Below are 71,203 nucleotides of genomic sequence, written 5' to 3' on the forward strand. Positions count from 1 at the left end.
AGCAACGGCATTCCAGATGGGAAGTATCAAGTTTCTTGCAGTGAAAGTTTTGGATAAAATTAATGGACGGCTATTCTACATATTTCACTTATAGTAAGGGTTTTATCTGTTCAGTCAGACAATCCCGCAGAAATACAATAGCAACAGAGACTAACTCTTCGTGGTAGCCAAGCAAACCAGGGCAATATCATTACTGAGGGTAAGTACCAAGATTCTCGGAGTGAAAGTTTTGGATAAAATTAATGGACGGCTCTTTCTACATGTTTCGCTTACATCTAAGGGTTTTATCGGCTCAGACAGACAATCGCACAGAGAATACCACAGCAACAGAGACTAACTCTTCGCAGTAGCCAAGCTAACTACGGCAACTGCATTTCTGATGGAAAGTACCAAGCTTCTCGGAGTGCAAGTTTTGGATAAAATTACTGGACGGCTCTTTCTACATATTTCGCTTAGTGTAAGGATTTTATCAGCTCAGGCAGACAATCACACAGAACATCACAGCAACAGAGTCTAACTCTTCGTAGTAGCCAACCTAACTACAGCAATGGAATTACTGATTGAAAGTACGAAGCTTCTCAGAGTGAAAGTTTTGGATAAAATTAATGGACGGCTCTTTGTACATGTTTCACTTAGCGTTTTATCAGGTCAGTCAGTCAATCGCACAGAGAACACCACAGCAACAGAGACTAACTCTTCATTGTAGCCAACCCAACTACGAAAATGGAATTTCTGATGGAAAGTACCAAGCTACTCGTAAAAGTTTTGGATAAAATCGCTGGACGGCTTTTGCTATATATTTCGCTTAGTTGTAAGGGCATTATCTGCTCACGCAGACAATCGCACAGAGAATACCACAGCAACAGAGACTAACTCTTCGCAGTAGCGAAGCTAACAACGGCAATGGCATTTCTGAAGGAAAGAACTGAGCTTCTCGGACTGAAAATGTTGGATTGTGGTGGACACGTATTGGGGACAGAATTCAACCCAGGAACTAAGGGTTAAGTCATGGTTGCCCTGGCAGGTTAACGCAGGGTTAAGTTATGGTTGTCCAGCCAGTTTTCTGGTTATTCTTGCCACCTCCGCTCAGTCGAGCTGTGGGTTTTGTTTGTCTCGCTGATTTACCGTGGATTAAAGAAAGTTGCCTACACGGCTAAAGTGTGAACCTACGGTCTTCTCCGTTACTTCGGCTCTACACTGGTGACCCAGACGTCGGTTTTCGGATAAGTTTTCTGAAACCACACATTATGGCTACGAACGCCGTTGCAATTAAACTGCCGGAGTTTTGGGAGTCTTCCGCGGCTACATGGTTCGCGCAGGCTGAGGCACAGTTCGCGCTCAGAGACATAACAGCAGACGAGACCAGGTACTACTACGTAGTGGCAGCGCTGGGGTGCGCTACGGCTTCCAGGATAAGCGGTTTCATAACCAACCCACCGGCCGATGGTAAATACGCCGCACTTAAACATCTCCTCCTTGAAACTTTTGAACTGTCAGCAACGGAGAGAGCACGTCGCCTCTTCGCAATTCAGGGCTTGGGAGATGGCAAACCATCGGAGCTAATGAGCAGGATGTTAAACCTACTGGGTCAAGAAAAGCCATGTTTCCTGTTTATGGAGCTGTTTCTGCGCAACATGCCGCCCCACGTCCAGACTGCGCTCGCTAACTCCACCATCACTGATCCCCGTGAGCTGGCAAAGGAGGCTGACCGATTCTTCGTCGCTACACAACGTTCCTCCCATGCCGGGGTGCTGGCTCCTACCTTCACTGGCCCCCCGCCGACATCGCGGGCGTGGCCCGACGGTGGCGCCACAGCATCAGACCGCTACAAGCTCTCTGGACTCTGTATGTACCACGCTCGATAAGCGAAAGCTAAACGGTGCCGTTCCCCCTGCAACTACAGGCCGACGGGAAACGAGAGGGCCAACACTCAGTAGTGGCCATGAGTGTTGGCGATATGAGCAGGCTACTCTTCATCCTCGACACCATCTCCGGTCGGCGATTTCTTTGTGACACGGGCCCACAGAGAAGCGTGCTCCCTGCTACTGACGTCGACATCATGGGCGGGGAGCGGGGCCCCCAGTTGGCGACGGCTGACGGCAGCCCTATCCACACCTACGGCGTGCGGTCTGTAGAACTGTGTTTTGGTGGACAACGTTTCACGTGGGAGTTCGTCATGGCCAATGTAACGCTTCCCCTCCTCGGAGCTGATTTTTTGTGCGCTTACGGTTTGCTAGTGGACATTCAGAACAGCCGTCTGGTCGATGCCTTAACCTTCTCCTCCTTCGCATGTACGCGGAGGGAAGCGGCCTATGCAGGTCTAGCCAACTCTCTCTCAGAGGCAGACAAGTTCAACCGCCCCCTCCTCGCTGAGTTCCCTGACCTCACCCAGCCTACCTTCTCTGCACCCACCGCTAAGCATGGGGTGGAGCATCACATTGCTACGAAGGGGCCCCCGGTCTACGCCAGAGCCAGGCGTCTCGACCCCGCCAAACTCGCCATTGCCAAGTCTGAGTTCGAGCACCTGGAACGCATGGGGATCATCCGCCGCTCTGACAGCCCGTGGGCGTCCCCACTCCACATCGTCGCTAAGCCTGATGGAGGTTGGCGCCCATGCGGGGACTACCGCCGACTAAATGACGCCACCACGCCTGACCGCTATCCTGTCCCGCATATCCAGGACTTTTCTGCAAACCTGTCTGGCAAATGCGTCTTCTCAAAAGTCGACCTGGTCCGTGGTTATCATCAAGTTCCCGTGCACCCCTCAGACATCCCCAAGACAGCGGTGACAACCCCATTCGGCCTATTTGAATTCCTACGAATGCCATTTGGACTCAAAAACGCGGCCCAGTCCTTTCAGCGGCTAATGGATTCAGTGCTCCGTGGCCTTCCTTTCATCTTCGTCTATTTGGACGACATACTCATCGCCAGCGCCTCCGAGGAAGAACACCTGTCCCATCTTCATGCCCTCTTCACACGCCTCAGCCAGCATGGGCTGATCGTCAACCCGGCGAAGTGCCGGTTCGGGCTGACAGCCATTGATTTCCTCGGGCACCGCATCACTGGGGACGGGGCAGTCCCCCTGCCCTCAAAGGTGGAAGCGGTGGCGGCCTTTCCGCGCCCCCAAACAGCTCGTGCGCTCAGGGAGTTCATCGGGATGGTGACATTCTACCACCGCTTCATTCCTCGAGCCGCCTTTATCATCCGGCCACTGTACGAGGCGCTGAAAGGCATGTCCCCCAACCAGGCGGTCGACTGGACAGCAGAGCGGGACCGTGCGTTCACCGAGACTAAAGCTGCGCTCTCCCAGGCTACCCTGCTAGCGCATCCTTCACCTACAGCGCCTATTTTCATAACCACGGATGCATCGGACTATGCTGTTGGTGCGGTTCACGAACAGTGGGTGGGGGGGGCTTGGCAGCCTTTGGCCTTTTTCAGTCGCCAGCTTACACCCCGAGAGCGCAAGTATAGTACTTTTGACAGGGAACTCCTCGGTCTCTGGCTCGCCGTCCGGCATTTCCGTTTCCTGCTAGAGGGCCGCGAGTTTACTGCGTACGTGGACCACAAGCCCCTCACGTTTGCCATGTCCAAGACGGCCGAGCCATGGTCCGCTCGCCAGCAGCGACAACTCTCCTACATTTCGGAATTCACTACCGACATCCAGCACGTCGCTGGTAAGTCTAACCAGGTAGCTGACTGCCTGTCTAGGGCAGTGATTGGAGCGGTCCACCTAGGCCTTGACTATGCACAGATGGCTGCTGACCAGGCCACGGACCCGAGCATCCCCCGTCTCCGGGCCTCCGACACGGGGCTCCGCCTGCAGGACGTTCCTTTCAGCGACACAGGTGTCACCCTCCTGTGTGACGTCTCCACAGGACAGCCCAGGCCCATCGTCCCGCACAGCTGGAGACGCCCCGTATTTGAAGCTGTGCACGGCCTCTCTCATCCAGGCGGTAAGCCATCCGTGCGCCTGACCTCTGCTAAGTTTGTGTGGGAGGGACTTAAGAGAGACGTGAAAGCGTGGGCCGACTCGTGTGTTGCCTGTCAGCGGGCTAAGATACACCGCCACATTAAGGCGCCCCTGGAACGCTTCGCAGTGCCGGAGAGACGATTTGACCATGTCCACGTCGACCTGGTTGGTCCCCTACCCCCCTCCCATGGGTTCACCTACCTCTTCACTGTGGTGGACAGGACTACGCGCTGGCCTGAAGCTGTTCCCCTGGCATCCACGACGTCTGCTGATGTGGCCCGGGCTTTTATTGGGTCGTGGGTCTCACGTTTCGGTACGCCTTCCGACCTTTCATCTGACCGTGGGCCACAGTTTACCTCAGAGCTATGGAATGCTGTGGGTGAGGCTCTGGGCGTCAAGCTTCATCGCACTACCGCCTACCACCCTCAGGCGAACGGCCTATGTGAGCGGTTCCACCGGTCCATGAAGGCTGCGCTTCGGGCTACTCTCAAGGACTGCAACTGGGTTGACAAGCTCCCATGGGTCATGCTGGGCCTGCGGACCGCCCCGAAGGAAGACCTACAAGCCTCCTCTGCGGAGCTGGTGTACGGCACGCCGCTGCGAGTCCCAGGCGATTTCATGCCCAATGCAACGCGTCCCTGGTCAGCTGTGGACCAACGAGCCTCCTTGCTGGACGGGGTCAGAGCTTTCACACCCGTCCCTACCGCCCAACACGGCGCTCCGTCGTCCCAGGTGCCCCCAGGTCTGCAGTCAGCGGACTACGTGTTCATCCGTCACGACGCACACCGCCCCCCTCTGCAACCCCCTTATGACGGCCCCTTCCGCGTCCTGGAACGGGGAACTAAGCACCTGGTGGTGGATTTTGGGGGCACGGCCGAGCATGTTTCAGTGGATCGAGTTAAACCCGCACACCTGGACTTGACGCAGCCGTTGGAGTTAGCCCAACTCCTCGTCGCGGTCGTCCCCCGGCTCCGCCTCCTCCCCCCGTGGAGGCCCGAGCTGCCTCTTCTGCTCCTCAGGCCGACCTCCACAGGCCCGCGTCAATGCCTCCCACAGACACTCCGGCCCCTGTTATCCGGAGCCGCTGCGGACGGCCTGTCGTCCACCCGCGCCTGCCTGACTTCGATTACTAGGGCGAATTCTGGGGGGGCTCATGTGGTGGACACGTATTGGGGACAGAATTCAACCCAGGAACTAAGGGTTAAGTCATGGTTGCCCTGGCAGGTTAACGCAGGGTTAAGTTATGGTTGTCCAGCCAGTTTTCTGGTTATTCTTGCCACCTCCGCTCAGTCGAGCTGTGGGTTTTGTTTGTCTCGCTGATTTACCGTGGATTAAAGAAAGTTGCCTACACGGCTAAAGTGTGAACCTACGGTCTTCTCCGTTACTTCGGCTCTACAGGATGAAATTAACGGAGTGCTTTCTAAATGTTTCACTTACAGTAAGGGGTTTATCTGTTTAGGCGGACAATCCCTCAGAAATATCATAGCGACAGAGACAAACTCTTCGTTGTAGCCAAGGTAACCACGGCAATGGCATTTTTGAAGGAAAAACCGAGCATCTTGGAGTGAAAGTTTTGGACAAAATTAACGGATGGCTCTTCTTACATGTTTTGGTTGGGTTAGGGTAAGTGTGTTACCTGTTTAAGCAGATAATCGCACAGAGAATACCATAGCAACAGAGACTAACTTCATTGTAGCCAAGCTAACCACGGCAATGGCATTTATGATGGAAAGTAGAGGTACTCGTAGTAAACATTTTGAATAAAATTACCGAACGGCTCTTTCAACATATTTCACTTAGTATAAGGGTTTTATCAGCTCAGGCAGTCAATCGCACAGAGAATATCACAGCAATAGAGACTAACTCCTCGCAGTAGCCAAGCTAACCAAGGGAATGGCATTTCAGATGGAAAGAACCAAGCTTCTCGTAGTAAACGTTTTGGATAAAAATCAACGGATGGTCCTTGCTACATGTTTTGGTTGACGTAGTGTTTGAGTTTAGGGTCAAGTTTTTCTGCTCAGGCGGACAGTGCCCAACCGCTGGCTTAGCGATACCCCAATATGAGAGTTATGGAGAGATTGATGGGTTCAATTTGAATGTTTTTTCTTCTTTACAACTGATCTGCCACTGTCCTGTATCTTGATTAGTTTATCCCGTGTTAAACTTGAAAAGTTATTGGTGGGGTTTGGAGCATTAAGTGATTTTTTTTTTAGTTGAAGTTCACTGCTATTGCAGTTTAATGTTTTTAGGGTTAGGTTTAAAATAAGAGTAATTGATGGCTTTCTCAATTTTTTTCTTTTACCACTCAGAGCACGCTCTTTGCCTCAAAAGCACAGAGCTTGTAATCAAATCACTTCTCTGTACCTGCTTCATGCTCAGGAAGAAGCACCGTAGCTCATCATCGTGGGTGGCGGACTCACACTTAAACATTTTTCAAACCAAGAACGACAGAAATGACCGCTGAAAGTGTAGTCTTCTGAATCTTTTGGATAAAATTAATGGCCGTCTCTTTCTACATCTTTTGGCAAGGGTTGGCGTAGGGTTACAGTGAGGGTTTTTCCTACTCAAAAGTAGTTCCACAGAGAATACCACAGCAGCAGACACTGTCTGCCTGAGCAGATAAAACTCTTCTACTAAACCTATCGCAACCCTTACAGAAAGATGTATAAAGAGCCATCCGTTAATTATATCCAAATCTTAAGCTCCGTGACAGTATTTTCCATCAAATACCATTGCCATGGTTAGCTTGACTTCTGCTAAGAATTAATCCCACAAAGAATACCATAGCAACAGAGACTGTCGTGGCAGTTGCCAAGCTAACCATTGCAATGGCATTTCTGATGGAAAGTACAGAGCTTCTCGGTGTGAAAGGTTTGGATAAAAATCAACATACGGCTCTTTCAACACGTAAGGGTAGGGTTTGTGTTAAGGTAACGGTTTTACCTGCTCAGGCAGAAAATCCCACAGCAACAGAGATTAACTCTTCACGTTAGCCACGCCAACCATGGCAATGGCATTTTTGATGGGAGATACTAGGCTTCTCCGAGTGAAAGGTAAGGGTTAGAATTGAATGCCAGAGCCAACACATGTCAACCAGGCGCCTCAACAATGCCCAAATACTGGCTTACAGATACCCCCAGGTTTAGGGTTACGAATTTGGAGAGAGTTTGATGGATTGGGTATAGGATCTATTTGGAGGTTGTTTATTCTTTACACTTGATCCCCCATTGTCTTCCCTCTTGATTAGTTTATCCCGTTTTAAACTTGAAAAGTTGTTGGTGGGGTTTGCAGCAATACAAGTGGGTTTCTTTTATTGAATTGCACTTCTACAATCGTCATGTTTTTAGGGTTTGGACTAAGTTTTAGGGGTAGGTTTAAATAAAATTGATGAATTTCTACATTTTTGCCCCTCCTTTTTACCACACAGAACATGCTCCTTCCTCTTGATAACTCCATAAAAGCAACACTGAACGGTCACCAAAAGCACAGAGTGAGTGATTAAACCACTTCTCTGTACCTGCTTCGCGGTCAGGGAGAAGCACCCCAGGCTCATCATGGTGAGTGGCGGGACTCGCACTTTAGAAAAACATTTCTCAAGATAAAAACTAAAGAAATTATCTCCGAAATTAGTATTAGGTTTTGATAAACTCAATGGATGGCTCTATATCTTTTGGTTACGGTTGGGGTAAGAGTTTTATCTGCTCTGGCAGACAATCCTACAGACAATACCACAGCAATGGAGACCAACTCGTTGCAGTAGCCAAGCTAACCACGGCAATGGTATTTCTGATGGAAAGTAGAGAGCTTCTCAGAGTAAAAGCTTTGCATAAAATTAACGGACAGCGCTTTCTACATATTTCGCTTGAGGTAGGATTTGGGTTTTATCTGCTCAGCCACACAATCCCAAAGAAAACACCACAGTAACAGAGACCAACTCTTCATAGTAGCCAAACTAACCACAGCAAAGTCATTTCTGATGGAAAGTACCGAGCTTCTCGGAGTGATAGTTCCGGATGAAATTAACAGACGACTCTTTCTACATGTTTCACGTAAGAGTAAGGGTTTTATCTGCTCAGCCAGATAATCCCAAAGAAATACCACAGCAACAGACAGTCTTGGTGGTAGCCAATGGCATTTCTGATGGAGAGTAGCAAGCTACTCACAGTGGTAGTTTTGGCTAAAATAAACGGATGGCTCTTTCTACATATTTCAGTTGGTTTAGTGTAAGTGTTTTACCAGCTCAGGCAGACAATCCCACACAAAATAGCACAGCAACAGAGACTAACACTTCACGGTAGCCAAGCTAAACACAGCAAGGAAAATTCAGAAATTAAGTACCGACTTTCTCGTACTCGAAATTTTGGATCAAACTAACTGACTTTCTTCATGTTTTGGTTGAGAGTTTTATGTGCTCAGGCAAACAATCTCACAGCAATAGAGACTAACCCTTCGCAGTAGCAAAGCTCGCCACGGCAATGGCATTTCTGATGGAAAGTACCCAGCTTCTTGGAGTGACAGTTTTGGATCTTACTGACGTAAGCTCTTTCTACAACGTTTCGTTTTAGTTAGCGTAAGTGTTTTACCTGCTCAGGCAGACAATCCCACAGCAACAGAGACTAACTTCATCGTAGCCACGCTAAATACAGCAATGGCACTGCTCTTCTCAAGTACCGACTTTCTGAGTTACAGTTTCGGAAAAAAATTTCACGGAGGCCGTTTCTACATGTTTCACTTAGAGTAAGGGTTTTATCAGCTCAGGCAGACAATCGCACAGAGAATACCACAGCAACAGAGACTAACTCTTCGTAGTAGCCAAGCTAACTACAGCAATGGCATTACTAATGGAAATTACCAAGCTTCTCGGAGTGAAAGTTTTGGATAACATTAATGGACGGCTCTTTCTAAATGTTTCATTTATAGTAAGGATTTTATCTGTTCAGGCAGACAATCCCGCAGATATTACAATAGCAACAGAGTCTTCGTCGTAGCCAAGCTAACCACGGCAATGGCATTTCTGATGGAAAGTACCAAACCTCTCAGAGTATACGTTTTAGATAAAATTAATGGACGGCTCTTTCTACATTTTTCGCTTAGTTGTAAGGGTTTTATCAGCCAAACAATCACACAAAGAATACCACAGCAACAAAGTCAAACTCTTCGCAGTAGCCAAGCTAACCACAGCAATGGCATTTCTGATGGAAAGTACCAAGCTTCTTGGAGTAATAGTTTTGGATGAAATTAATGGATGACTCCATCTACATATTTCGCTTAATTGTAAGGGTTTTATCAGCTCAGGCAGTCAATCGCACAGAAAATACCACAGCAACAGAGAAAAACTCTTTGTAGTAGCCAAGCTAACTACGGCAATGGCATTCCTGATGGAAAGTACCAAGCTTCTCGGAGTGAAAGTTTTGGTTAACATTAATGGACGCCTCTTTCTACATGTTTCACTTATGGTAAGGGTTTTATCTGTTCAGGCGGACAATCCCGCAGAAATACAACAGCAACAGAGACTGTCTGCCTAAGCAGATAAAACCCTTATACTAAACCTATCCCAACCCTTACAAAAACATGTAGAAAGAGCCAGCCGCTAATTATATCCGAACCACAAACTCCGAAACACTCCGTATCTTCCACCAGAAATACCATTGGCGTGGTTAGCTTGGCTCCTGCTAAGAATTAATCCCACAAATAATACCATAGCAACAGAGACTGTCTTGGCGGTTGCCAAACTAATCACTGCAGTGGCATTTCTGATGCGAAGTACAGAGCTTCTCGGTATGCAAAATTTGGATAAAATTAACAGACGGCTCTTTCAACACGTTTGGGTTGGGGTTTGTATTAGGGTAGAGGTTCTACCTGCTCAGGCAGCAAATCCCACAGAAAACCCCACAGCAAGAGACCAACTCTTCGCGGTAGCCAAGCTAACCACGGCTCCGGCATTTCACACTGAACATACTAGGTTAACTTTATGGTTAGGGTTGAATGCCAGAGCCAACACATGTCAACTGAGCACCTCCGCCAATGCCCAAGTGCTGGATTAGAAATACCCCCAGGATTAGGGATATGGATAGAGTTTGATTGGTTAAGTCTGGGGTCAATTTGGGTGTTTATTCGTTACAACTGATCTCCCAGTCTTATATCTTGATTACTTTATCCCGTTTTAAACGTGAAAAGTTGTTGGTGGGGTTTGAAACAATACAAGTGTTTGTTGTTTGTTTGTTTTTTTTTTCAAATTGAACTTTTCCGCAATTGCAATTTAATGTTTTAAGAGTTAAGAGTAAGGTTTAGGGTTAGATCAAATTGATGAATTTCTGCACTTTTTTCCTTTTTACCACTCAGAACATGCCCCTTCTCTTAATTCTCCCATAAAAGGAACATTGAACCTCATCTAAAGCACAGAGCTTGTGATTAAACAACTTCTCTGTACCCGCTTAGCGCTCAGGAAGAAGCACCCCAGGCTCATCATGGTGGGTGGCGGGACTCGCACTTCAGAAAAACATTTCTCAAGATAAAAACTAAAGAAATTATCCCCGAAATTAGTATTAGATTTTGATAAACTCAATGGATGGCTCCATATCTTTCGGTTACGGTAAGAGTTTTATCTGCTCTGGCAGACAATACCACAGCAATAGAGACCAACTCGTCGCAGTAGCCAAGCTAACCACAGCAATGGTATTTCTGATGGAAAGTAGAGAGCTTCTCAGAGTAAAAGCTTTGCATAAAATTAACGGACAGCGCTTTCTACATGTTTCACTTGAGGTAGGATTTGGGTTAGGTTAAGGGTTTTATCTGCTCAGCCACACAATCCCAAAGAAAATACCACAGCAACAGAGACTAACTCTTCATAGTAGCCAAACTAACCACAGCAAAGTCATGTCTGATGGAAGGTACCGAGCTTCTCGGAGTGATAGCTCCGGATGAAATTAACAGACGACTCTTTCTACAGGTTTCACGTAAGAGTTTTATCTGCTCAGCCAGATAATCCAAAAGAAATACCACAGCAACAGACAGTCTTGCTGGTAGCCAAGCCAACCATGGCAATGGCATTTCTGATGGAGAGTAGCAAGCTTCTCGCAGTGATAGTTTTGGGTAAAATAAACGGATGGCTCTTTATACATGTTTCGCTTAGCGTTTTATCAGCTCAGGCAGTCAATCACACAGAGAACAACAGAGACTAACTCTTCGTAGTAGCCAAGCTAAGTACGGCAATGGCATTCCTGATGGAAAGTACCAAGTTTCTTGCAGTGAAAGTTTTGGATAAAATTAATGAAAGGCTATCCTACATATTTCACTTATAGTAAGGGTTTTATCTGTTCAGTCGGACAATCCCGCAGAAACACAATAGAAACAGAGACCAACTCTACATGGTAGCGAAGCAAACCAAGGCAATGTCATTACTGAGGGAAGGTACCAAGATTCTCGGAGTTAAAGTTTTGGATAAAATTACTGGACAGCTCTTGCCACATATTTCACTTAGTGTAAGGGTTATATCAGCTTAGGCAGACAATCACACAGAGAACACCACAGCAACAGACACCAACTCTTCGCAGTAGCCAAGCTAACCATGGGAATGGCATTTCAGATGGAAAGTACCAAGCTTCTCGGAGTGAAAGTTTTGGATAACATTAATGGACAGCTCTTTGTACATGTTTCGCTTAGCATTAGTGTTTTATCAGCTCAGGCAGTCAATCGCAAAGAGAACACCACAGCAAAGGAGACTAACTCTTGGTAGTAGCCAAGCTTACTACGGAAATGGCATTCCTGATGGAAAGTACCAAGCTTCTCAAAGTGAAAGTTTTGGATAACATTATTGGACGGCTCTTTCTACAGGTTTCACATATGGTAAGGGTTTTATCTGTTCAGTCGGACAATCGCGCAGAAATACAACAGCAACAGAGATGAACTCTTTGTTGTAGCCAAGCAAACCAGGGCAATGGCATTACTGAAGAAAAGTACCAAGATTCTCGGAGTGAACGCTTTAGATAAAATTACTGGACAGCTCTTTCTACATGTGTCGCATAGTATAAGGGTTTTATCAGCTCAGGCAGACAATTGCACAGAGAACACCACAGCAACAGAGACTAACTCTTCGTAATAGCCAAGCTAACTACAGCAATGGCATTCCTGATGGAAAGTACCAAGCTTCTCGGAGTGAAAGTTTTGTATAACATTAATGGACGGCTCTTTCTACATGTTTCACTTATGGTAAGGGTTTTATCTGTTCAGGCAGAAAATCCCGCAGAAATACAACAGCAATCGAGACTGTCTGCCTAAGCAGATAAAACCCTTATACTAAACCTATCCCAACCCTTACAAAAACATGAAGAGCCAGCTGCTAATTATATCTGAACCAAAAGCTCCGAAACACTCCGTATCTTCCACCAGAAATACCATTGCCGTGGTTAGCTTGGCTCCTGCTAAGAATTAATCCCACAAATAATACCGTAGCAACAGAGACTGTCTTGGAGGTTGCCAAGCCAACAATAGCATATCTGATGGAAAGTACAGAGCTTCTCGGTATGCAAGATTTGGATAAAACTAACAGACGGCTCTTTCAAAAAGTTTGGGTTGGGTTTGGGTTTGTATTAAGGTAAAGGTTTTATCTGCTCAGGCAGCAAATCCCACAGAAAACCCCACAGCAACAGAGACCAACTCTTCGCGGTAGCCAAGCTAACCACGGCAACAGCATTTCAGATTGAAAATACTAGGTTAACTTTATGGTTAGGGTTGAATGCCAGAGCCAACACGTCAACTGAGCACCTCTGCCAATGCCCAAGTGCTGGATTAGAAATACACCCAGGATTAGGGATATGGATAGATTGGTTAAGTCTAGGAGCAAATTGGGTGTTTATTCATTATAACTGATCTCCCTTTGTCTTATGTCTTGATTACTTTATCCTGTTTTAAACTTGAAAAGTTGTTGGTGGGGTTTGAAACAATGCAAGTGTTTTTTTTTTGTTTTTTTTTTAATTGAACTTTTCTGCAATTGCAATTTAATGTTTGAAGAGTTAAGACTAAGGTTTAGATCAAATTGAAGATTTTCTGCACTTTTTTCCTTTTTACCACTCAGAACATGCCCCTTCTCTTGATGCTCCCATGAAAGGAACATTGAACATCATCTAAAGCACAGAGCTTGTGATTAAACCACGTCTCTGTACCCGCTTAGCGCTCAGGAAGAAGCACCCCAGCTCATCGTCGTGGGTGGCGGGACTCACTTTAGAAAAACATTTCTCACGATAAAACTGAAGAACCTATCCCCGAAAGTAGGATTAAGTTTGGCTAAACGTAACGGATGGCTCTATATCTTTGGGTTAGGGTTAGGGTAAGGGTTTCATCTGCTCTGGCATACAATCCTACAGAGAATACCACAGGAAGACACCAACTCGTCGCAGTAGCCAAGCTAACCATGGCATTTCTGATGGAAAGTACTGAGCTTTTCAGAGTAAAAGATTTGCATAAAATGAACGAAGAGAGCTTTCTACATGTTTCACTTGAGATAAGGTTTGGGTTAGGGCTTATCTGCTCAGTCAGACAATCCCACAAAAAAATACTACAACAGAGAATAACTCTTAGCAGTAGCCAAGCTATCCATGACAGTCATTTCTGATGGAAATACTGAGATTTTCCAACTGAAATGTTTGGATAAAATTAACAGATAGCCCTTTCTACATCTTTCGTTTAGGGATGAGTTAGGCTAAGAGTATTGTCTGCTCAGGCAAACAATACAACACCACATCAACAGCGACTACCTCTTCGCAGTAGCATTTCTGAACATGGAGTGATAGTTTCAGATAAAAGTAATGGATTGCTCTTTCTAGATGTTTCGGTTGGGATAGGGTTAGGGTTTCACCTGCTAAAGTAGAAAATCTTAGAGAATACCACTGCAACAGAGAATAACTTCGATAGACAAGCTAACCACGGTAATGGTATTTCAGATGGAATGTACCAAGCTGCTCGGAATAAAATCTTGGGATACAATTAATGGACGGCTCCTTCTACATGTTTCGCTTAGGGTAAGTGTTTTATCAGCTCAGGTAGACAATCAAACAGAATACCATAGCAACAGAGTCTAACTCTTCATAGTAGCCAAACTAACCACAACAAAGTCATTTCTGATGTAAAGTACCGAGCTTCTCGGAGTGATAGTTCCGGATGAAATTAACAGATGACTCTTTCTACATGTTTCACTTAAGAGAAAGGGTTTTATCTGCTCAGCCGGATAATCCCATAGAAGTACCACAGTACCAGACAGTGTTGGTGGTAGCCAAGCCAACCACGGCAATGGCATTTCTGACGGAGAGCAGCGAGCTTGTCGCAGCGATAGTTTTGGGTAAAATAAACGGATGGTTCTTTCTACATACATGTTTGGGTTGGGTTAGGGTCAGTGTTTTACCTGCTCAGGCAGACAATCCCACAGCGACAGAGACTACCACTTCGCGGTAGCCAAGATAAACACAAATGAAAATTTTGAAATAAAGTACCGAATTCTCGTAGTCAATTTTGGATCAAATTAACTGATGACTTTCTTCATGTTTTGGTTGAGGTAGGGTTTTATCTCCTCAGGCAAACAATCTCAGAGCAACAGAGACTAACTCTTCGCAGTAGCCAAGCTAATCACAGCAATCGCATTTCTGATGGAAAGTACCAAGTTTCTCGGAGTGAAAGTCTTGGATAAAATTAACGGACGGCTCCTTCCATGTTTCGCTTAGTTTAAGGGTTTTATTAGCTCAAGCAGACAATCGCAGAGAGAATACCACAGCAACAGACAGTCTTGCTGGTAGCCAAGCTAACCACGGCAATGGCATTTCTGATAGAAAGTACCAAGCTTCTCGGAGTGAAAGTCTTGGATAAAATTAACTGACGGCTCTTTCTATATGTTTCGCTTAGTGTAAGGGTTTTATCAGCTCAGGCAGACAATACCACAGCAATAGAGACTAACTCTTCGCAGTAGCCAAGCTAACCACGCCAATTGCATTCCTGAAGGAAAGAACCAAGCTTCTCGTAGTAAAAGTTTTGGATAAAATCAACGGATGGTCCTTGCTACATGTTTCGGTTGACAGTGTTTGAGTTTAGTGTCAAGTTTTTCTGCTCAGGCGGACAGTGCCCAAGCGCTGGCTTAGCGATACCCCAATATGAGAGTTATGGAGAGATTTATAGGTTCAATTTGGATATTTTTTGTTCTTTACAACTGATCTGCCACTGTCCTGTATTTTGATTAGTTTATCCCGTGTGAAACTTAAAAAATTGCTGGTGAGGTTTGGAGCATTATAAATCTTTTTTTTTTTTAAATTGAAGTTCTCTGCTATGGCAGTTTGTTGTTCGAGTTATGTTTCAATAAAATAGATAGATTTCTCCATTTTACCAATCAGAGGATGCATCTTGCCTCAAAAGCACACAACTTGAGATTATCCACCGTTTATCCTGTTTTAAACTTGAAAAGTTGTTGATGGGGTTTGGAGCATTATAAGTGATTTTTTTTTCAATTGAAGTTCACTGCTATTGCAGGTTAATGTTTTTAGGGTTAGGTTTAAAATAAAAGTAATTGATGGCTTTCTCAATTTTTTTCTTTTACCACTCAGAGCACACTCTTTGCCTCAAAAGCACAGAGCTTGTAATCAAATCACTTCTCTGTACCTGCTTCATGCTCAGGAAGAAGCACCGCAGCTCATCATCGTGGGTGGCGGACTCACACTTAGAAATATTTTTCAAGCCAAGAACGACAGAAATGACCGCTGAAAGTGTAGTCTTCTGAATCTTTTGGTTAGGATTAGGTTTGCATAATTTGATGGAAATGGCATTTCTGATGGAAAGTACCGAGCTTCTCGAAATGAAAGTTTTGGATAAAATTAATGGAGATCTCTTTCTACATCTTTTGGCCAGGGTTGGCGTAGGGTTACAATGAGGGTTTTTCCTACTCAAAAGTAGTTCCACAGAGAATACCACAGCAGCAGATACTGTCTGCCTGAGCAGATAAAACTCTTATACTAAACCTATCCCAACCCTTACAGAAAGATGTAGAAAGAGCCATCCGTTAATTATATCCAAACCTTAAGCTCCGTGACATTATTTTCCGTCAAATACCATTGCCGTGGTTAGCTTGACTTCTGCTAAGAATTAATCCCACAAAGAATACCATAGCAACAGAGACTGTCTTGGCGGTTGCCAAGCTAACCATTGCAATGACATTTCTGATGGAAAGTACAGAGCTTCTCGGTGTGAAAGGTTTGGATAAAAATCAACATACAGCTCTTTCAACACGTAAGAGTAGGGTTTGTGTTAAGGTAAAGGTTTTACCTGCTCAGGCAGAAAATCCCACAGCAACAGAGATTAACTCTTCACGTTAGCCACGCCAACCATGGCAATGGCATTTTTGATGGGAAATACTAGGCTTCTCCGAGTGAAAGGTAAGGGTTAGAGAATTGAATGCCAGAGCCAACATATGTCAACCAGGCGCCTCAACAATGCCCAAATACTGGCTTACAGATACCCCCAGGTTTAGGGTTACGAATTTGGAGAGTGTTTGATCGATTGAGTATAGGATCTATTTGGAGGTTGTTTATTCTTTACACTTGATCCCCCATTGTCTTCCCTCTTGATTAGTTTATCCCGTTTTAAACTTGAAAAGTTGCTGGTGGGGTTTTCAGCAATACAAGTGGGTTTCTTTTATTGAATTGCACTTCTACAATTGTCATGTTTTTAGGGTTAGGACTAAGTTTTAGGGGTAGGTTTAGATAAAATTGATGAATTTCTACATTTTTGCCCCTCCTTTTTACCACACCGAACATGCTCCTTCCTCTTGATAACTCCTTAAAAGCAACATTGAACGGTCACCAAAAGCCCAGAGTGAGTGATTAAACCACTTCTCTGTACCTGCTTCGCGGTCAGGGAGAAGCAGCCCAGGCTCATCATGGTGAGTGGCGGGACTCGCACTTTAGAAAAACATTTCTCAAGATAAAAACTAAAGAAATTATCCCCGAAATTACTGTTGGGTTTTGATAAACTCAATGGATGGCTCTATATCTTTCGGTTACGGTTGGGGTAAGAGTTTTATCTGCTCTGGCAGACAATCCTACAGACAATACCACAGCAATAGAGACCAACTCGTCGCAGTAGCCAAGCTAACCACGGCAATGGTATTTCTGATGGAAAGTAGAGAGCTTCTCAGAGTAAAAGCTTTGCAAAAAATTAACGGACAGCGCTTTCTACATGTTTCGCTTGAGGTAGGGTTTGGGCTTATCTACTCAGTCAGACAATCTCACAACAAAATACCACAACAACAGAGAACAACTCTTAGCAGTAGCCAAGATATCCATGGCAAAGTCATTTCTGATGGACAGTACTGAGCTTTTCCAACTAGAAGGTTTGGATAAAATTAACAGATGGCTCATTCTACATCTTTCAGTAAGGGATGAGTTAGGCTAAGAGTTTTATCTGCTCAGGCAAACAAACCCACAGCAACAGTGACTACCTTTTCGCAGTAGCCAAGCTAACCATGGCAAAGGCATTTCTGAACATGGAGTGATAGTTTCAGATAAAATTAACGGATGGCTCTTTCCACGTTTCGGTTGGGATAGGGTAAGGGTTTTACCTGCTAAGGCAGAAAATCCTACAGAGAATAACTTCGATAGACAAGCCAACTATGGTAATGGCATTTCAGATGGAATGTACAGAGCTTCTCCGAATAAAAATTTTGGATAAAATTAAGGGTTGGGTCTTTCCACATCTTTTGGTTCGAGTAGAGTTACGATAAGGATTTTATCTGGCCAGGCAGATAATCCCACGGCAACAGAGACCAACTCTTCATAGTAGCTAAACTAACCAGAGAAAAGTCATTTCTGATGGAAAGTACCGAGCTCCTCAGACTGATAGTTTTGGATAACATTGCTGAACAGCTCTTTCTACATATTTCGCTTAGTTGTAAGGGTTTTATCAGCGCAGTCACACAATCCCACAAAAAATGACCACAACAACAGAGAATAATTCTTAGAAGTAGCCAGGCTATCTATGGCAAAGTCATTTCTGAAAGAAAGAACCAAGCTTCTTAGAGTGAAAGTTTTGGATAAAATTAATGGAGGACTCTTTCTACATCTTTCGGTTAGGGATGAGTTAGGCTAAGATTTTTATCTGCTCGGGCAAACAATCCAACACACAATACCACAGCAACAGAGAATAATTCTTCGCAGTAGCATTTCTGAACATGGAATGATAGTTTCAGATAAAACTAACGGATTGCTCTTTCTAAATGTTTCGGTTGGGATAGGGTTTTACCTGCTCAGGCAGACAGACAATCTCACAGCAACAGAGGCTAACTCTTCGCAGTAGAAAAGCTCACTATGGCAATGACATTTCTGATGGAAAGTACCAAGCTTCTCAAAGTGACAGTTTTTTCGATCTTATTAACGTATGCACTTTCTACAATGTTTCGGTTTGGTTGGCACAAGGGATTTACCTGCTCAGGCACACAATCCCACAGCAACAGAGAATTACTTCGTCGTAGACAAGCTAACCACAGCAATGGCACAGCTCTTCAAGTACCGAGCTTCTGAGTGATACTTTCAGGGCAAAAAATTGACAGAGGCCGTTTCTACATATTTCACTTAGGGTAAGGGTTTTATCAGCTCAGGCAGACAATCGCACAGAGACTACCACAGCAACAGAGACTAACTCTTCGCAGTAGCCAAGCTCATTACGGCAATGGCATTTCTGATGAAAAGTACCAAACTTCTCGGAGTGAAAGTTCTGGATAACATTGCTGAACATCTCTTTCTACATATTTCGCTTAGTCTAAGGGTTTTATCAGCTCAATCAGACAATCCCACAACAACAAAGAATAATTCTTAGCAGTAGCCAGGCTATCTATGGCAAAGTCATTTCTGAAAGAACGTACCAAGCTTCTCGGAGTGAAAGTTTTGGATAAAATTACTGGACAGCTCTTTCTACATATTTCGCTAAGCGAAAGGGTTTTATCAGCTCAGACAAACAATCGCACAGAGAACACCACAGCAACAGAGAATGACTCTTCATAGTAGCCAAGCTAACTGCAGCAATGGCATTCCTGATGAAAGCACCAAGCTTCTCAGAGTGAAAGTTTTGTATAACATTAATGGACGGGTCTTTCTACATGTTTCACTTACGGTAAGGGTTTTATCTGTTCAGGCGGACAAACCCACAGAAATACAACAACAGAGACTAATTCTTCGTGGTAGCCAAGCTAACCACAGCAATGGCATTTCTGATGGACAGTACCAAACTTCTTGGAGGGAAAGATTTGGGTAAAATTAATGCCCGGCTTTTTTACATATTTCGCTTAGTGTAAGAGTTTTATCCGTTTAGGCGGACAATCCCTCAGAAATACAACAGCAACAGAGACCAACTCTTCGTGGTAGCCAAGCTAACCACGGCAATGGAATTTCTGAAGCAAAGAACCGAGCTTCTTGGAGTGAATGTTTTGCATAAAATTAACGGACGGCTATTCCTACATGTTTTGGTTGGGTTAGGGTAAGTGTGTTACCTGTTTAAGCAGACAATCGCAGAAATACAACAGCAACAGAGACTACCCCTTCATTGTAGCCAAGCTAACTACGAAAATGGAATTTCTGATGGAAAGTACCAAGCTACTTGTAGTAAAAGTTTTGGATAAAATTACTGAACGGCTTTTTCTATATATTTCGCTTAGTTCTAATGGCATTATCTGCTCAGGCAGACAATCGCACAGAGAATATCACAGCAACAGAGACTAACTCTTCGCATTAGCGAAGCTAACCACCGCAATGGCATTTCTGAAGGAAAGAACCGAGCTTCTCGGACTGAAAATTTTGGATGAAATTAACGGAGTGCTTTCTAAATGTTTCGCTTGAATTAAGGGGTTTATCTGTTTAGGCGGACAATCTCTCAGAAATACAACAGCGACAGAGACTAACTCTTCGTGGTAGCCAAGGTAACCACGGCAATGGCATTTTTGAAGGAGAAACCGAGCATCTTGGAGTGAAAGTTTTGGACAAAATTAACAGATGACTCTTACATGTTTTGGTTGGGTTAGGGTAAGGGTGTTACCCGTTTAAGCAGATAATCGCAAAAAAATACCATAGCAACAGAGACTAACTCTTCGTAGTAGCCAAACTAACTGCAGCAATGGCATTCCTGATGGAAAGCACCAAGCAACTCAGAGTGAAAGTTTTGTATAACATTAATGGACGGCTATTTCTACATGTTTCACTTACGGTAAAGGTTTTATCTGTTCAGGCGGACAAACCCACAGAAATACAACAACAACAGAGACTAACTCTTCACAGTAGCCAAGCCAACCACGGCAATGGCATTTCTGATGGAAAGCACCAAGCTTCTCGGAGTGAAAGTTTCGGATCAAATTAATGGATGGCTCTTTCTACATGTTTCACTTATGGTAAAAGTTTTATCAGCTCAGGCAGACAATCGCACAGAGACTACCACAGCAATAGAGACCAACTCTTCGCAGTAGCCAAGCTAACCACGCCAATTGCATTCCTGAAGAACCAAGCTTCTCGTAGTAAAAGTTTTGGATAAAAATCAACGGATGGTCCTTGCTACATGTTTTGGTTGACGTAGTGTTTGAGTTTAGGGTCAAGTTTTTCTGCTCAGGCGGACAGTGCCCAACCGCTGGCTTAGCGATACCCCAATATGAGAGTTATGGAGAGATTGATGGGATCAATTTGGATGTTTTTTGTTCTTTACAACTGATCTGCCACTGTCCTGTATTTTGATTAGTTTATCCCGTGTGAAACTTGAAAAATTGCTGGTGAGGTTTGGAGCATTATAAATCTTTTTTTTTTTAATTGAAGTTCTTCGCTATGGCAGTTTGTTTTTAAAGTAAAGTTTCAATAAAATTGATATATTTCTCCATTTTACCAATCAGAGGATGCATCTTGCCTCAAAAGCACACAGCTTGAGATTATCCACCGTTTATCCTGTTTTAAACTTGAAAAGTTGTTGGTGGAGTTTGGAGCATTATAACTGATTTTTTTTTTAATCCAAGTTCACTGCTATTGCAGTGTAATGTTTTTAGGGTTAGGTTTAGAATAAAAGTAATTGATGGCTTTCTCAATTTTTTTTTTCTTTTACCACTCAGAGCACACTCTTTGCCTCAAAAGCACAGAACTTGCAATCAAATCACTTCTCTGTACCTGCTTCATGCTCAGGAAGCAGCACCACAGCTCATCATCGTGGGTGGCGGACTCACACTTAGAAAAATTTTTCAAGCCAAGAACGACAGAAAAGACCGCTGAAAGTGTAGTCTTCTGAATCTTTTGGTTAGGATTAGGTTTGCATAATTTGATGGAAAAGGCATTTCTGATGGAAAGTACCGAGCTTCTCGAAATGAAAGTTTGGGATAAAATTAATGGATGTCTCTTTCTACATCTTTTGGCCAGGGTTGGCGTAGGGTTACAGTGAGGGTTTTTCCTACTCAAAAGTGCTTCCACAGAGAATACTACAGCAACGGACACTTTCTGCCTGAGCAGATAAAACTCTTATACTAAACCTATCCCAACCCTTACAGAAAGATGTATAAAGAGCCATCCGTTAATTATACGCAAACCTTAAGCGTCGTGACAGTATTTTCCGTCAAATACCATTGCCGTGGTTAGCTTGACTTCTGCTAAGAATTAATCCCACAAAGAATACCATAGCAACAGAGACTGTCTTGGCGGTTGCCAAGCTAACCATTGCAATGGCATTTCTGATGGAAAGTACAGAGCTTCGGATAAAAATCAACATAAGGCTCTTTCAACACGTAAGAGTAGGGTTTGTGTTAAAGGTTTTACCTGCTCAGGCAGAAAATCCCACAGCAACAGAGATTAACTCTTCATGTTAGCCACGCCAACCATGGCAATGGCATTTTTGATGGGAAATACTAGGCTTCTCCGAGTGAAAGGTAAGGGTTAGAGAGTTGAATGCCAGAGCCAACATATGTCAACCAGGCGCCTCAACAATGCCCAAATACTGGCTTACAGATACCCCCTGGTTTAGGGTTACGAATTTGGAGAGAGTTTGATCGATTGAGCATAGGATCTATTTGGAGGTCGTTTATTCTTTACACTTGATCCCCCATTGTCTTCCCTCTTGATTAGTTTATCCCGTTTTAAACTTGAAAAGTTGTTGGTGGGGTTTGCAGCAATAGAAGTGGGTTTCTTTTATTGAATTGCACTTCTACAATTGTCATGTTTTTAGGGTTAGGACTAAGTTTTAGGGGTAGGTTTAGATAAAATTGATGAATTTCTACATTTTTGCCCCTCCTTTTTACCACACCGAACATGCTCCTTCCTCTTGATAACTACATAAAAGCAACACTGATCGGTCACCAAAAGCACATAGCGAGTGATTAAACCACTTCTCTGTACCTGCTTCGCGGTCATGGAGAAGCACCCAAGGCTCTTCATGGTGAGTGGCGGGACTCGCACTTTAGAAAAACATTTCTCAAGATAAAAACTAAAGAAATTATTCCCGAAATTACTGTTGGGTTTTGATAAACTCAATGGATGGCTCCATCTTTCGGTTACGGTTGGGGTAAGAGTTTTATCTGCTCTGGCAGACAATCCTACAGCAATAGAGACCAACTCGTCGCAGTAGCCAAGCTAACCACGGCAAGGGTATTTCTGATGGAAAGTAGAGAGCTTCTCAGAGTAAAAGCTTTGCATAAAATTAACGGACAGCGCTTTCTACATGTTTCGCTTGAGGTAGGATTTGGGTTAGGTTAAGGGTTTTATCTGCTCAGCCACACAATCCCAAAGAAAATACCACAGCAACAAAGACTAACTCTTCATAGTAGCCAAACTAACCACAGCAAAGTCATTTCTGATGGAAAGTACCGAGCTTCTCGGAGTGATAGTTCCGGATGAAATTAACAGACGACTCTTTCTACATGTTTCACGTAAGAGTAAGGGTTTTATCTGCTCAGCCAGATAATCCCAAAGAAATACCACAGCAACAGACAGTCTTGGTGGTAGCCAAGCCAACCATGGCAATGGCATTTCTGATGGAGAGTAGCAAGCTTCTCGAAGCGATAGTTTTGGGTAAAATAAACGGATGGCTCTTTCTACACGTTTCGGTTGGTTTAGGGTAAGTGTTTTACCTGCTCAGGCAGACAATCCCACACAGAATAGCAAAGCAACAGAGACTAACACTTCACGGTAGTCAAGCTAAACACAGCAATGAAAATTCTGAAATAAAGTACCGACTTTCTCGTACTCAAAATTTTGGATCAAACTAACTGACTTTCTTCATGTTTTGGTTGAGGTAGGGTTTGGGATTGGTTAAGGGTTTTATGTGCTCAGGTAAACAATCTCACAGCAACAGAGACTAACCCTTCGCAGTAGCAAAGCTCACCACGGCAATGGCATTTCGGGTTGGAAAATACCCAGCTTCTCGGAGTGACAGTTTTGGATCTTATTGACGCATGCTCTTGCTACAATGTTCTGATTAGGTTAGCGCAAGCGTTTTACCTACTCAGACAGACAATCCCATAGCAACAGAGACTAACTTCGTCGTAGCCAAGCTAACCACAGCAATGGCACTGCTCTTTTCAAGTACCGGGTTTGAGTGACAGCTTCGGAAAAAAAATTTCACGGAGGCTGTTTCTAAATGTTTCACTTCGGGTAAGGGTTTTATCAGCTCAGGCAGACAATCGCACAGAGAATACCACAGCAACAGAGACTAACTCTTCGTAGTAGCCAAACTAACCACAGCAAAGTCATTTCTGATGGAAGGTACCGAGCTTCTCGGAGTGATAGTTCCGGATGAAATTAACAGACGACTCTTTCTACATGTTTCACGTAAGAGTAAGGGTTTTATCTGCTCAGCCAGATAATCCCACAGAAATACCGCAGCAACAGACAGTCTTGGTGGTAGCCAAGCCAACCATGGCAATGGCATTTCTGATGGAGTGTAGCAAGCTTCTCGCAGCGATAGTTTTGGGTAAAATAAACGGATGGCTCTTTCTACATGTTTCGGTTGGTTTAGGGTAAGCGTTTTACCTGCTCAGGCAGACAATCCCACACAGAATACCACAGCAACAGAGACTAACTCTTCGTAGTAGCCAAGTTAACTACGGCAACGGCATTCCTGATGGAAAGTAACAAGCTTCTCGGAGTGAAAGTATTGGATAAAATTAACGGACGGCTCTATGTTTCGCTTAGTGTAAGGGTTTTATCAGATCAGGCAGACAATCGCACAGACAATACCACAGCAACAGAGACTAACTCCTCACAGTAGACAAGCTAACCACGGCAATGGCATTCCTGATGGAAAGTACCAAGCTTCTCGGTGTGAAAGTTTTCGATAACATTAATGGACGGCTCTTTTTAAATGTTTCACTTAGGGTAAGGGTTTTATCTGTTCAGTCGGACAATCCCGCAGAAATACAACAGCAAGAGAGACTAACTCTTTGTGGTAGCCAAGCAAACCAGGGCAATGGCATTACTGAAGGGAAGTACCAAGATTCTCGGAGTGAAAGTTTTGGATAAAATTACTGGACAGCTCTTTCTACATGTTTCGCGTAGTGTAAGGGTTTTATCAGCTCAGGCAGACAATCACCCAGAGAACACCACAGCAACAGAGTCTAACTCTTCGTAGTAGCCAAGCTAACTACGGCAATGGCAGTACTGATGGAAAGTACCAAGCTTCTCGGAGTGAAAATTTTGGGTAAAATTAATGGACGGCTCTTTCTACATGTTTCGTCTAGCCTTTTATCAGCTCAAGCAGTCAATCGCACAGAGAACACCACAGCAACAGAGACTAACTCTTCATAGCAGCCAAGCTAACTACGGCAATTGCATTTCTGATGGAAAGTACCAAGCCTCTCGGAGTGAAAGTCTTGGATAAAATTAATGGGCGGCTCTATGTTTCGCTTAGTGTAAGGGTTTTATCAGCACAGACAATACCACAGCAAGAGACCAACTCCTCACAGTAGCCAAGCTAACCACGGCAATTGCATTTCTGATGGAAAGTACCAAGCTTCTCGGAGTCAAACTCTTGGATAAAATTAACGGATGGCTCCTTCTATGTTTCGCTTAGTGTAAGGGTTTTATCAGCTCAGGCAGACAATCGCACAGAGAATACCACAGCAACAGAGACCAACTCCTCGCAGTAGCCAAGCGAACCACGCCAATTGCATTCCTGAAGGAAAGAACCAAGCTTCTCGTAGTAAAAGTTTTGGATAAAATCAACGGATGGTCCTTGCTACATGTTTTGGTTGACGTAGTGTTTGAGTTTAGGGTCAAGTTTTTCTGCTCAGGCGGACAGTGCCCAACCGCTGGCTTAGCGATACCCCAATATGAGAGTTATGGAGAGATTGATGGGTTCAATTTGGATGTTTTTTGTTCTTTACAACTGATCTGCCACTGTCCTGTGTTTTGATTAGTTTATCCCGTGTGAAACTTGAAAAATTGCTGGTTAGGTTTGGAGCATTATAAATGATTTTTTTTTTTAATTGAAGTTCTTTGCTATGGCAGTTTGTTTTTAAAGTTATGTTTCAATAAAATTGATAGATTTCTCCATTTTACCAATCAGAGGATGCATCTTGCCTCAAAAGCACACAGCTTGAGATTATCCACCGTTTATCCTGTTTTAAACTTGAAAAGTTGTTGGTGGGGTTAGGAGCATTAAGTGATTTTTTTTTAATTGAAGTCCACTGCTATTGCAGTTTAATGTTTTTAGGGTTAGGTTTAAAATAAAAGTAATTGATGGCTTTCTCAATTTTTTCTTTTACCACTCAGAGCACAATCTTTGCCTCAAAAGCACAGAACTTGTAATCAAATCACTTCGCTGTACCTGCTTCATGCTCAGGAAGAAGCACCGCAGCTCATCATCGTGGGTGGCGGACTCACACTTAGACATTTTTCAAGCCAAGAACGACAGAAATGACCGCTGAAAGTGTAGTCTTCTGAATCTTTTGGTTAGGATTAGGTTTGCATAATTTGATAGAAATGGTATTTCTGATGGAAAGTACCGAGCTTCTCAAAATGAAAGTTTTGGATAAAATTAATGGATGTCTTTTTCTACATCTTTTGGCCAGGGTTGGCGTAGGGTTACAATGAGCGTTTTTCCTACTCAAAAGTACTTCCACAGAGAATACCACAGCAACAGACACTGTCTGCCTGAGCAGATAAAACTCTTACACTAAACCTATCCCAACCCTTACAGAAAGATGTAGAATGAGCCATCCGTTAATTATATCCAAACCTTAAGCTCCGTGACAGTATTTTCCGTCAAATACCATTGCCGTGGTTAGCTTGACTTCTGCCAAGAATTAATCCCACAAAGAATACCATAGCAACAGAGACTGTCTTGGCGGTTGCCAAGCTAACCATTGCAATGGCATTTCTGATGGAAAGTACAGAGCTTCTCGGTGTGAAAGGTTTGGATAAAATTCAACATACGGCTCTTTCAACACGCAAGGGTAGGGTTTGTGTTAAGGTAAAGGTTTTACCTGCTCAGGCAGAAAATCCCACAGCAACAGAGATTAACTCTTCATGTTAGCCACGCCAACCATGGCAATGGCACTTTTGATGGGAAATACTAGGCTTCTCTGAGTGAAAGGTAAGGGTTAGAGAATTGAATGCCAGAGCCAACATATGTCAACCAGGCGCCTCAACAATGCCCAAATACTGGCTTACAGATACCCCCAGGTTTAGGGTTACGAATTTGGAGAGAGTTTGATGGATTGGGTATAGGATCTATTTGGAGGTTGTTTATTCTTTACACTTGATCCCCCATTGTCTTCCCTCTTGATTAGTTTATCCCGTTTTAAACTTGAAAAGTTGTTGGTGGGATTTGCAGCAATACAAGTGTTTCTTTTATTGAATTGCACTTCTACAATTGTCATGTTTTTAGGGTTAGGACTAAGTTTTAGGGGTAGGTTTAGATAAAATTGATGAATTTCTACATTTTTGCCCCTCCTTTTTACCACACCGAACATGCTCCTTCCTCTTGATAACTCTATAAAAAGCAACACTGAATGGTCACCAAAAGCACATAGCGAGTGATTAAACCACTTCTCTGTACCTGCTTCGCGGTCAGGGAGAAGCACCCCAGGCTCATCATGGTGGGTGGCGTGACTCGCACTTTAGAAAAACATTTCTCAAGATAAAAACTAAAGAAATTATCCCCGAAATTAGTATTAGGTTTTGATAAACTCAATGGATGGCTCTATATCTTTTGGTTATGGTTGGGGTAAGAGTTCTATCTGCTCTGGCAGACAATCCTACAGACAATACCACAGCAATAGAGACCAACTCATCGCAGTAGCCAAGCTTACCACGGCAATGGTATTTCTGATGGAAAGTAGAGAGCTTCTCAGAGTAAAAGCTTTGCATAAAATTAACGGATAGCGCTTTCTACATGTTTCGCTTGAGGTAGGATTTGAGTTAAGGTAAGGGTTTTATCTGCTCAGCCACACAATCGCAAAGAAAATACCACAGCAACAGAGACTAACTCTTCATAGTGGCCAAACTAACCACAGCAAAGTCATTTCTGATGGAAAGTACCGAGCTTCTCGGAGTGATAGTTCCGGATGAAATTAACAGACGACTCTTTCTACATGTTTCACGTAAGAGTTTTATCTGCTCAGCCAGATAATCCCACAGAAATACCGCAGCAACAGACAGTCTTGGTGGTAGCCAAGCCAACCATGGCAATGGCATTTCTGATGGAGAGTAGCAAGCTTCTCGCAGCGATCGTTTTGGGTAAAATAAACGGATGGCTCTTTCTACATGTTTCGGTTGGTTTAGGGTAAGCGTTTTACCTGCTCAGGCAGACAATCCCACACAGAATAGCAAAGCAACAGAGACTAACACTTCACGGTAGCCAAGCTAAACACAGCAATGAAAATTCTGAAATAAAGTACCGACTTTCTCGTACTCAAAATTTTGGATCAAACTAACTGACTTTCTTCATGTTTTGGTTGAGGTAGGATTTGGTTAAGGGTTTTATGTGCTCAGGCAAACAATCTCACAGCAACTGAGACTAACCCTTTGCAGTAGCAAAGCTCACCACGGCAATGGCATTTCGGATGGAAAGTACCCAGCTTCTCGGAGTGACAGTTTTGGATCTTATTGACGTATGCTCTTGCTACAATGTTCCGATTAGGTTAGCGCACGTGTTTTACCTGCTCAGACAGACAATCCCACAGCAACAGAGACCAACTTCGTCGTAGCCACGCCAACCACAGCAATGGCACGGCTCTTTTCAAGTACCGGGTTTGAGCGACAGCTTCGGAAAAAATTTTTTCACGGAGGCTGTTTCTACATGTTTCACTTAGAGTAAGGGTTTTATCTGTTCAGTCGGACAATCCCGCAGAAATACAATAGCAACAGAGACTAACTCTTCGTGGTAGCCAAGCTAACTACGGCAATGGCATTCCTGATGAAAAGTATCAAGTTTCTTGCAGTGAAACTTGTGGATAAAATTAATGAACGGCTATTCTACATATTTCACTTATAGTAAGGGTTTTATCTGTTCAGTCGGAAAATCCCGCAGAAACACAATAGCAACAGAGACTGTCTGCCTAAGTAGATAAAACCCTTATACTAAACCTATACCAACCCTTACAAAAAGATGTAGAAAGAGCCAGCCGCTAATTATATCTGAACCAAAGCTCCGAAACACCAGATATACCATTGCCGTGGTTAGCTTGGCTCCTGCTAAGAATTAATCCCACAAATACCATAGCAACAGACACTGTCTTGGAGGTTGCCAAGCTAACAATAACATTTCTGATGGAAAGTACAGAGCTTCTCGGTATGCAAGATTTGGATAAAACTAACAGACGGCTCTTTCAACACGTTTGGGTTGGGGTTTGTATTAGGGTAAAGGTTTTATCGGCTCAGGCAGCAAATCCCACAGAAAACCCCACATTAACAGACCAACTCTTCGCGGTAGCCAAACTAACCACGGCAACAGCATTTCTGATGGAAAGTACCAAGCTTCTCGGAGTGAAAGTCTTGGATAAAATTAATGGACGGCCCTTTCTATATGTTTCGCTTAGTTTAAGAGTTTTATCAGCTCAGGCAGACAATCGCACAGAGAATACCACAGCAACAGAGACTGACTCTTCGCAGCAGCCAAGCTAACCACGCCAATTGCATTTCTGATGGAAAGTACCAAGCTTCTCGTAGTAAAAGTTTTGGATAAAATCAACGGATGGTCCTTGCTACATGTTTTGGTTTACGTAGTGTTTGAGTTTAGGGTAAAGTTTTTCTGCTCAGGCGGACGGTGCCCAACCGCTGGCTTAGCGATACCAAAATATGAGAGTTATGGAGAGATTGAAGGGTTCAATTTGGATGTTTTTTGTTCTTTACAACTGATCTGCCACTGTCCTGTATTTTGATTAGTTTATCCCGTGTTAAACTTTAAAAATTGCTGGTGAGGTTTGGAGCATTATAAATGATTTTTTTTTAATTCAAGTTCTTTGCTATGGCAGTTTGTTTTTAGAGTTATGTTTCAATAAAATTGATAGATTTCTCCATTTTACCAATCAGAGGATGCATCTTGCCTCAAAAGCACACAGCTTGAGATTATCCACCGTTTATCCTGTTTTAAACTTGAAAAGTTGTTGGTGGGGTTTGGAGCATTAAGTGATTTTTTTTTAATTGAAGTCCACTGCTATTGCAGTTTAATGTTTTTAGGGTTAGGTTTAAAATAAAAGTAATTGATGGCTTTCTCAATTTTTTCTTTTACCACTCAGAGCACAATCTTTTCCTCAAAAGCACAGAACTTGTAATCAAATCACTTCGCTGTACCTGCTTCATGCTCAGGAAGAAGCACCGCAGCTCATCATCGTGGGTGGCGGACTCACACTTAAACATTTTTCAAGCCAAGAACGACAGAAATGACCGCTGAAAGTGTAGTCTTCTGAATCTTTTGGTTAGGATTAGGTTTGCATAATTTGATAGAAATGGTATTTCTGATGGAAAGTACCGAGCTTCTCAAAATGAAAGTTTTGGATAAAATTAATGGATGTCTTTTTCTACATCTTTTGGCCAGGGTTGGCGAAGGGTTACAGTGAGCGTTTTTCCTACTCAAAAGTACTTCCACAGAGAATACCACAGCAACAGACACTGTCTGCCTGAGCAGATAAAACTCTTACACTAAACCTATCCCAACCCTTACAGAAAGATGTAGAATGAGCCATCCGTTAATTATATCCAAACCTTAAGCTCCGTGACAGTATTTTCCGTCAAATACCATTGCCGTGGTTAGCTTGACTTCTGCCAAGGATTAATCCCACAAAGAATACCATAGCAACAGAGACTGTCTTGGCGGTTGCCAAGCTAACCATTGCAATGGCATTTCTGATGGAAAGTACAGAGCTTCTCGGTGTGAAAGGTTTGGATAAAATTCAACATACGGCTCTTTCAACACGCAAGGGTAGGGTTTGTGTTAAGGTAAAGGTTTTACCTGCTCAGGCAGAAAATCCCACAGCAACAGAGATTAACTCTTCATGTTAGCCACGCCAACCATGGCAATGGCACTTTTGATGGGAAATACTAGGCTTCTCTGAGTGAAAGGTAAGGGTTAGAGAATTGAATGCCAGAGCCAACATATGTCAACCAGGCACCTCAACAATGCCCAAACACTGGCTTACAGATACCCCCAGGTTTAGGGTTACGAATTTGGAGAGAGTTTGATGGATTGGGTATAGGATCTATTTGGAGGTTGTTTATTCTTTACACTTGATCCCCCATTGTCTTCCCTCTTGATTAGTTTATCCCGTTTTAAACTTGAAAAGTTGTTGGTGGGGTTTGCAGCAATACAAGTGTGTTTCTTTTATTGAATTGCACTTCTACAATTGTCATGTTTTTAGGGTTAGGACTAAGTTTTAGGGGTAGGTTTAGATAAAATTGATGAATTTCTACATTTTTGCCCCTCCTTTTTACCACACCGAACATGCTCCTTCCTCTTGATAACTATAAAAAGCAACACTGAATGGTCACCAAAAGCCCAGAGCGAGTGATTAAACCACTTCTCTGTACCTGCTTCGCGGTCAGGGAGAAGCACCCCAGGCTCATCATGGTGGGTGGCGTGACTCGCACTTTAGAAAAACATTTCTCAAGATAAAAACTAAAGAAATTATCCCCGAAATTAGTATTAGGTTTTGATAAACTCAATGGATGGCTCTATATCTTTTGGTTACGGTTGGGGTAAGAGTTCTATCTGCTCTGGCAGACAATACCACAGCAATAGAGACCAACTCATCGCAGTAGCCAAGCTAACCACGGCAATGGTATTTCTGATGGAAAGTAGAGAGCTTCTCAGAGTAAAAGCTTTGCATAAAATTAACGGACAGCGCTTTCTACATGTTTCGCTTGAGGTAGGATTTGAGTTAAGGTAAGGGTTTTATCTGCTCAGCCACACAATCGCAAAGAAAATACCACAGCAACAGAGACTAACTCTTCATAGTGGCCAAACTAACCACAGCAAAGTCATTTCTGATGGAAAGTACCGAGCTTCTCGGAGTGATAGTTCCGGATGAAATTAACAGACGACTCTTTCTACATGTTTCACGTAAGAGTTTTATCTGCTCAGCCAGATAATCCCACAGAAATACCGCAGCAACAGACAGTCTTGGTGGTAGCCAAGCCAACCATGGCAATGGCATTTCTGATGGAGAGTAGCAAGCTTCTCGCAGCGATCGTTTTGGGTAAAATAAACGGATGGCTCTTTCTACATGTTTCGGTTGGTTTAGGGTAAGCGTTTTACCTGCTCAGGCAGACAATCCCACACAGAATAGCAAAGCAACAGAGACTAACACTTCACGGTAGCCAAGCTAAACACAGCAATGAAAATTCTGAAATAAAGTACCGACTTTCTCGTACTCAAAATTTTGGATCAAACTAACTGACTTTCTTCATGTTTTGGTTGAGGTAGGATTTGGTTAAGGGTTTTATGTGCTCAGGCAAACAATCTCACAGCAACTGAGACTAACCCTTTGCAGTAGCAAAGCTCACCACGGCAATGGCATTTCGGATGGAAAGTACCCAGCTTCTCGGAGTGACAGTTTTGGATCTTATTGACGTATGCTCTTGCTACAATGTTCCGATTAGGTTAGCGCAAGTGTTTTACCTGCTCAGACAGACAATCCCACAGCAACAGAGACTAACTTCGTCGTAGCCACGCCAACCACAGCAATGGCACTGCTCTTTTCAAGTACCGGGTTTGAGCGACAGCTTCGGAAAAATTTTTTTCACGGAGGCTGTTTCTACATGTTTCACTTAGAGTAAGGGTTTTATCTGTTCAGTCGGACAATCCCGCAGAAATACAATAGCAACAGAGACTAACTCTTCGTGGTAGCCAAGCTAACTACGGCAATGGCATTCCTGATGAAAAGTATCAAGTTTCTTGCAGTGAAACTTGTGGATAAAATTAATGAACGGCTATTCTACATATTTCACTTATAGTAAGGGTTTTATCTGTTCAGTCGGAAAATCCCGCAGAAACACAATAGCGACAGAGACTGTCTGCCTAAGTAGATAAAACCCTTATACTAAACATATCCCAAACCTTACAAGAAGATGTAGAAAGAGCCAGCCGCTAATTATATCTGAACCAAAGCTCCGAAACACCAGATATACCATTGCCGTGGTTAGCTTGGCTCCTGCTAAGAATTAATCCCACAAATACCATAGCAACAGACACTGTCTTGGAGGTTGCCAAGCTAACAATAACATTTCTGATGGAAAGTACAGAGCTTCTCGGTATGCAAGATTTGGATAAAACTAACAGACGGCTCTTTCAACACGTTTGGGTTGGGGTTTGTATTAGGGTAAAGGTTTTATCTGCTCAGGCAGCATATCCCACAGAAAACCCCACATTAACAGACCAACTCTTCGCGGTAGCCAAGCTAACCACGGCAACAGCATTTCTGATGGAAAGTACCAAGCTTCTCGGAGTGAAAGTCTTGGATAAAATTAATGGACGGCCCTTTCTATATGTTTCGCTTAGTTTAAGAGTTTTATCAGCTCAGGCAGACAATCGCACAGAGAATACCACAGCAACAGAGACTGACTCTTCGCAGCAGCCAAGCTAACCACGCCAATTGCATTTCTGATGGAAAGTACCAAGCTTCTCGTAGTAAAAGTTTTGGATAAAATCAACGGATGGTCCTTGCTACATGTTTTGGTTTACGTAGTGTTTGAGTTTAGGGTAAAGTTTTTCTGCTCAGGCGGACGGTGCCCAACCGCTGGCTTAGCGATACCAAAATATGAGAGTTATGGAGAGATTGAAGGGTTCAATTTGGATGTTTTTTGTTCTTTACAACTGATCTGCCACTGTCCTGTATTTTGATTAGTTTATCCCGTGTTAAACTTTAAAAATTGCTGGTGAGGTTTGGAGCATTATAAATGATTTTTTTTTAATTCAAGTTCTTTGCTATGGCAGTTTGTTTTTAGAGTTATGTTTCAATAAAATTGATAGATTTCTCCATTTTACCAATCAGAGGATGCATCTTGCCTCAAAAGCACACAGCTTGAGATTATCCACCGTTTATCCTGTTTTAAACTTGAAAAGTTGTTGGTGGGGTTTGGAGCATTAAGTGATTTTTTTTTAATTGAAGTCCACTGCTATTGCAGTTTAATGTTTTTAGGGTTAGGTTTAAAATAAAAGTAATTGATGGCTTTCTCAATTTTTTCTTTTACCACTCAGAGCACAATCTTTTCCTCAAAAGCACAGAACTTGTAATCAAATCACTTCGCTGTACCTGCTTCATGCTCAGGAAGAAGCACCGCAGCTCATCATCGTGGGTGGCGGACTCACACTTAAACATTTTTCAAGCCAAGAACGACAGAAATGACCGCTGAAAGTGTAGTCTTCTGAATCTTTTGGTTAGGATTAGGTTTGCATAATTTGATAGAAATGGTATTTCTGATGGAAAGTACCGAGCTTCTCAAAATGAAAGTTTTGGATAAAATTAATGGATGTCTTTTTCTACATCTTTTGGCCAGGGTTGGCGAAGGGTTACAGTGAGCGTTTTTCCTACTCAAAAGTACTTCCACAGAGAATACCACAGCAACAGACACTGTCTGCCTGAGCAGATAAAACTCTTACACTAAACCTATCCCAACCCTTACAGAAAGATGTAGAATGAGCCATCCGTTAATTATATCCAAACCTTAAGCTCCGTGACAGTATTTTCCGTCAAATACCATTGCCGTGGTTAGCTTGACTTCTGCCAAGGATTAATCCCACAAAGAATACCATAGCAACAGAGACTGTCTTGGCGGTTGCCAAGCTAACCATTGCAATGGCATTTCTGATGGAAAGTACAGAGCTTCTCGGTGTGAAAGGTTTGGATAAAATTCAACATACGGCTCTTTCAACACGCAAGGGTAGGGTTTGTGTTAAGGTAAAGGTTTTACCTGCTCAGGCAGAAAATCCCACAGCAACAGAGATTAACTCTTCATGTTAGCCACGCCAACCATGGCAATGGCACTTTTGATGGGAAATACTAGGCTTCTCTGAGTGAAAGGTAAGGGTTAGAGAATTGAATGCCAGAGCCAACATATGTCAACCAGGCGCCTCAACAATGCCCAAATACTGGCTTACAGATACCCCCAGGTTTAGGGTTACGAATTTGGAGAGAGTTTGATGGATTGGGTATAGGATCTATTTGGAGGTTGTTTATTCTTTACACTTGATCCCCCATTGTCTTCCCTCTTGATTAGTTTATCCCGTTTTAAACTTGAAAAGTTGTTGGTGGGGTTTGCAGCAATACAAGTGGGTTTCTTTTATTGAATTGCACTTCTACAATTGTCATGTTTTTAGGGTTAGGACTAAGTTTTAGGGGTAGGTTTAGATAAAATTGATGAATTTCTACATTTTTGCCCCTCCTTTTTACCACACCGAACATGCTCCTTCCTCTTGATAACTATAAAAAGCAACACTGAATGGTCACCAAAAGCCCAGAGCGAGTGATTAAACCACTTCTCTGTACCTGCTTCGCGGTCAGGGAGAAGCACCCCAGGCTCATCATGGTGGGTGGCGTGACTCGCACTTTAGAAAAACATTTCTCAAGATAAAAACTAAAGAAATTATCCCCGAAATTAGTATTAGGTTTTGATAAACTCAATGGATGGCTCTATATCTTTTGGTTACGGTTGGGGTAAGAGTTCTATCTGCTCTGGCAGACAATACCACAGCAATAGAGACCAACTCATCGCAGTAGCCAAGCTAACCACGGCAATGGTATTTCTGATGGAAAGTAGAGAGCTTCTCAGAGTAAAAGCTTTGCATAAAATTAACGGACAGCGCTTTCTACATGTTTCGCTTGAGGTAGGATTTGAGTTAAGGTAAGGGTTTTATCTGCTCAGCCACACAATCGCAAAGAAAATACCACAGCAACAGAGACTAACTCTTCATAGTGGCCAAACTAACCACAGCAAAGTCATTTCTGATGGAAAGTACCGAGCTTCTCGGAGTGATAGTTCCGGATGAAATTAACAGACGACTCTTTCTACATGTTTCACGTAAGAGTTTTATCTGCTCAGCCAGATAATCCCACAGAAATACCGCAGCAACAGACAGTCTTGGTGGTAGCCAAGCCAACCATGGCAATGGCATTTCTGATGGAGAGTAGCAAGCTTCTCGCAGCGATCGTTTTGGGTAAAATAAACGGATGGCTCTTTCTACATGTTTCGGTTGGTTTAGGGTAAGCGTTTTACCTGCTCAGGCAGACAATCCCACACAGAATAGCAAAGCAACAGAGACTAACACTTCACGGTAGCCAAGCTAAACACAGCAATGAAAATTCTGAAATAAAGTACCGACTTTCTCGTACTCAAAATTTTGGATCAAACTAACTGACTTTCTTCATGTTTTGGTTGAGGTAGGATTTGGTTAAGGGTTTTATGTGCTCAGGCAAACAATCTCACAGCAACTGAGACTAACCCTTTGCAGTAGCAAAGCTCACCACGGCAATGGCATTTCGGATGGAAAGTACCCAGCTTCTCGGAGTGACAGTTTTGGATCTTATTGACGTATGCTCTTGCTACAATGTTCCGATTAGGTTAGCGCAAGTGTTTTACCTGCTCAGACAGACAATCCCACAGCAACAGAGACTAACTTCGTCGTAGCCACGCCAACCACAGCAATGGCACTGCTCTTTTCAAGTACCGGGTTTGAGCGACAGCTTCGGAAAAATTTTTTTCACGGAGGCTGTTTCTACATGTTTCACTTAGAGTAAGGGTTTTATCTGTTCAGTCGGACAATCCCGCAGAAATACAATAGCAACAGAGACTAACTCTTCGTGGTAGCCAAGCTAACTACGGCAATGGCATTCCTGATGAAAAGTATCAAGTTTCTTGCAGTGAAACTTGTGGATAAAATTAATGAACGGCTATTCTACATATTTCACTTATAGTAAGGGTTTTATCTGTTCAGTCGGAAAATCCCGCAGAAACACAATAGCGACAGAGACTGTCTGCCTAAGTAGATAAAACCCTTATACTAAACATATCCCAAACCTTACAAGAAGATGTAGAAAGAGCCAGCCGCTAATTATATCTGAACCAAAGCTCCGAAACACCAGATATACCATTGCCGTGGTTAGCTTGGCTCCTGCTAAGAATTAATCCCACAAATACCATAGCAACAGACACTGTCTTGGAGGTTGCCAAGCTAACAATAACATTTCTGATGGAAAGTACAGAGCTTCTCGGTATGCAAGATTTGGATAAAACTAACAGACGGCTCTTTCAACACGTTTGGGTTGGGGTTTGTATTAGGGTAAAGGTTTTATCTGCTCAGGCAGCATATCCCACAGAAAACCCCACATTAACAGACCAACTCTTCGCGGTAGCCAAGCTAACCACGGCAACAGCATTTCTGATGGAAAGTACCAAGCTTCTCGGAGTGAAAGTCTTGGATAAAATTAATGGACGGCCCTTTCTATATGTTTCGCTTAGTTTAAGAGTTTTATCAGCTCAGGCAGACAATCGCACAGAGAATACCACAGCAACAGAGACTGACTCTTCGCAGCAGCCAAGCTAACCACGGCAATGGCATTTCTGATGGAAAGTACCAAGTTTCTCGGAGTGAAAGTCTTGGATAAAATTTATGGACGGCTCTTTCTATATGTTTCGCTTAGTGTAAGGGTTTTATCAGCTCAGGCAGTCAATCGCACAGAGAATACCACAGCAACAGAGACCAACTCTTCGCAGTAGCCAAGCTAACCACGGCAAGGGCATTTCAGATTGAAAATACTAGGTTAACTTTATGGTTAGGGTTGAATGCCAGAGCCAACACATGTCAACTGAGCACCTCCGCCAATGCCCAAGTGCTGGATTAGAAATACCCCAAGGATTAGGGTTAGGGATAGAGTTTGATTGGTTAAGTCTAGGGGCAATTTGGGTGTTTAGTCGTTACAACTGATCTCCCATAGTCTTATATCTTGATTACTTTGTCCCGTTTTAAACTTGAAAAGTGTTGGTGGGGTTTGAAACAATACAAGTGTTTTTTGTTTGTTTTGTATTTTTTTTTTAAATTGAACTTTTCTGCAATTGCAATTTAATGTTTTAAGAGTTAAGACTAAGGTTTAGGGTTAGCTTTAGATCAAATTGATGAATTTCTGCACTTTTTTCCCTTTTTACCACTCAGAACATGCCCCTTCTCTTGATGCTCCCATGAAAGAAACATTGAACATCTAAAGCACAGAGCTTGTGATTAAACCACTTCTCTGTACCCGCTTAGTGCTCAGGAAGAAGCACCCCAGCTCATCGTCGTGGGTGGCGGGACTCACTTTAGAAAAACATTTCTCACGATAAAACTAAAAAACTTAACCCCGAAAGTAGGATTAGGTTTGGCTAAACATAACGGATGGCTCTATGTTTTTCCATTAGGGTTGGGGCAAGGGTTTCATCTGCTCTGGCACACAATCCTACAGAGAATACCACAGCAAGACACCAACTCGTCGCAGTAGCCAAGCTAACCACGGCAATGGTATTTCTGATGGAAAGTACTGAGCTTTTCAGAGTAAAAGTTTTGCATAAAATGAACAAAGAGAGCTTTCTACATGTTTCACTTGAGATAAGGTTTGGGTTAGGGCTTATCTGCTCAGTCAGACAATCCCACAAAAAAAATACCACAACAGAGAATAACTCTTAGCAGTAGCCAAGCTATCCATGACAAAATCATTTCTGATGGAAAATGCTGAGCTTTTCCAACTGAAAGGTTTGGATAAAATTAACAGATTGCTCTTTCTACATCTTTCGTTTAGGGATGAGTTAGGCTAAGAGTTTTGTCTGCTCAGGCAAACAATACAACATCAACTACCTCTTCGCAGTAGCATTTCTGAACATGGACTGATAGTTTCAGATAAAATTAACGGATTGCTCTTTCTAGATGTTTCGATTGGGATAGGGTTTTAGCTGCTAAGGCAGAAAATCTTAGAGAATACCAATGCAGCAGAGAATAACTTCGATAGACAAGCTAACCACAGTAATGGCATTTCAGATGGAATGTACCGAGCTGCTCGGAATAAAATCTTTGGATAAAATTAAGGGTTGGGTAGTTCCACATCTTTAGGTTAGAGTAGAGTTACGTTTTTATCTGCTCAGGCAGACAATCCCACAGAAAATACCACGGCAGCAGAGACTAACTCTTCATAGTAGCCAAACTAACCACAGCAAAGTCATTTCTGATGGAAAGTACCGATCTTCTCGGAGTGATAGTTCCAGATGAAATTAACAGATGACTCTTTCTACATATTTTACTTAAGAGTAAGGGTTTTATCTGCTCAGCCAAATAATCCCATAGAAATACCACACCAATAGACAGTCTTGGTGGTAGCCAAGCCAACCATAGCAATGGCATTTCTGATGGACAGCAGCGAGCTTGTCGCAGCAATAGTTGTGGGTAAAATAAACGGATGGTTCTTTCTACATGTTTCAGTTGGGTTGGGGTAAGAGTTTTACCTGCTCAGGCGGACAATCCCACAGCGACAGAGACTAACTCTTCATAGTAGCCAAGCTAACTACAGCAATGGCATTTCTGATGGAAAGTACCAAGCTTCTCGGAGTGAAAGTATTGGATAAAATTAATGGACGTTTCTTTCTATATGTTTCGCTTAGTGTAAGGGTTTTATCAGCTCAGGCAGTCAATCGCACAGAGAATACCACAGCAACAGAGACCAACTCTTCGCAGTAGCCAAGCTAACCACGGCAATGGCATTTCTGATGGAAAGTACCAAGCTTCTCGGAGTGAAAGTTTGGCATAAAATTACTGGACAGCTCTTTATATTTCGCTTAGTGTAAGGGTTTTATCAGCTCAGGCAGACAATCACACAGAGTACACCACAGCAACAGTAACTCTTCGTAGTAGCCAAGCTAACTACGGCAATGGCAGTACTGATGGAAAGTACCAAGCTTCTCGGAGTGAAAATTTTGGGTAAAATGAATGGACGGCTCTTCCTACATGTTTCGCTTAGCGTTTTATCAGCTCAGGCAGTCAATCGCACAGAGAACACCACAGCAACAGAGACTAACTCTTCGTAGTAGCCAAGCTAACTATGGCAATGGCATTCCTGATGGAAAGTACCAAGCTTCTCGGTGTGAATGTTTTGGATAACATTACTGGACGCCGCTGGCTACAAATTTCGCTTAAGATAAGGGTTTTATCTGTTCAGGCGGACAATCCCACAGAAATACAACAGCAACAGAGAATAACTCTTCGTGGTAGCCAAGCTAATTACGTCCATGGCATTTTTGATGGAAAGTACCGAGCTTCTTGGAGGGAAAGATTTGGGTAAAATTAATGCACGGCTTTTCTACATATTTCCCTTTGTCTAAGGGTTTTATCCATTGAGGCAGACAATCCCTCAGAAATACAACAGAAACAGAGACCAACTCTTTGTGGTAGCCAAGCTAACCACGGCAATGGAATTTCTGAAGCAAAGAACCGAGCTTCTTGGAGTGAATGTTTTGGATAAAATTAACGGACGGCTCTTCCTACATGTTTTGGTTGGGTTAGGGTAAGTGCGTTACCCGTTTAAGCAAACAATCGCAGACATACAACAGCAACAGAGACTAACTCTTCGTGGTAGCCAAGCTAACCACGGCAATGGCATTTCTGATGGAAAGTACCAAGCTTCTTGGAGGGAAAGATTAGGGTAAAATTAATGCCTGGCTTTTCTACATATTTCGCTTGGTCTAAGGGTTTTATCCGTTTAGGCGGACAATCCCTCAGAAATACAAAAGCAACAGAGACCAACTCTTCGTGGTAGCCAAGCTAACCACGGCAATGGAATTTCTGAAGCAAAGAACCGAGCTTCTTGGAGTGAATGTTTTTGGATAAAATTAACGGACAGCTCTTCCTACATGCTTTGGTTGGGTTAGGGTAAGTGTGTTACCTGTTTAAGCAGACAATCGCAGAAATACAACAGCAACAGAGACTAACCCTTCATTGTAGCCAAGCTAACTACGAAAATGGAATTTCTGATGAAAAGTACCAAGCTACTCATAGTAAAAGTTATGATAAAATTACTGGACGGCTTTTTCTATATATTTTGTTAAGTTGTAAGGGCATTATCTGCTCAGGCAGACAATCGAACAGAGAATACCACAGCAACAGAGACTAACTCTTCGCAGTAGCGAAGCTACCCACGGCAATGGCATTTCTGAAGGAAAGAACCAGGCTTCTCGGACTGAAAATTTTGGATGAAATTAACAGAGTGCTTTCTAAATGTTTCGCTTAGAGTAAGGGTTTTATCCGTTTAGGCGGACAATCCCTCAGAAACACAACAGCGACAGAGACTAACTCTTCGTGGTAGCCAAGGTAACCATGGCAATGGCATTTTTGAAGGAAAAACCGAGCATCTTGGAGTGAAAGTTTTGGACAAAATTAACGGATGGCTCTTCCTACATGTTTTGGTTGGGTTAGGGTAAGTGTGTTACCTGTTTTAGCAGATAATCGCACAGAGAATACCATAGCAACAGAGACCAACTCTTAATTGTAGCCAAACTAACCACGGCAATGGCATTTATGATGGAAAATAGAGGTACTCGTAAAAATTTTGAATAAAAATACTGAACGGCTCTTTCAAAATATTTCAGTTAGTATAAGGGTTTTATCAGCTCAGGCAGACAATCGCACAGAGAATACCACAGCAACAGAGACCAACTCTTCGCAGTAGCCAAGCTTACCACGGCAATGGCATTTCTGATGGAATGTACCAAGCTTCTCAGAGTGAAAGTTTTGGATAAAATTAATGGACGACTCTTTCTACATGTTTCGCTTAGCGTTAGGGTTTTATCAGCTCAGGCAGTCAATCGCACAGAGAATACCACAGCAACAGAGACCAACTCTTCGCAGTAGCCAAGCTAACCACGGCAAGGGCATTTCAGAATAAAAATACTAGGTTAACTTTACGGTTAGGGTTGAATGCCAGAGCCAACACATGTCAACTGAGCACCTCCGCCAATGCCCAAGTGCTGGATTAGAAATACCCCAAGGATTAGGGTTAGGGATAGAGTTTGATTGGTTAAGTCTAGGGGCAATTTGGGTGTTTATTCGTTACAACTGATCTCCCATTGTCTTATATCTTGATTACTTTATCCCGTTTTAAACTTGAAAAGTTGTTGGTGGGGTTTGAAACAATACAAGTGTTTTTTGTTTGTTTGGTTTTTTTTTTTTAAATTGAACTTTTCTGCAATTGCAATTTAATGTGTTAAGAGTTAAAACTAAGGTTTAGGGTTAGATCAAATTGATGAATTTCTGCACTTTTGTCCTTTTTACCACTCAGAACATGCCCCTTCTCTTGATGCTCCCATGAAAGGAACATTAAACATCATCTAAAGCACAGAGCTTGTGATTAAACCACTTCTCTGTACCCGCTTAGCGCTCAGGAAGAAGCACCCCAGCTCATCATCGTGGGTGGCAGGGCTCACTTTAGAAAAACATTTCTCACGATAAAACTAAAGAACTTAACCCCGAAAGTAGGATTAGGTTTGGCTGAACATAACGGATGGCTCCATATCTTTCAATTAGGTTTGGGGCAAGGGTTTCATCTGCTCTGGCACACAATCCTACAGAGAATACCACAGCAAGACACCAACTCGTCACAGCAGCCAAGCTAACCACGGCAATGGTATTTCTGATGGAAAGTACTGAGCTTTTCAGAGTAAAAGTTTTGCATAAAATGAACAAAGAGCTTTCTACATGTTTCACTTGAGATAAGGTTTGGGTTAGGGATTATCTGCTCAGGCAGACAATCCCACAAAAAAAAATACAACAGAGAATAACTCTTTGCAGTAGCCAAGCTAACCACGGCAATAGCATTTCTGATGGAAAGTACCAAGCTTCTCGGAGTGAAAGTCTTGGATAAAATTAATGGACCGCTCTTTCTATGTTTCGCTTAGTGTAAGGGTTTTATCAGCTCAGGCAGACAATCGCACAGAGAATACCACAGCAACAGAGACTAACTCTTTGCAGTAGCCAAGCTAAACACGGCAATGGCATTTCTGATGGAAAGTACCAAGCTTCTCGGAGTGAAAGTCTTGGATAGAATTAATGGACGGCTCTTTTTATATGTTTCGCTTAGTGTAAGGGTTTTATCAGCTCAGGCAGACAATCGCAGAGCAACAGAGACCAACTCTTCACAGTAGCCAAGCTAACCACGGCAATGGCATTTCTGATGGAAAGTACCAAGCTTCTCAGAGTGAAAGTCTTGGGTAAAATTAATGGACGGCTCTTTCTATGTTACGCTTAGCGTAAGGGATTTATCAGCTCAAGCAGACAATCGCACAGAGAATTCCACAGCAACAGAGACGAACTCTTCGCAGTAGCCAAGCTAACCACGGCAATGACATTTCTGATGGAAAGTACCAAGCTTCTTGGAGTGAAAGTCTTGGATAAAATTAATGGATGGATCTTTCTATGATTCGCTAAGTGTAATGGTTTTATCAGCTCAGGCAGACAATCGCACAGAGAATACCACAGCAACAGAGACTAACTCTTCGCAGTAGCCAGCTGACCATGGCAATGGCATTTCTGATGGAAAGTACCAAGCTTCTCGGAGTGAAAGTCTCGGATGAAATTAAGGGACGGCTCTTTCTATGTTTCGCTTAGCGTAAGGGTTTTATCAGCTCAGGCAGACAATCGCACAGAGAATACCACAGCAACAGAGACGACCTCTTCGCAGTAGCCAAGCTAACCACGGCAATGGCATTTCTGATGGAAAGTACCAAGCTTCTCGGAGTGAAAGTCTTGGATAGAATTAATGGACGGCTCTTTTTATATGTTTCGCTTAGTGTAAGGGTTTTATCAGCTCAAGCAGACAATCGCACAGCAACAGAGACTAACTCTTCACAGTAGCCAAGCTAACCACGGCAATGGCATTTCTGATGGAAAGTATCAAACTTCTCAGAGTGAAAGTCTTGGGTAAAATTAATGGACGGCTCTTTCTATGTTACGCTTAGCGTAAGGGATTTATCAGCTCAGGCAGACAATCGCACAGAGAATTCCACAGCAACAGAGACGAACTCTTCGCAGTAGCCAAGCTAACCACGGCAATGACATTTCTGATGGAAAGTACCAAGCTTCTTGGAGTGAAAGTCTTGGATAAAATTAATGGATGGATCTTTCTATGATTCGCTAAGTGTAAGGGTTTTATCAGCTCAGGCAGACAATCGCACAGAGAATACCACAGCAACAGAGACGAACTCTTCGCAGTAGCCAAGCTAACCACGGCAATGACATTTCTGATGGAAAGTACCAAGCTTCTTGGAGTGAAAGTCTTGGATAAAATTAATGGATGGATCTTTCTATGATTCGCTAAGTGTAAGGGTTTTATCAGCTCAGGCAGACAATCGCACAGAGAATACCACAGCAACAGAGACTAACTCTTTGCAGTAGCCAAGCTAAACACGGCAATGGCATTTCTGATGGAAAGTACCAAGCTTCTCGGAGTGAAAGTCTTGGATAGAATTAATGGACGGCTCTTTTTATATGTTTCGCTTAGTGTAAGGGTTTTATCAGCTCAGGCAGACAATCGCACAGCAACAGAGACCAACTCTTCACAGTAGCCAAGCTAACCACGGCAATGGCATTTCTGATGGAAAGTACCAAGCTTCTCAGAGTGAAAGTCTTGGGTAAAATTAATGGACGGCTCTTTCTATGTTACGCTTAGCGTAAGGGATTTATCAGCTCAAGCAGACAATCGCAGAGAGAATTCCACAGCAACAGAGACGAACTCTTCGCAGTAGCCAAGCTAACCACGGCAATGACATTTCTGATGGAAAGTACCAAGCTTCTTGGAGTGAAAGTCTTGGATAAAATTAATGGATGGATCTTTCTATGATTCGCTAAGTGTAATGGTTTTATCAGCTCAGGCAGACAATCGCACAGAGAATACCACAGCAACAGAGACTAACTCTTCGCAGTAGCCAGCTGACCATGGCAATGGCATTTCTGATGGAAAGTACCAAGCTTCTCGGAGTGAAAGTCTCGGATGAAATTAAGGGACGGCTCTTTCTATGTTTCGCTTAGCGTAAGGGTTTTATCAGCTCAGGCAGACAATCGCACAGAGAATACCACAGCAACAGAGACGACCTCTTCGCAGTAGCCAAGCTAACCACGGCAATGGCATTTCTGATGGAAAGTACCAAGCTTCTCGGAGTGAAAGTCTTGGATAAAATTAATGGATGGCTCTTTTTATATGTTTCGCTTAGTGTAAGGGTTTTATCAGCTCAAGCAGACAATCGCACAGCAACAGAGACTAACTCTTCACAGTAGCCAAGCTAACCACGGCAATGGCATTTCTGATGGAAAGTATCAAACTTCTCAGAGTGAAAGTCTTGGGTAAAATTAATGGACGGCTCTCTCTATGTTACGCTTAGCGTAAGGGATTTATCAGCTCAGGCAGACAATCGCACAGAGAATTCCACAGCAACAGAGACGAACTCTTCGCAGTAGCCAAGCTAACCACGGCAATGACATTTCTGATGGAAAGTACCAAGCTTCTTGGAGTGAAAGTCTTGGATAAAATTAATGGATGGATCTTTCTATGATTCGCTAAGTGTAAGGGTTTTATCAGCTCAGGCAGACAATCGCACAGAGAATACCACAGCAACAGAGACGAACTCTTCGCAGTAGCCAAGCTAACCACGGCAATGACATTTCTGATGGAAAGTACCAAGCTTCTTGGAGTGAAAGTCTTGGATAAAATTAATGGATGGATCTTTCTATGATTCGCTAAGTGTAAGGGTTTTATCAGCTCAGGCAGACAATCGCACAGAGAATACCACAGCAACAGAGACTAACTCTTCGCAGTAGCCAGCTGACCACGGCAATGGCATTTCTGATGGAAAGTACCAAGCTTCTCGGAGTGAAAGTCTCGGATGAAATTAAGGGACGGCTCTTTCTATGTTTCGCTTAGCGTAAGGGTTTTATCAGCTCAGGCAGACAATCGCACAGAGAATACCACAGCAACAGAGACGGTCTTCGCAGTAGCCAAGCTACCCACAGCAATGGCATTTCTGATGGAAGGACCAAGCTTCTCGAAGCGAAAGTTTTAGAGAAAATTACTGGACGGCTCTTTCTATGTTTCGCTTAGGGTAAGGGTTTTATCAGCTCAGGCAGACAATCGCACAGACAATACCACAGCAACAGAGACTAACTCTTCGCAGTAGCCAAGCTAACCACGGCAATGGCATTTCTGATGGATAATATTGAGCTTCTCGGAGTGAAAGTTAAGGGTTGAATGCCCGGGCCAGCGCGTGTCACCAGAGTGCCTCCGCCAGTGCTGGCTTCGAGATATCCCCAGAATTAGGGTTAGGGATGTGGATAGAGTTTGATGGATTAAGGATACGGTACATTTGGATGTTTCTTCTTTACAATTCACCTCCCATCTTGATTAGTTTACCCTGCTTTAAGCTTGAAAAGTTATTGGTGGGGTTTAGAGTAACATAAACTTCTTCTCTTTTTTTTGAAGTAGTCTGCTATTGCAATTTTATGTTTTAAGGGTAAGGGTTAGGACTAAGGTTTAGGTCTGGATAAAACTGGCGGATTTATGAAATGTTCCCCCTTTTTAACCCCTCAGAATGCGCTCCTTCCTCGAAGCTCCCATAAAGGAGCAAAAAAAAAAAAAAAAAAACCAAATGTAGAATGAGCTATCCGTTAATTTTATCCAGTCCTTTCACACCGAGAAGCTCTGTACTTTGCATCAGAAATGCCACTGCAGTGGTTAGCTTGGCAACCGCCAAGACAGTCTCTGTTACTATGGTATTCTTTGTGGGATTACTTCTTAGCAGGAGTCAAGCTAACCACAGCAATGGCATTTCTGATGGGAAATACTGAGTGTCTTGGAGCTTTAGGTTGGTATACAATAAACAAACGGCTCTTTCTACATTTTAAAGGGTTGGGATAGATTTAGTATGAGGGTTTTATCTGCACAGGCAGACAGTCTCTGTTGCTGACCATAACCCTACACCAACCCTGACTGAAAAATATAGAACAAGATGGCTCTTTCTACATGTTTCACTTAGAGTATGGGTTTTATCAGCTGAGGCAGACAATCGCACAGAGAATACCACAGCAAAAGAGACTAACTCTTCGCAGTAGCCGAGCTAACCACGGCAATGGCATTTCTGATGGAAAGTACCAAGCTTCTCGGAGTGAAAGTCTTGGATAGAATTAATGGACGGTTCTTTCTATACGTTTTGCTTAGCGTAAGGATTTTTTCAGCTATGGCAGACAATCGCACAGAGAATACCACAGCAACAGAGACGAACTCTTCGCAGTAGCCAAGCTAACCACGGCAATAGTATTTCTGATTTAAAGTACCAAGCTTCTCGGCGTGAAAGTCTTGGATAGAATTAATGGACGGCTCTTTTTATATGTTTCGCTTAGTGTAAGGGTTTTATCAGCTCAGGCAGACAATCGCACAGAGAATACCAGAGCAACAGAGACCAAGTCTTCGCAGTAGCCAAGCTAACCACGGCAATGGCATTTCTGACGGAAAGTACCAAGCTTCTCGGAGTGAAAGTCTTGGATAAAATTAATGGACGGCTCTTTATGTTTCGCTTAATTGAAGGGTTTTATCAGCTCAGGCAGGCAATCGCACAAAGAATACCACAGCAAACGAGACTAACTCTTAGCAGTAGCCAAGCTAGCAACGGCAATGGCATTTCTGATGGAAAGTACCAAGCTTCTCGGAGTGAAAGTCTTGGATAAAATTAATGGACGTTTCTTTCTATATGTTTCGCTTAGTGTAAGGGTTTTATCAGCTCAGGCAGACAATCGCACAGAGAATACCACAGCAACAGAGACTAACTCTTCGCAGTAGCCAAGCTAACCACGGCAATGGTATTTCTGATGGAAAGTACTGAGCTTTTCAGAGTAAAAGTTTTGCATAAAATGAACAAAGAGCTTTCTACATGTTTCACTTGAGATAAGGTTTGGGTTAGGGATTATCTGCTCAGGCAGACAATCCCACAAAAAAAAATACAACAGAGAATAACTCTGCAGTAGCCAAGCTAACCACGGCAATAGCATTTCTGATGGAAAGTACCAAGCTTCTCGGAGTGAAAGTCTTGGATAAAATTAATGGACCGCTCTTTCTATGTTTCGCTTAGTGTAAGGGTTTTATCAGCTCAGGCAGACAATCGCACAGAGAATACCACAGCAACAGAGACTAACTCTTTGCAGTAGCCAAGCTAAACACGGCAATGGCATTTCTGATGGAAAGTACCAAGCTTCTCGGAGTGAAAGTCTTGGATAGAATTAATGGACGGCTCTTTTTATATGTTTCGCTTAGTGTAAGGGTTTTATCAGCTCAGGCAGACAATCGCACAGCAACAGAGACCAACTCTTCACAGTAGCCAAGCTAACCACGGCAATGGCATTTCTGATGGAAAGTACCAAGCTTCTCAGAGTGAAAGTCTTGGGTAAAATTAATGGACGGCTCTTTCTATGTTACGCTTAGCGTAAGGGTTTTATCAGCTCAGGCAGACAATCGCACAGCAACAGAGACCAACTCTTCACAGTAGCCAAGCTAACCACGGCAATGGCATTTCTGATGGAAAGTACCAAGCTTCTCAGAGTGAAAGTCTTGGGTAAAATTAATGGACGGCTCTTTCTATGTTACGCTTAGCGTAAGGGATTTATCAGCTCAAGCAGACAATCGCACAGAGAATTCCACAGCAACAGAGACGAACTCTTCGCAGTAGCCAAGCTAACCACGGCAATGACATTTCTGATGGAAAGTACCAAGCTTCTTGGAGTGAAAGTCTTGGATAAAATTAATGGATGGATCTTTCTATGATTCGCTAAGTGTAATGGTTTTATCAGCTCAGGCAGACAATCGCACAGAGAATACCACAGCAACAGAGACGACCTCTTCGCAGTAGCCAAGCTAACCACGGCAATGGCATTTCTGATGGAAAGTACCAAGCTTCTCGGAGTGAAAGTCTTGGATAGAATTAATGGACGGCTCTTTTTATATGTTTCGCTTAGTGTAAGGGTTTTATCAGCTCAAGCAGACAATCGCACAGCAACAGAGACTAACTCTTCACAGTAGCCAAGCTAACCACGGCAATGGCATTTCTGATGGAAAGTATCAAGCTTCTCAGAGTGAAAGTCTTGGGTAAAATTAATGGACGGCTCTTTCTATGTTACGCTTAGCGTAAGGGATTTATCAGCTCAGGCAGACAATCGCACAGAGAATTCCACAGCAACAGAGACGAACTCTTCGCAGTAGCCAAGCTAACCACGGCAATGACATTTCTGATGGAAAGTACCAAGCTTCTTGGAGTGAAAGTCTTGGATAAAATTAATGGATGGATCTTTCTATGATTCGCTAAGTGTAAGGGTTTTATCAGCTCAGGCAGACAATCGCACAGAGAATACCACAGCAACAGAGACGAACTCTTCGCAGTAGCCAAGCTAACCACGGCAATGACATTTCTGATGGAAAGTACCAAGCTTCTTGGAGTGAAAGTCTTGGATAAAATTAATGGATGGATCTTTCTATGATTCGCTAAGTGTAAGGGTTTTATCAGCTCAGGCAGACAATCGCACAGAGAATACCACAGCAACAGAGACTAACTCTTCGCAGTAGCCAGCTGACCACGGCAATGGCATTTCTGATGGAAAGTACCAAGCTTCTCGGAGTGAAAGTCTCGGATGAAATTAAGGGACGGCTCTTTCTATGTTTCGCTTAGCGTAAGGGTTTTATCAGCTCAGGCAGACAATCGCACAGAGAATACCACAGCAACAGAGACGGTCTTCGCAGTAGCCAAGCTACCCACAGCAATGGCATTTCTGATGGAAGGACCAAGCTTCTCGAAGCGAAAGTTTTAGAGAAAATTACTGGACGGCTCTTTCTATGTTTCGCTTAGGGTAAGGGTTTTATCAGCTCAGGCAGACAATCGCACAGACAATACCACAGCAACAGAGACTAACTCTTCGCAGTAGCCAAGCTAACCACGGCAATGGCATTTCTGATGGATAATATTGAGCTTCTCGGAGTGAAAGTTAAGGGTTGAATGCCCGGGCCAGCGCGTGTCACCAGAGTGCCTCCGCCAGTGCTGGCTTCGAGATATCCCAAGAATTAGGGTTAGGGATGTGGATAGAGTTTGATGGATTAAGGATACGGTAAATTTGGATGTTTCTTCTTTACAATTCACCTCCCATCTTGATTAGTTTACCCTGCTTTAAGCTTGAAAAGTTATTGGTGGGGTTTAGAGTAACATAAACTTCTTCTCTTTTTTTTGAAGTAGTCTGCTATTGCAATTTTATGTTTTAAGGGTAAGGGTTAGGACTAAGGTTTAGGTCTGGATAAAACTGGCGGATTTATGAAATGTTCCCCCTTTTTAACCCCTCAGAATGCGCTCCTTCCTCGAAGCTCCCATAAAGGAGCAAAAAAAAAAAACAAAAAAAAAATGTAGAATGAGCTATCCGTTAATTTTATCCAGTCCTTTCACACCGAGAAGCTCTGTACTTTGCATCAGAAATGCCACTGCAGTGGTTAGCTTGGCAACCGCCAAGACAGTCTCTGTTACTATGGTATTCTTTGTGGGATTACTTCTTAGCAGGAGTCAAGCTAACCACAGCAATGGCATTTCTGATGGGAAATACTGAGTGTCTTGGAGCTTTAGGTTGGTATACAATAAACAAACGGCTCTTTCTACATTTTAAAGGGTTGGGATAGATTTAGTATGAGGGTTTTATCTGCACAGGCAGACAGTCTCTGTTGCTGACCATAACCCTACACCAACCCTGACTGAAAAATATAGAACAAGATGGCTCTTTCTACATGTTTCGCTTAGAGTATGGGTTTTATCAGCTGAGGCAGACAATCGCACAGAGAATACCACAGCAAAAGAGACTAACTCTTCGCAGTAGCCGAGCTAACCACGGCAATGGCATTTCTGATGGAAAGTACCAAGCTTCTCGGAGTGAAAGTCTTGGATAGAATTAATGGACGGTTCTTTCTATACGTTTTGCTTAGCGTAAGGATTTTTTCAGCTATGGCAGACAATCGCACAGAGAATACCACAGCAACAGAGACGAACTCTTCGCAGTAGCCAAGCTAACCACGGCAATAGTATTTCTGATTTAAAGTACCAAGCTTCTCGGAGTGAAAGTCTTGGATAGAATTAATGGACGGCTCTTTTTATATGTTTCGCTTAGTGTAAGGGTTTTATCAGCTCAGGCAGACAATCGCACAGAGAATACCAGAGCAACAGAGACCAAGTCTTCGCAGTAGCCAAGCTAACCACGGCAATGGCATTTCTGACGGAAAGTACCAAGCTTCTCGGAGTGAAAGTCTTGGATAAAATTAATGGACGGCTCTTTATGTTTCGCTTAATTGAAGGGTTTTATCAGCTCAGGCAGGCAATCGCACAAAGAATACCACAGCAAACGAGACTAACTCTTAGCAGTAGCCAAGCTAGCAACGGCAATGGCATTTCTGATGGAAAGTACCAAGCTTCTCGGAGTGAAAGTCTTGGATAAAATTAATGGACGTTTCTTTCTATATGTTTCGCTTAGTGTAAGGGTTTTATCAGCTCAGGCAGACAATCGCACAGAGAATACCACAGCAACAGAGACTAACTCTTCGCAGTAGCCAAGCTAACCACGGCAATGGTATTTCTGATGGAAAGTACTGAGCTTTTCAGAGTAAAAGTTTTGCATAAAATGAACAAAGAGCTTTCTACATGTTTCACTTGAGATAAGGTTTGGGTTAGGGATTATCTGCTCAGGCAGACAATCCCACAAAAAAAAATACAACAGAGAATAACTCTTTGCAGTAGCCAAGCTAACCACGGCAATAGCATTTCTGATGGAAAGTACCAAGCTTCTCGGAGTGAAAGTCTTGGATAAAATTAATGGACCGCTCTTTCTATGTTTCGCTTAGTGTAAGGGTTTTATCAGCTCAGGCAGACAATCGCACAGAGAATACCACAGCAACAGAGACTAACTCTTTGCAGTAGCCAAGCTAAACACGGCAATGGCATTTCTGATGGAAAGTACCAAGCTTCTCGGAGTGAAAGTCTTGGATAGAATTAATGGACGGCTCTTTTTATATGTTTCGCTTAGTGTAAGGGTTTTATCAGCTCAGGCAGACAATCGCACAGCAACAGAGACCAACTCTTCACAGTAGCCAAGCTAACCACGGCAATGGCATTTCTGATGGAAAGTACCAAGCTTCTCAGAGTGAAAGTCTTGGGTAAAATTAATGGACGGCTCTTTCTATGTTACGCTTAGCGTAAGGGATTTATCAGCTCAAGCAGACAATCGCACAGAGAATTCCACAGCAACAGAGACGAACTCTTCGCAGTAGCCAAGCTAACCACGGCAATGACATTTCTGATGGAAAGTACCAAGCTTCTTGGAGTGAAAGTCTTGGATAAAATTAATGGATGGATCTTTCTATGATTCGCTAAGTGTAATGGTTTTATCAGCTCAGGCAGACAATCGCACAGAGAATACCACAGCAACAGAGACTAACTCTTCGCAGTAGCCAGCTGACCATGGCAATGGCATTTCTGATGGAAAGTACCAAGCTTCTCGAAGTGAAAGTCTCGGATGAAATTAAGGGACGGCTCTTTCTATGTTTCGCTTAGCGTAAGGGTTTTATCAGCTCAGGCAGACAATCGCACAGAGAATACCACAGCAACAGAGACGACCTCTTCGCAGTAGCCAAGCTAACCACGGCAATGGCATTTCTGATGGAAAGTACCAAGCTTCTCGGAGTGAAAGTCTTGGATAGAATTAATGGACGGCTCTTTTTATATGTTTCGCTTAGTGTAAGGGTTTTATCAGCTCAAGCAGACAATCGCACAGCAACAGAGACTAACTCTTCACAGTAGCCAAGCTAACCACGGCAATGGCATTTCTGATGGAAAGTATCAAGCTTCTCAGAGTGAAAGTCTTGGGTAAAATTAATGGACGGCTCTTTCTATGTTACGCTTAGCGTAAGGGATTTATCAGCTCAGGCAGACAATCGCACAGAGAATTCCACAGCAACAGAGACGAACTCTTCGCAGTAGCCAAGCTAACCACGGCAATGACATTTCTGATGGAAAGTACCAAGCTTCTTGGAGTGAAAGTCTTGGATAAAATTAATGGATGGATCTTTCTATGATTCGCTAAGTGTAAGGGTTTTATCAGCTCAGGCAGACAATCGCACAGAGAATACCACAGCAACAGAGACGAACTCTTCGCAGTAGCCAAGCTAACCACGGCAATGACATTTCTGATGGAAAGTACCAAGCTTCTTGGAGTGAAAGTCTTGGATAAAATTAATGGATGGATCTTTCTATGATTCGCTAAGTGTAAGGGTTTTATCAGCTCAGGCAGACAATCGCACAGAGAATACCACAGCAACAGAGACTAACTCTTCGCAGTAGCCAGCTGACCACGGCAATGGCATTTCTGATGGAAAGTACCAAGCTTCTCGGAGTGAAAGTCTCGGATGAAATTAAGGGACGGCTCTTTCTATGTTTCGCTTAGCGTAAGGGTTTTATCAGCTCAGGCAGACAATCGCACAGAGAATACCACAGCAACAGAGACGGTCTTCGCAGTAGCCAAGCTACCCACAGCAATGGCATTTCTGATGGAAGGACCAAGCTTCTCGAAGCGAAAGTTTTAGAGAAAATTACTGGACGGCTCTTTCTATGTTTCGCTTAGGGTAAGGGTTTTATCAGCTCAGGCAGACAATCGCACAGACAATACCACAGCAACAGAGACTAACTCTTCGCAGTAGCCAAGCTAACCACGGCAATGGCATTTCTGATGGATAATATTGAGCTTCTCGGAGTGAAAGTTAAGGGTTGAATGCCCGGGCCAGCGCGTGTCACCAGAGTGCCTCCGCCAGTGCTGGCTTCGAGATATCCCCAGAATTAGGGTTAGGGATGTGGATAGAGTTTGATGGATTAAGGATACGGTAAATTTGGATGTTTCTTCTTTACAATTCACCTCCCATCTTGATTAGTTTACCCTGCTTTAAGCTTGAAAAGTTATTGGTGGGGTTTAGAGTAACATAAACTTCTTCTCTTTTTTTTGAAGTAGTCTGCTATTGCAATTTTATGTTTTAAGGGTAAGGGTTAGGACTAAGGTTTAGGTCTGGATAAAACTGGCGGATTTATGAAATGTTCCCCCTTTTTAACCCCTCAGAATGCGCTCCTTCCTCGAAGCTCCCATAAAGGAGCAAAAAAAAAAAAACAAAAAAAAAATGTAGAATGAGCTATCCGTTAATTTTATCCAGTCCTTTCACACCGAGAAGCTCTGTACTTTGCATCAGAAATGCCACTGCAGTGGTTAGCTTGGCAACCGCCAAGACAGTCTCTGTTACTATGGTATTCTTTGTGGGATTACTTCTTAGCAGGAGTCAAGCTAACCACAGCAATGGCATTTCTGATGGGAAATACTGAGTGTCTTGGAGCTTTAGGTTGGTATACAATAAACAAACGGCTCTTTCTACATTTTAAAGGGTTGGGATAGATTTAGTATGAGGGTTTTATCTGCACAGGCAGACAGTCTCTGTTGCTGACCATAACCCTACACCAACCCTGACTGAAAAATATAGAACAAGATGGCTCTTTCTACATGTTTCGCTTAGAGTATGGGTTTTATCAGCTGAGGCAGACAATCGCACAGAGAATACCACAGCAAAAGAGACTAACTCTTCGCAGTAGCCGAGCTAACCACGGCAATGGCATTTCTGATGGAAAGTACCAAGCTTCTCGGAGTGAAAGTCTTGGATAGAATTAATGGACGGTTCTTTCTATACGTTTTGCTTAGCGTAAGGATTTTTTCAGCTATGGCAGACAATCGCACAGAGAATACCACAGCAACAGAGACGAACTCTTCGCAGTAGCCAAGCTAACCACGGCAATAGTATTTCTGATTTAAAGTACCAAGCTTCTCGGAGTGAAAGTCTTGGATAGAATTAATGGACGGCTCTTTTTATATGTTTCGCTTAGTGTAAGGGTTTTATCAGCTCAGGCAGACAATCGCACAGAGAATACCAGAGCAACAGAGACCAAGTCTTCGCAGTAGCCAAGCTAACCACGGCAATGGCATTTCTGACGGAAAGTACCAAGCTTCTCGGAGTGAAAGTCTTGGATAAAATTAATGGACGGCTCTTTATGTTTCGCTAAATTGAAGGGTTTTATCAGCTCAGGCAGGCAATCGCACAAAGAATACCACAGCAAACGAGACTAACTCTTAGCAGTAGCCAAGCTAGCAACGGCAATGGCATTTCTGATGGAAAGTACCAAGCTTCTCGGAGTGAAAGTCTTGGATAAAATTAATGGACGTTTCTTTCTATATGTTTCGCTTAGTGTAAGGGTTTTATCAGCTCAGGCAGACAATCGCACAGAGAATACCACAGCAACAGAGACTAACTCTTCGCAGTAGCCAAGCTAACCACGGCAATGGTATTTCTGATGGATAATATTGAGCTTCTCGGAGTGAAAGTTAAGGGTTGAATGCCCGGGCCAGCGCGTGTCACCAGAGTGCCTCCGCCAGTGCTGGCTTCGAGATATCCCCAGAATTAGGGTTAGGGATGTGGATAGAGTTTGATGGATTAAGGATACGGTAAATTTGGATGTTTCTTCTTTACAATTCACCTCCCATCTTGATTAGTTTACCCTGCTTTAAGCTTGAAAAGTTATTGGTGGGGTTTAGAGTAATATAAGCTTCTTCTCTTTTTTTTGAAGTAGTCTGCTATTGCAATTTAATGTTTTTAGGGTAAGGGTTAGGACTAAGGTTTAGGTCTGGATAAAACTGGTGGATTTATGAAATGTTCCCCCTTTTTAACCCCTCAGAATGCGCTCCTTCCTCGAAGCTCCCATAAAGGAGCAAAAAAAAAAAAAAAAACCAAATGTAGAATGAGCTATCCGTTAATTTTATCCAGTCCTTTCACACCGAGAAGCTCTGTACTTTCCATCAGAAATGCCACTGCAGTGGTTAGTTTGGCAACCGCCAAGACAGTCTCTGTTACTATGGTATTCTTTGTGGGATTAATTCTTAGGAGGCAAGCTAACCACAGCAATGGCATTTCTGATGGGAAATACTGAGTGTCTTGGAGCTTTAGGTTTGTATACAATTAAAAGATGGCTCTTTCTACATTTTAAAGGGTTGGGATAGATTTAGTATAAGGGTTTTATGAGCACAGGCAGACAGTCTCTGTTGCTGACCATAACCCTACACCAATCCTGACTGAAAAATATAGAACAAGATGGCTCTTTCTACATGTTTCACTTAGAGTATGGGTTTTATCAGCTGAGGCAGACAATCGCACAGAGAATACCACAGCAAAAGAGACTAACTCTTCGCAGTAGCCGAGCTAACCACGGCAATGGCATTTCTGATGGAAAGTACCAAGCTTCTCGGAGTGAAAGTCTTGGATAGAATTAATGGACGGTTCTTTATGTGTTTTGCTTAGCGTAATGATTTTTTCAGCTATGGCAGACAATCGCACAGAGAATACCACAGCAACAGAGACTAACTCTTCGCAGTAGCCAAGCTAACCACGGCAATGGCATTTCTGATGGAAAGTACCAAGCTTCTCGGAGTGAAAGTCTTGGGTAAAATTAATGGACGGCTCTTTCTATGTTACGCTTAGCGTAAGGGTTTTATCAGCTCAGGCAGACAATCGCACAGAGAATACCACAGCAACAGAGACGAACTCTTTGCAGTAGCCAAGCTAAACACGGCAATGGCATTCCTGATGGAAAGTACCAAGCTTCTCGGAGTTAGTCTTAGATAAAATTAATGGACGGCTCTTTCTATAGGTTTCGCTTAGTGTAAGGGTTTTATCAGCTCAGGCAGACAATCGCACAGAGACGAACCCTTCGCAGTAGCCAAGCTAACCACGGCAATGGCATTTCTGATGGAAAGTACCAAGCTTCTCGGAGTGAAAGTCTTGGATAGAATTAATGGATGGCCCTTTCTATGTTTCGCTTAGCGTAAGGGTTTTATCAGCTCAGGCAGACAATTGCACAGAGAATTCCACAGCAACAGAGAAGAACGCTTCACAGTAGCCAAGCTAACCACGGCAATGGCATTTCTGATGGAAAGTTCCAAGCTTCTCAGAGTGAAAGTCTTGGATAAAATTAAGGGACGGCTCTTTCTATGTTTCGCTTAGTGTAAGGGTTTTATCAGCTCAGGCAGACAATCGCACAGAGAATACCACAGCAACAGAGACTAACTCTTCGCAGTAGCCAAGCTAACCACGGCAATGGTATTTCTGATGGATAATATTGAGCTTCTCGGAGTGAAAGTTAAGGGTTGAATGCCCGGGACAGCGCGTGTCACCAGAGTGCCTCCGCCAGTGCTGGCTTCGAGATATCCCCAGAATTAGGGTTAGGGATGTGGATAGAGTTTGATGGATTAAGGATACGGTAAATTTGGATGTTTCTTCTTTACAATTCACCTCCCATCTTGATTAGTTTACCCTGCTTTAAGCTTGAAAAGTTATTGGTGGGGTTTAGAGTAATATAAGCTTCTTCTCTTTTTTTTGGAAGTCGTCTGCTATTGCAATTTAATGTTTTTAGGGTAAGGGTTAGGACTAAGGTTTAGGTCTGGATAAAACTGGTGGATTTATGAAATGTTCCCCCTTTTTAACCCCTCAGAATGCGCTCCTTCCGCGAAGCTCCCATAAAGGAGCAAAAAAACAAAAAAAAAAACAAATGTAGAATGAGCTATCCGTTAATTTTATCCAAACCTTTCACACCGAGAAGCTCTGTACTTTCCATCAGAAACGCCACTGCAGTGGTTAGCTTGGCAACCTCCAAGAAAGTCTCTGTTACTATGGTATTCTTTGTGGGATTAATTCTTAGCTGGAGTCAAGCTAACCACAGCAATGGCATTTCTGATGGGAAATACTGAGTGTCCTGGAGCTTTAGCTTTGTATACAATTAACAGATGGCTCTTTCTACATTTTAAAGGGTTGGGATAGATTTAGTATAAGGGTTTTATCTGCACAGGCAGACAGTCTCTGTTGCTGACCATAAACCTACACCAACCCTGACTGAAAAATATAGAACAAGATGGCTCTTTCTACATGTTTCGCTTAGAGTATGGGTTTTATCAGCTTAGGCAGAGAATCGCACAGAAAATACCACAGCAACAGAGACTAACTCTTCGCAGTAGCCAAGCTAACCATGGCAATGGTATTCCTGATGGAAAGTACCAAGCTTCTCGGAGTTAGTCTTGGATAAAATTAATGGACCGCTCTTTCTATGTTTCGCTTAGTGTAAGGGTTTTATCAGCTCAGGCAGACAATCGCACAGAGAATACCACAGTGACAGAGACTCTTTGCAGTAGCCAAGCTAAACACGGCAATGGCATTTCTGATGGAAAGTACCAAGGTTCTCGGAGTGAAAGTCTTGGATAGAATTAATGGACGGCTCTTTTTATATGTTTCGCTTAGTGTAAGGGTTTTATCAGCTCAGGCAGACAATCGCACAGCAACAGAGACTAACTCTTCACAGTAGCCAAGCTAACCACGGCAATGGCATTTCTGATGGAAAGTACCAAGCTTCTCAGAGTGAAAGTCTTGGGTAAAATTAATGGACGGCTCTTTCTATGTTACGCTTAGCGTAAGGGTTTTATCAGCTCAGGCAGACAATCGCACAGAGAATACCACAGCAACAGAGACGAACTCTTTGCAGTAGCCAAGCTAAACACGGCAATGGCATTCCTGATGGAAAGTACCAAGCTTCTCGGAGTTAGTCTTAGATAAAATTAATGGACGGCTCTTTCTATAGGTTTCGCTTAGTGTAAGGGTTTTATCAGCTCAGGCAGACAATCGCACAGAGACGAACCCTTCGCAGTAGCCAAGCTAACCACGGCAATGGCATTTCTGATGGAAAGTACCAAGCTTCTCGGAGTGAAAGTCTTGGATAGAATTAATGGATGGCCCTTTCTATGTTTCGCTTAGCGTAAGGGTTTTATCAGCTCAGGCAGACAATTGCACAGAGAATTCCACAGCAACAGAGAAGAACGCTTCACAGTAGCCAAGCTAACCACGGCAATGGCATTTCTGATGGAAAGTTCCAAGCTTCTCAGAGTTAAAGTCTTGGATAAAATTAAGGGACGGCTCTTTCTATGTTTCGCTTAGTGTAAGGGTTTTATCAGCTCAGGCAGACAATCGCACAGAGAATACCACAGCAACAGAGACTAACTCTTCGCAGTAGCCAAGCTAACCACGGCAATGGTATTTCTGATGGATAATATTGAGCTTCTCGGAGTGAAAGTTAAGGGTTGAATGCCCGGGCCAGCGCGTGTCACCAGAGTGCCTCCGCCAGTGCTGGCTTCGAGATATCCCCAGAATTAGGGTTAGGGATGTGGATAGAGTTTGATGGATTAAGGATACGGTAAATTTGGATGTTTCTTCTTTACAATTCACCTCCCATCTTGATTAGTTTACCCTGCTTTAAGCTTGAAAAGTTATTGGTGTAGTTTAGAGTAATATAAGCTTCTTCTCTTTTTTTTGGAAGTCGTCTGCTATTGCAATTTAATGTTTTTAGGGTAAGGGTTAGGACTAAGGTTTAGGTCTGGATAAAACTGGTGGATTTATGAAATGTTCCCCCTTTTTAACCCCTCAGAACGCGCTCCTTCCGCGAAGCTCCCATAAAGGAGCAAAAAAACAAAAAAAAAAACAAATGTAGAATGAGCTATCCGTTAATTTTATCCAAACCTTTCACACCGAGAAGCTCTGTACTTTCCATCAGAAACGCCACTGCAGTGGTTAGCTTGGCAACCTCCAAGACAGTCTCTGTTACTATGGTATTCTTTGTGGGATTAATTCTTAGCAGGAGTCAAGCTAACCACAGCAATGGCATTTCTGATGGGAAATACTGAGTGTCCTGGAGCTTTAGCTTTGTATACAATTAACAGATGGCTCTTTCTACATTTTAAAGGGTTGGGATAGATTTAGTATAAGGGTTTTATCTGCACAGGCAGACAGTCTCTGTTGCTGACCATAACGCTACACCAACCCTGACTGAAAAATATAGAACAAGATGGCTCTTTCTACATGTTTCGCTTAGAGTATGGGTTTTATCAGCTGAGGCAGACAATCGCACAGAGAATACCACAGCAAAAGAAACTAACTCTTCGCAGTAGCCAAGCTAACCACAGCAATGGCATTTCTGATGGAAAGTACCAAGCTTCTCGGAGTGAAAGTCTTGGATAGAATTAATGGACGGCTCTTTCTATATGTTTCGCTTAGTGTAAGGGTTTTATCAGCTCAGGCAGAGAATCGCACAGAGAATACCACAGCAACAGAGACTAACTCTTCGCAGTAGCCAAGCTAACCACGGCAATGGTATTCCTGATGGAAAGTACCAAGCTTCTCGGAGTTAAAGTCTTGGATAAAATTAATGGACCGCTCTTTCTATGTTTCGCTTAGTGTAAGTGTGGGGTACTTGGGATTTAGTAGCCCCCCATCTATTTTTTATTTTATATACTTACCTTCATTGACCACTCACTAATAGTAAAGAGGAGAATTGTCTGCTGTGTTGTTGCGATAGCCGGTTCTCGCCACAGGAGGGCACTGCAGGTTAATTGCTTCTAGCCTGTGTGACGTAGTGCTGGCTCTCGCCGTGCACTCTGGGACATAGAGTCGTCAGATGAGTGTTGCCGTTCGTATAGTGAGCCATGCTCTGAAAACGTGTCCTCTGTAATGTCTATTTGACAGATGGAGTAAAACAACAAAAACACCAGCCCTTGTAAGTGTCATTCTTATCAAGTGTGCTACATAAGGGTTTTATCAGCTCAGGCAGACAATCGCACAGAGAATACCACAGCGACAGAGACTCTTTGCAGTAGCCAAGCTAAACACGGCAATGGCATTTCTGATGGAAAGTACCAAGGTTCTCGGAGTGAAAGTCTTGGATAGAATTAACGGACGGCTCTTTTTATATGTTTCGCTTAGTGTAAGGGTTTTATCAGCTCAGGCAGACAATCGCACAGCAACAGAGACTAACTCTTCACAGTAGCCAAGCTAACCACGGCAATGGCATTTCTGATGGAAAGTACCAAGCTTCTCAGAGTGAAAGTCTTGGGTAAAATTAATGGACGGCTCTTTCTATGTTACGCTTAGCGTAAGGGTTTTATCAGCTCAGGCAGACAATCGCACAGAGAATACCACAGCAACAGAGACGAACTCTTTGCAGTAGCCAAGCTAAACACGGCAATGGCATTCCTGATGGAAAGTACCAAGCTTCTCGGAGTTAGTCTTAGATAAAATTAATGGACGGCTCTTTCTATAGGTTTCGCTTAGTGTAAGGGTTTTATCAGCTCAGGCAGACAATCGCACAGAGACGAACCCTTCGCAGTAGCCAAGCTAACCACGGCAATGGCATTTCTGATGGAAAGTACCAAGCTTCTCGGAGTGAAAGTCTTGGATAGAATTAATGGATGGCCCTTTCTATGTTTCGCTTAGCGTAAGGGTTTTATCAGCTCAGGCAGACAATTGCACAGAGAATTCCACAGCAACAGAGAAGAACGCTTCACAGTAGCCAAGCTAACCACGGCAATGGCATTTCTGATGGAAAGTTCCAAGCTTCTCAGAGTGAAAGTCTTGGATAAAATTAAGGGACGGCTCTTTCTATGTTTCGCTTAGTGTAAGGGTTTTATCAGCTCAGGCAGACAATCGCACAGAGAATACCACAGCAACAGAGACTAGTTCTTTGCAGTAGCCAAGCTAACCACGGCAATGGCATTTCTGATGGAAAGTACCAAGCTTCTCGGAGTGAAAGTCTTGGATAGAATTAATGGACGGCTCTTGCGATATGTTTCACTTAGTGTAAGGGTTTTATCAGCTCAGGCAGACAATCGCACAGAGAATACCACAGCAATAGAGTCAAACTCTTCACAGCAGCCAAGCTAACCACGGCAATGGTATTTCTGATGGATAATATTGAGCTTCTCGTAGTGAAAGTTAAGGGTTGAATGCCCGGGCCAGCGCGTGTCACCAGAGTGCCTCCGCCAGTGCTGGCTTAGAGATATCCCCAGAATTTGGGTTAGGGATGTGGATAGACTTTGATGGATTAAGGATACGGTAAATTTGGATGCTTCTTCTTTACAATTCACCTCCCATCTTGATTAGTTTGCCCTGCTTTAAGCTTGGAAAGTTATTGGTGGGGTTTAGAGTAATATAAGCTTCTTCTCTTTTTTTTTGGAAGTCGTCTGCTATTGCAATTTAATGTTTTTAGGGTAAGGGTTAAGACTAAGGTTTAGGTCTGGATAAAACTGGTAGATTTCTGAAAATTTTCCCCTTTTTAACCCCTCAGAATGCGACCCTTCCTTGAAGCTAGCATAAAGGAGCAAAAAAACAAAAAACAAATGTAGAATGAGCTATCCGTTAATTTTATCCAGTCCTTTCACACCGAGAAGCTCTGTACTTTCCATCAGAAACGCCACTGCAGTGGTTAGCTTGGCAACCGCCAACACAGTCTCTGTTACTATGGTATTCTTTGTGGGATTAATTCTTAGCAGCAGTCAAGCTAACCATGGCAATGGCATTTCTCATGGGAAATACAGAGTGTCTTGGAGCTTTAGGTTGGTATACAATTAACAGATAGCTCTTTCTACATTTTAAAGGGTTGGGATAGGTTTAGTATAAGGGTTTTATCTGCACAGGAAGACAGTCTCTGTTGCTGACCATAACCCTACACCAACCCTACTGAAAAATGTAGAACAAGGTGGCTATTTCTACATGTTTCGCTTAGGGTATGGGTTTTATCAGCTCAGGCAGACATCCGCAAAGAGAATACCACAGCAACAGAGTCTAACTCTTCGCAGTAGCCATGCTAACCACTGCAATGGCATTTCTTATGGAAAGTACGAAGCTTCTCGAAGCGAAAGTCTTAACTAAAATTACTGGACGGCTCTTTCCATGTTTCGCTTAGGGTAAGGGTTTTATCAGATCAGGCAGACAATCGCACAGAAAATACCACAGCAACAGAGACCAACTCTTCACAGTAGCCAAGCTAACCACGGCAATGGCATTTCTGATGGAAAGTACCAAGCTTCTCAGAGTGAAAGTCTTGGATAAAATTACTGGACGGCCCTTTATGTTTCGCTTAGCGTAAGGGTTTTATCAGCTCAGGCAGACAATCGCACAGAGAATACCACAGCAACAGAGATGAACTCTTCGCAGTAGTCAAGCTAACCACGGCAATGGCATTTCTGATGGATAATATTGAGCTTCACGGAGTGAAAGTTAAGGGTTGAATGCCCGGGCCAGCGCGTGTCACCAGAGTGCCTCCGCCAGTGCTGGCTTAGAGATATCCCCAGAAATAGGGTTAGGGATGTGGATAGAGTTTGATGGATTAAGGATAGGGTAAATTTGGATGTTTCTTCTTTACAATTCACCTCCCATCTTGATTAGTTTACCCTGCTTTAAGCTTGGAAAGTTATTGGTGGGGTTTAGAGTAATATAAGCTTCTTCTCTTTTTTTTGGAAGTCGTCTGCTATTGCAATTTAATGTTTTTAGGGTAAGGGTTAGGACTAAGGTTTAGTTCTGGATAAAACTGGTGGATTTATGAAAAATTCCCCCTTTTTAACCCCTCAGAATGCGCTCCTTCCGCGAAGCTCCCATAAAGGAGCAAAAAAATAAAAAAAACAAATGTAGAATGAGCTATCCGTTAATTTTATCCAAACCTTTCACACCGAGAAGCTCTGTACTTTCCATCAGAAACGCCACTGCAGTGGTTAGTTTGGCAACCGCCAAGACAGTCTGTTACTATGGTATTCTTTGTGGGATTAATTCTTAGCAGCAGTCAAGCTAACCATGGCAATGGCATTTCTCATGGGAAATAGTGTCTTGGAGCTTTAGGTTGGTATACAATTAACAGATAGCTCTTTCTACATTTTAAAGGGTTGGGATAGGTTTAGTATAAGGGTTTTATCTGCACAGGAAGACAGTCTCTGTTGCTGACCATAACCCAACACCAATCCTAACTGAAAAATGTAGAACAAGGTGGCTATTTCTACATGTTTCGCTTAGGGTATGGGTTTTATCAGCTCAGGCAGACATCCGCAAAGAGAATACCACAGCAACAGAGTCTAACTCTTCGCAGTAGCCATGCTAACCACTGCAATGGCATTTCTTATGGAAAGTACGAAGCTTCTCGGAGCGAAAGTCTTAACTAAAATTACTGGACGGCTCTTTCTATGTTTCGCTTAGGGTAAGGGTTTTATCAGATCAGGCAGACAATCGCACAGAAAATACCACAGCAACAGAGACTAACTCTTCACAGTAGCCAAGCTAACCACGGCAATGGCATTTCTGATGGAAAGTACCAAGCTTCTCAGAGTGAAAGTCTTGGATAAAATTAATGGAAGTTTCTTTCTTTATGTTTCGCTTAGCGTAAGGGTTTTATCATCTCAGGCAGACAATCGCACAGAGAATACCAGAGCAACAGAGACCAACTCTTCGCAGTAGCCAAGCTAACAACGGCAATGGCATTGCTGATGGAAAGTACCAAGCTTCTCGCAGTGAAAGTCTTGGATAAAATTAATGGACGGCTCTTCCTACGTTTCGCTTAGTGTAAGGGCTTTATCAGCTCAGGCAGACAATCGCACAGAGAATACCACAGCAACAGAGACTAACTCTTCGCAGTAGCCAAGCTAACCACGGCAATGGTATTTCTGATGGATAATATTGAGCTTCTCGGAGTGAAAGTTAAGGGTTGAATGCCCGGGACAGCGCGTGTCACCAGAGTGCCTCCGCCAGTGCTGGCTTCGAGATATCCCCAGAATTAGGGTTAGGGATGTGGATAGAGTTTGATGGATTAAGGATACGGTAAATTTGGATGTTTCTTCTTTACAATTCACCTCCCATCTTGATTAGTTTACCCTGCTTTAAGCTTGAAAAGTTATTGGTGGGGTTTAGAGTAATATAAGCTTCTTCTCTTTTTTTTGGAAGTCGTCTGCTATTGCAATTTAATGTTTTTAGGGTAAGGGTTAGGACTAAGGTTTAGGTCTGGATAAAACTGGTGGATTTATGAAATGTTCCCCCTTTTTAACCCCTCAGAATGCGCTCCTTCCGCGAAGCTCCCATAAAGGAGCAAAAAAACAAATGTAGAATGAGCTATCCGTTAATTTTATCCAGTCCTTTCACACCGAGAAGCTCTGTACTTTCCATCAGAAACGCCACTGCAGTGGTTAGCTTGGCAACCTCCAAGACAGTCTCTGTTACTATGGTATTCTTTGTGGGATTAATTCTTAGCAGGAGTCAAGCTAACCACAGCAATGGCATTTCTGATGGGAAATACTGAGTGTCTTGGAGCTTTAGCTTTGTATACAATTAACAGATGGCTCTTTCTACATTTTAAAGGGTTGGGATAGATTTAGTATAAGGGTTTTATCTGCACAGGCAGACAGTCTCTGTTGCTGACCATAACCCTACACCAACCCTGACTGAAAAATATAGAACAAGATGGCTCTTTCTACATGTTTCGCTTAGAGTATGGGTTTTATCAGCTGAGGCAGACAATCGCACAGAGAATATGACAGCAAAAGAGACTAACTCTTCGCAGTAGCCAAGCTAACCACGGCAATGGCATTTCTGATGGAAAGTACCAAGCTTCTCGGAGTGAAAGTCTTGGATAGAATTAATGGACGGCTCTTTCTATATGTTTCGCTTAGTGTAAGGGTTTTATCAGCTCAGGCAGACAATCGCACAGAGAATACCACAGCAACAGAGACTAACTCTTCGCAGTAGCCAAGCTAACCACGGCAATGGCATTCCTGATGGAAAGTACCAAGCTTCTCGGAGTGAAAGTCTTGGATAAAATTAATGGAAGTTTCTTTCTATATGTTTCGCTTAGCGTAAGGGTTTTATCATCTCAGGCAGACAATCGCACAGAGAATACCAGAGCAGCAGAGACCAACTCTTCGCAGTAGCCTAGCTAACAACGGCAATGGCATTGCTGATGGAAAGTACCAAGCTTCTCGCAGTGAAAATCTTGGATAAAATTAATGGACGGCTCTTCCTATGTTTCGCTTAGTGTAAGGGCTTTATCAGCTCAGGCAGAAAATCGCACAGAGAATACCACAGCAACAGAGACTAACTCTTCGCAGTAGCCAAGCTAACCACGGCAATGGCATTTCTGATGGATAATATTGAGCTTCATGGAGTGAAAGTTAAGGGTTGAATGCCCGGGCCAGCGCGTGTCACCAGAGTGCCTCCGCCAGTGCTGGCTTAGAGATATCCCCAGAAATAGGGTTAGGGATGTGGATAGAGTTTGATGGATTAAGGATACGGTAAATTTGGATGTTTCTTCTTTACAATTCACCTCCCATCTTGATTAGTTTACCCTGCTTTAAACTTGGAAAGTTATTGGTGGGGTTTAGAGTAATATAAGCTTCTCTTTTTTTTAGAAGTCGTCTGCTATTGCAATTTAATGTTTTTAGGGTAAGGGTTAGGACTAAGGTTTAGGTCTGAATAAAACTGGTGGATTTCTGAAATGTTCCCCCTTTTTAACCCCTCAGAATGCGCTCCTTCCGCGAAGCTCCCATAAAGGAGCAAAAAAACAAAAAAAAACAAATGTAGAATGAGCTATCCGTTAATTTTATCCAAACCTTTCACACCGAGAAGCTCTGTACTTTCCACCAGAAACGCCACTGCAGTGGTTAGCTTGGCAACCTCCAAGACAGTCTCTGTTACTATGGTATTCTTTGTGGGATTAATTCTTAGCAGGAGTCAAGCTAACCACAGCAATGGCATTTCTGATGGGAAATACTGAGTGTCTTGGAGCTTTAGCTTTGTATACAATTAACAGATGGCTCTTTCTACATTTTAAAGGGTTGGGATAGATTTAGTATAAGGGTTTTATCTGCACAGGCAGACAGTCTTTGTTGCTGACCATAACCCTACACCAACCTTGACTGAAAAATATAGAACAAGATGGCTCTTTCTACATGTTTCGCTTAGAGTATGGGTTTTATCAGCTGAGGCAGACAATCGCACAGAGAATACCACAGCAAAAGAGACTAACTCTTCGCAGTAGCCAAGCTAACCATGGCAATGGCATTCCTGATGGAAAGTACCAAGCTTCTCGGAGTGAAAGTCTTGGATAAAATTAATGGACCGCTCTTTCTATGTTTCGCTTAGTGTAAGGGTTTAATCAGCTCAGGAAGACTTTCGCACAGAGAATACCACAGCAACAGAGACTAACTCTTTGCAGTAGCCAAGCTAACCATGGCAATGGCATTCATGATGGAAAGTACCAAGCTTCTCGGAGTGAAAGTCTTGGATAAAATTAATGGACCGCTCTTTCTACGTTTCGCTTAGTGTAAGGGTTTTATCAGCTCAGGAAGACTTTCGCACAGAGAATACCACAGCAACAGAGACTAACTCTTTGCAGTAGCCAAGCTAACCACGGCAATGGCATTCCTGATGGAAAGTACCAAGCTTCTCGGAGTTAAAGTCTTGGATAAAATTAATGGACCGCTCTTTCTATGTTTCGCTTAGTGTAAGGGTTTTATCAGCTCAGGCAGACAATCGCACAGAGAATACCACAGCAACAGAGACTAACTCTTTGCAGTAGCCAAGCTAAACACGGCAATGGCATTTCTGATGGAAAGTACCAAGCTTCTCGGAGTGAAAGTCTTGGATAGAATTAATGGACGGCTCTTTTTATATGTTTCGCTTAGTGTAAGGGTGTTATCAGCTCAGGCAGACAATCGCACAGCAACAGAGACTAACTCTTCACAGTAGCCAAGCTAACCACGGCAATGGCATCTCTGATGGAAAGTACCAAGCTTCTCAGAGTGAAAGTCTTGGGTAAAATTAATGGACGGCTCTTTCTATGTTACGCTTTGCGTAAGGGATTTATCAGCTCAGGCAGACAATCGCACAGAGAATTCCACAGCAACAGAGACGAACTCTTCGCAGTAGCCAAGCCAACCACGGCAATGGCATTTCTGATGGAAAATACCAAGCTTCTTGGAGTGAAAGTCTTGGATAAAATTAATGGATGGATCTTTCTATGATTCGCTAAGTGTAAGGGTTTTATCAGCTCAGGCAGACAATCGCACAGAGAATACCACAGCAACAGAGACTAACTCTTCGCAGTAGCCAGCTGACCATGGCAATGGCATTTCTGATGGAAAGTACCAAGCTTCTCGGAGTGAAAGTCTCGGATGAAATTAAGGGACTGCTCTTTCTATGTTTCGCTTAGCTTAAGAGTTTTATCAGCTCAGGCAGACAATCGCACAGAGAATACCACAGCAATAGAGACGAACTCTTCGCAGTAGCCAAGCTAACCATGGCAGTGGCATTTCTGATGGAAAGTACCAAGCTTCTCGGAGTGAAAGTCTTGGATAGAATTAATGGACGGTTCTTTCTATATGTTTTGCTTAGCATAAGGATTTTTTCAGCTATGGCAGACAATCGCACAGAGAATACCACAGCAACAGAGACTAACTCTTCGCAGTAGCCAAGCTAACCACGGCAATGGCATTTCTGATGGAAAGTACCAAGCTTCTCGGAGTGAAAGTCTTGGATAGAATTAATGGACGGCTCTTTCTATATGTTTCGCTTAGAGTATGGGTTTTATCAGCTGAGGCAGACAATCGCACAGAGAATACCACAGCAAAAGAAACTAACTCTTCGCAGTAGCCAAGCTAACCACAGCAATGGCATTTCTGATGGAAAGTACCAAGCTTCTCGGAGTGAAAGTCTTGGATAGAATTAATGGACGGCTCTTTCTATATGTTTCGCTTAGTGTAAGGGTTTTATCAGCTCAGGCAGAGAATCGCACAGAGAATACCACAGCAACAGAGACTAACTCTTCGCAGTAGCCAAGCTAACCACGGCAATGGTATTCCTGATGGAAAGTACCAAGCTTCTCGGAGTTAAAGTCTTGGATAAAATTAATGGACCGCTCTTTCTATGTTTCGCTTAGTGTAAGTGTGGGGTACTTGGGATTTAGTAGCCCCCCATCTATTTTTTATTTTATATACTTACCTTCATTGACCACTCACTAATAGTAAAGAGGAGAATTGTCTGCTGTGTTGTTGTGATAGCCGGTTCTCGCCACAGGAGGGCACTGCAGGTTAATTGCTTCTAGCCTGTGTGACGTAGTGCTGGCTCTCGCCGTGCACTCTGGGACATAGAGTCGTCAGATGAGTGTTGCCGTTCGTATAGTGAGCCATGCTCTGAAAACGTGTCCTCTGTAATGTCTATTTGACAGATGGAGTAAAACAACAAAAACACCAGCCCTTGTAAGTGTCATTCTTATCAAGTGTGCTACATAAGGGTTTTATCAGCTCAGGCAGACAATCGCACAGAGAATACCACAGCGACAGAGACTCTTTGCAGTAGCCAAGCTAAACACGGCAATGGCATTTCTGATGGAAAGTACCAAGGTTCTCGGAGTGAAAGTCTTGGATAGAATTAACGGACGGCTCTTTTTATATGTTTCGCTTAGTGTAAGGGTTTTATCAGCTCAGGCAGACAATCGCACAGCAACAGAGACTAACTCTTCACAGTAGCCAAGCTAACCACGGCAATGGCATTTCTGATGGAAAGTACCAAGCTTCTCAGAGTGAAAGTCTTGGGTAAAATTAATGGACGGCTCTTTCTATGTTACGCTTAGCGTAAGGGTTTTATCAGCTCAGGCAGACAATCGCACAGAGAATACCACAGCAACAGAGACGAACTCTTTGCAGTAGCCAAGCTAAACACGGCAATGGCATTCCTGATGGAAAGTACCAAGCTTCTCGGAGTTAGTCTTAGATAAAATTAATGGACGGCTCTTTCTATAGGTTTCGCTTAGTGTAAGGGTTTTATCAGCTCAGGCAGACAATCGCACAGAGACGAACCCTTCGCAGTAGCCAAGCTAACCACGGCAATGGCATTTCTGATGGAAAGTACCAAGCTTCTCGGAGTGAAAGTCTTGGATAGAATTAATGGATGGCCCTTTCTATGTTTCGCTTAGCGTAAGGGTTTTATCAGCTCAGGCAGACAATTGCACAGAGAATTCCACAGCAACAGAGAAGAACGCTTCACAGTAGCCAAGCTAACCACGGCAATGGCATTTCTGATGGAAAGTTCCAAGCTTCTCAGAGTGAAAGTCTTGGATAAAATTAAGGGACGGCTCTTTCTATGTTTCGCATAGTGTAAGGGTTTTATCAGCTCAGGCAGACAATCGCACAGAGAATACCACAGCAACAGAGACTAGTTCTTTGCAGTAGCCAAGCTAACCACGGCAATGGCATTTCTGATGGAAAGTACCAAGCTTCTCGGAGTGAAAGTCTTGGATAGAATTAATGGACGGCTCTTGCGATATGTTTCACTTAGTGTAAGGGTTTTATCAGCTCAGGCAGACAATCGCACAGAGAATACCACAGCAATAGAGTCAAACTCTTCACAGCAGCCAAGCTAACCACGGCAATGGTATTTCTGATGGATAATATTGAGCTTCTCGTAGTGAAAGTTAAGGGTTGAATGCCCGGGCCAGCGCGTGTCACCAGAGTGCCTCCGCCAGTGCTGGCTTAGAGATATCCCCAGAATTTGGGTTAGGGATGTGGATAGACTTTGATGGATTAAGGATACGGTAAATTTGGATGCTTCTTCTTTACAATTCACCTCCCATCTTGATTAGTTTGCCCTGCTTTAAGCTTGGAAAGTTATTGGTGGGGTTTAGAGTAATATAAGCTTCTTCTCTTTTTTTTTGGAAGTCGTCTGCTATTGCAATTTAATGTTTTTAGGGTAAGGGTTAAGACTAAGGTTTAGGTCTGGATAAAACTGGTAGATTTCTGAAAATTTTCCCCTTTTTAACCCCTCAGAATGCGACCCTTCCTTGAAGCTAGCATAAAGGAGCAAAAAAACAAAAAACAAATGTAGAATGAGCTATCCGTTAATTTTATCCAGTCCTTTCACACCGAGAAGCTCTGTACTTTCCATCAGAAACGCCACTGCAGTGGTTAGCTTGGCAACCGCCAACACAGTCTCTGTTACTATGGTATTCTTTGTGGGATTAATTCTTAGCAGCAGTCAAGCTAACCATGGCAATGGCATTTCTCATGGGAAATACAGAGTGTCTTGGAGCTTTAGGTTGGTATACAATTAACAGATAGCTCTTTCTACATTTTAAAGGGTTGGGATAGGTTTAGTATAAGGGTTTTATCTGCACAGGAAGACAGTCTCTGTTGCTGACCATAACCCTACACCAACCCTAACTGAAAAATGTAGAACAAGGTGGCTATTTCTACATGTTTCGCTTAGGGTATGGGTTTTATCAGCTCAGGCAGACATCCGCAAAGAGAATACCACAGCAACAGAGTCTAACTCTTCGCAGTAGCCATGCTAACCACTGCAATGGCATTTCTTATGGAAAGTACGAAGCTTCTCGAAGCGAAAGTCTTAACTAAAATTACTGGACGGCTCTTTCCATGTTTCGCTTAGGGTAAGGGTTTTATCAGATCAGGCAGACAATCGCACAGAAAATACCACAGCAACAGAGACCAACTCTTCACAGTAGCCAAGCTAACCACGGCAATGGCATTTCTGATGGAAAGTACCAAGCTTCTCAGAGTGAAAGTCTTGGATAAAATTACTGGACGGCCCTTTATGTTTCGCTTAGCGTAAGGGTTTTATCAGCTCAGGCAGACAATCGCACAGAGAATACCACAGCAACAGAGATGAACTCTTCGCAGTAGTCAAGCTAACCACGGCAATGGCATTTCTGATGGATAATATTGAGCTTCACGGAGTGAAAGTTAAGGGTTGAATGCCCGGGC

General features: G+C 43.1%; 10 non-coding genes and 6 pseudogenes across 10 annotated transcripts; all 16 read right to left on the reverse strand.

Moving 5' to 3' along the window:
• Positions 1-6,270: 6,270 nt before the first annotated feature.
• On the reverse strand, positions 6,271-6,446 carry LOC130114838 (small nucleolar RNA U3; annotated as a pseudogene).
• A 942-nt stretch (positions 6,447-7,388) lies between these two features.
• On the reverse strand, positions 7,389-7,609 carry LOC130114825 (small nucleolar RNA U3). The gene has a single exon (XR_008810436.1). It is a non-coding gene; the product is annotated as a small nucleolar RNA U3 (small nucleolar RNA).
• Positions 7,610-10,303: 2,694 nt separating this feature from the next.
• On the reverse strand, positions 10,304-10,522 carry LOC130114827 (small nucleolar RNA U3). Its single transcript, XR_008810438.1, has one exon. It is a non-coding gene; the product is annotated as a small nucleolar RNA U3 (small nucleolar RNA).
• A 2,512-nt stretch (positions 10,523-13,034) lies between these two features.
• Positions 13,035-13,246, reverse strand: LOC130114826 (small nucleolar RNA U3). Its single transcript, XR_008810437.1, has one exon. It is a non-coding gene; the product is annotated as a small nucleolar RNA U3 (small nucleolar RNA).
• A 2,297-nt stretch (positions 13,247-15,543) lies between these two features.
• Positions 15,544-15,721, reverse strand: LOC130114835 (small nucleolar RNA U3; annotated as a pseudogene).
• Positions 15,722-16,744: 1,023 nt separating this feature from the next.
• LOC130114836 (small nucleolar RNA U3) lies at positions 16,745-16,960 on the reverse strand. The gene has a single exon (XR_008810445.1). It is a non-coding gene; the product is annotated as a small nucleolar RNA U3 (small nucleolar RNA).
• Positions 16,961-21,068: 4,108 nt separating this feature from the next.
• On the reverse strand, positions 21,069-21,246 carry LOC130114837 (small nucleolar RNA U3; annotated as a pseudogene).
• A 1,002-nt stretch (positions 21,247-22,248) lies between these two features.
• Positions 22,249-22,464, reverse strand: LOC130114843 (small nucleolar RNA U3). The gene has a single exon (XR_008810446.1). It is a non-coding gene; the product is annotated as a small nucleolar RNA U3 (small nucleolar RNA).
• A 3,246-nt stretch (positions 22,465-25,710) lies between these two features.
• On the reverse strand, positions 25,711-25,886 carry LOC130114842 (small nucleolar RNA U3; annotated as a pseudogene).
• A 1,021-nt stretch (positions 25,887-26,907) lies between these two features.
• On the reverse strand, positions 26,908-27,129 carry LOC130114828 (small nucleolar RNA U3). The gene has a single exon (XR_008810439.1). It is a non-coding gene; the product is annotated as a small nucleolar RNA U3 (small nucleolar RNA).
• A 2,549-nt stretch (positions 27,130-29,678) lies between these two features.
• Positions 29,679-29,854, reverse strand: LOC130114839 (small nucleolar RNA U3; annotated as a pseudogene).
• A 1,023-nt stretch (positions 29,855-30,877) lies between these two features.
• LOC130114830 (small nucleolar RNA U3) lies at positions 30,878-31,097 on the reverse strand. The gene has a single exon (XR_008810440.1). It is a non-coding gene; the product is annotated as a small nucleolar RNA U3 (small nucleolar RNA).
• A 2,537-nt stretch (positions 31,098-33,634) lies between these two features.
• Positions 33,635-33,810, reverse strand: LOC130114840 (small nucleolar RNA U3; annotated as a pseudogene).
• Positions 33,811-34,833: 1,023 nt separating this feature from the next.
• On the reverse strand, positions 34,834-35,053 carry LOC130114831 (small nucleolar RNA U3). Its single transcript, XR_008810441.1, has one exon. It is a non-coding gene; the product is annotated as a small nucleolar RNA U3 (small nucleolar RNA).
• A 2,529-nt stretch (positions 35,054-37,582) lies between these two features.
• On the reverse strand, positions 37,583-37,791 carry LOC130114834 (small nucleolar RNA U3). The gene has a single exon (XR_008810444.1). It is a non-coding gene; the product is annotated as a small nucleolar RNA U3 (small nucleolar RNA).
• A 3,932-nt stretch (positions 37,792-41,723) lies between these two features.
• Positions 41,724-41,935, reverse strand: LOC130114822 (small nucleolar RNA U3). Its single transcript, XR_008810433.1, has one exon. It is a non-coding gene; the product is annotated as a small nucleolar RNA U3 (small nucleolar RNA).
• Positions 41,936-71,203: the final 29,268 nt, after the last annotated feature.

This window comes from Lampris incognitus, chromosome 6 (assembly GCF_029633865.1).
Source record: "Lampris incognitus isolate fLamInc1 chromosome 6, fLamInc1.hap2, whole genome shotgun sequence".
NCBI lineage: Eukaryota > Metazoa > Chordata > Actinopteri > Lampriformes > Lampridae > Lampris > Lampris incognitus.